The sequence below is a fragment of the Amia ocellicauda genome, chromosome 22 (assembly GCF_036373705.1).
Source record: "Amia ocellicauda isolate fAmiCal2 chromosome 22, fAmiCal2.hap1, whole genome shotgun sequence".
NCBI lineage: Eukaryota > Metazoa > Chordata > Actinopteri > Amiiformes > Amiidae > Amia > Amia ocellicauda.
In genome coordinates, this window is record NC_089871.1 from 3,185,870 (window position 1) to 3,246,817 (window position 60,948).

The following is a 60,948-nucleotide window of genomic DNA, read 5'->3' on the forward strand; positions in this document are numbered from 1 at the left end:
TTATTATCGACTTATTCCAGAGAGACTGGCCATTGGGATTTGCTGCTCCTAATGTTATAAATGTAAAGCACTGCATACAAATCAATTAGAAGAGCACTCAATTTAAAGAGCCTATTAAGTTATTAATTCATAAAAATAAACATTTGCCTGCTTCCCAGAAATAAAATGATAAATTACAATTATTTCAACAAAAAACAACAATAAATATGTTTATTACAGAATTTAAATAGATTGGTCAGTGAATTAGTAAGTACTGATTAAACAGTATGAATATTAAAAACAAATGCATTCTTTATAACAATAGCAGCTGTAATAAAAATATTTGCATAAGCAGAAATGCTGTAAACATAGATGAAGGATATGCTAAAACAATGTTGACCATCATTATAAAACTGCCTCTTTCAGCACCACTGTTGTACTCCGCTGTCATTTGACTGACTGTAGCCCGTCTGTTACTCCGCACAATTCATGTCAGACTCCGTTGGCCTCTTTCATGAAAGAGCTGTTTGCAACCACAGAACTGCATTTGGCTGGATGTTTCTTGGGTGGTGGACCAATGTAGATACACCCTGAGAAACCGTAACAGGGTTGTTGTTTCTGACACACTTATACCAGCATGTCTGGCGCCAACTACCATGCCCCACTCAAAGTCGGTTAAATCTTTAGTCTTGGTCATTCTCCCTATCACACACCTATCTGTTTTACATAGCATAGTCTACCCTTTTTTTGCATTGAAAGGGTAGTTGTACTTAATAAAGTGGATACTCAGTATATGTGTGTTCATTTATTACTATTACAGTGCTAATTATAAACAGTTGTGTTCCTCAGGGACACAAAACAACATAGTATATTGCTTTCATGAACGTTCTTCAGCATAAAAAAGCATAAGAGATATGTTGTTCACTCAGTTGTAAACGTAAACAGCAAGCAAGTTAAAATAGTGCAATCACAACCTCCGCCACCTACACACGAATGCCTGCACCGATAAAATTAACTCAGTTTCTTTCCTAACCCTGGTATTAAAGCATTTAAGCACCTGGAATTGTTGTGCGGCCAGACAAGCAGACCAACCGGGCGACACTAATACTTACAGATGTTTGGGGACTTGGAATGAGCTGCATTTCTATGCAATTAAACAGAGAACGCTACACAACAGATAACTGTCTGTCTTTGTGTCTTTGTGTCTTTGTGTGTGTGTGTGTGTGTGTGTGTGTGTGTGCGCGCATACTCAGTGTAATATTTAGCCTCCAACACCTGCAGCTCCAGAACTCCTAGGAATAATTAAACTGCAATTAAAACCCTAAGACCCTAATGCCAGAGCGCACACACACAAACAACAGATCCCTCCACTGGGGTTCCCTTACAGCGCACTACCTGCTTTTGCACAGTCCTTGAGTGTCAACTCCATTCCACACAGCAGATGCAAACTGTTTTATTTTTGTTTTTTGCTTCATTTGCTATTCTCTTTGTGTTCACTCCCTAGAAAAAGTTTGCTTGCGTTTAATGTACACCTGTTGTGGTGTATGTTTTGTTTGGTTTCTTAACTCAGAATGGATAACTCTTTTCCCCTTGGTAACCCAGTTTGGAAACACTTTATAATAAGGTTATATCTGTTAATATACTATCTATAACATATTAATAGATTAGGAACAGCAGAATCCCCTCCAGGAAAGCAAAAGTGAGATCACTCTGTAAAACTGTTAAACATACTCAATCCATTACGATCAGAAACAAGATATTATTGTCATAGGACAACAAAGCTGAGGTTTTCATGATTAATAATTTCCCTAAGAGCACATAAATTGCATTTACATGTTACTAAAGTCATATTATTGTAAGATTACATGACCAGTGATTAATAACTATATTAATAATGTTCTTATCTGTTGTTGTATCATATATTACTATTGTAGTTTTTTAGGCTTTTTGCTTCTGGATTAAACACTTAAAAAATAAGATAATAACATAGGTGAGTCGGGGGCAATGTAAGAGGTTTTATTCTCAGAATAGCTTAAAAGGAGCAACACTATTCTCGTTCTTGCTCTAAACTATATCTTCCTGGCAGGAACCAGAATACCTCTATATATCTCACGCAGGGTTAACCTTCAGCCCCGGAAGCTAGAACAATTCCCCTAAACCAATCAGATCCCTGAACGATCTGCCCCACCTCCAACACAATGAACCCACACACACACACTTCAGTCCACTCTACACAACAGCCAGAGTGCTACAAAATGATATTGATTTCTTATTAACTCCTATAGGTGCAACTTTATTTTAAAGTTTTATCCTTGCCAGGTCAGTGTTGTTTGATCAGAGCTGTGTGGCTTACAAATTGAACAGAGGATTCCCTTTGATTATGTCAATTGACAGCGTCCCCCCCTGTACAGTAGTCCAAGTCGAGTACAAGCCCACTTGTTTAGTGTTATTTGTTTCTCAGTTCAGCAAACAGCCTTGATGGGGAAATTGAAAGCTGTTGAGAGTGTAAAGTCTCACACTGCCATCTGACGCTAGACTATTCCCAATGTGATTAATTAAGAACTTCTCAAAGCGCAAGAGCTGGCAATAAATGTGACAATTCCTAAACACAATCACACCCTACTGGAATTATAAAGCCAGCTACTATAAATCCCCCTCTCCCAACCCCCCCAGGTTTGGAAGCGAGTGTCTTGTGCTGAACATCTCACATCTCAAAGTCTGCTGTCAATGTAGCATAGGAAGATGAAGTCAATTAACCATATGTATATTGTAGCGTGCCAGAGGGTAGTGTAGGGATCTTGAGCCTCCCTATGGGGCCTGGGCCTTTTAGTGATCTGGCACTGCAGTGCGGACGAACGGGGTTCGAGTCATCGTTGTGTCCACTGCCCCCGAAATACTACAATATAATCTGTGAGATGCAAGATTTTCCAGATGTTTCCAGATGTTTTCCGTACTAGGGGGTACCAAAAAAAACAACAGTTTAATTAAAAATGTCATCCAATTGAGCCATTTCAGATTTTGAATTGCAGAAAAGGTTTACCTTGTTTTTATGTGGCAGTTTTCTTCAAATCTGGTCATCCAGGGACACAATCCAGCAGGTTTATTCAATTTTTAGCTGTATTACAAGCTTGGAAAGTGGTTAAATGTTACTGTGTGGCAAGAGGCCAGAAGAGAAGGCAGAAGAGACCTATTTTGGATGGCAGAGCCCCCCAGCCAGGGTTAATGATGAGCAACAGACCATTACAATTCTCTTCCCTCTCACCTTATGCTAATCAATAAAGCAGCTTGGGGTACTATCCTCTTTTTTCATGACAAAAATCTATTCTTTTTCAAGGCTCTGGACGTCAGAATGCTTTTTCATAAAAGAATGTGATCAGAAATAATTATCACTGTGAGCCATACTTTTTTCTTTTTTTCCCAATTTTTTGGCCAATAGCTAGAAAAGCTCAGTGACTGTTAATGCAGTATAGGCATCACTTGGGCATATACATTGGCGATCACCATGCTGAGCGGAGGCAGGAAGATGAAGCTGACTGTGGGTCAAAATAATGAGCAGCTTCCAGAAAAGCGCCTTTGCATCTTGAAAGGTCACGTAGGGATAAGATCAGCAAAGTTAATCATCGTCCTATCTTTTTTTTTTCCTTCTTAATCAAATGTTCTGTTGCCTTCCTTGTTTGCAGGAGGCTGAATCAGAGGTTTTAGTTGACAATAAAAGGAAGCAAAAGGAAAAGGAGGTGAATGAACCACGATGCAATTAAATACGTAAACAGCTCGGCGGATGAAACGCACGGCACGGGTCACAAACTTCTCGGCGAGGAGGATGAGGCTGTCTCCTAGCCTAGATTGAACCACTCCATCTTTAAATTGCACCGTAATGAATGGTTTGATTGCTTTTCCTAATGAGAAACAAGGCAAAGGGAAATGCATTCTTCTGCGGTGCGGTGTGGTATGGTACAGCGGCTCAAGTGGAAAAAGCAATAAGGAAAAATAAGGGAAAAAAACACACAACAAAACACATACTCTATATTTAGGTTGCTGTCGGAAAATGCCTTCTATACTTTCCCCTGCTCATTTAAATTGAAATAACAGCATAATTCAATTTTAAAGTTCACAAACTTATAGTATGTAAAAAATTAAATAAAAAAATGCCCTTATATGTTAGTAAGGAACAAAGGAACGCTAGAGAAACAAATTTCCCCGAGTGTTTCGCTGTGTGTCTGGGATTGTAAAACTGAAGGGCCTGAGCAAAATTGATGAATTAGCCTCATAAAATGGGTAATTGAGGATCCAAGTTAATATCAGATTCGGGTCTTTATGTTCCACTGTGGGCAAACGTTTGGGCTGACTGCCCACGCTGTAGCGAATGAATGAGACGGGCAGTTGGCCCACAGTGGTGAAACCAGGGTCTTCAGTGTCAAATAAAAAAGTACGAATTAATCAGAAACTTGTGTGCTGAGATGTAGGCTTTTGAGTGTGTTGCGTGCATAAAAAGAAGCTAAAAATGAACTAGTTGGCATATCTAGTTTTGATAGCTGTCTTCTGCATGAAGAAGCTGAAATATTTATTACCAACTCTTTCTCTTTGATGATTTGGAGAGAAGGATCAGGGGCACATAACCCAGTTCCTGTTCACCACTCTGAGTTTGATGCCTCTTTAATTATTTCATGTATATATTTATTTGAAACATCTACCAAGGGAAATTCAATCACAGATCTCAGAGCAGGACAGTAAAGAAGTGGGGTGGGGTACAAGGCAGTGCCGTTCCAAGCGTTATTCAATGTTTGCAATGATTGCAGATTCCCTGTGATGTCTCAGGTAAAATATCTCATAGTGTGGAGGTGGTGAGTTGACTAGCTGGCAATTCACAATTGGTTTAAAAAGAGGGAACAGACTTAAATATTACAAATAAAGATGTAAATAAAAGTTTCTGCATGGGAGAAGGGCGGCAGAAGAAAACAGCCATGCTTCTTTGAGAACAGAACAAGAACAGACAATGAATCAGGAAGGGAACGACTTGAACGGGGGTGAAACTCAAACTCAAACTCCCCTTTTCCAGATGTGTGCTTTCTTGGTTGGGTTGAGAAAGCAGACTAATAATTGGATATCATGAAAGATCCACTTTGGTAAATCTGTTGCATGGGGTTTAGAAACTCTTTCCATCTACAGTGTGGCCCCTAACCTGCTTTCTTCCAAGTGGTCACCTTGTTTTGTTGATTTTTCACTCTCCTTTCCTCCGAGCCCCTCTTACCATCAAGCCTGTCAGCTCTCCTCGGTCCTCTGCCAGGAGGAGACCTGATAAGCTGAGGTTCTGTAATGAAAGTCATATCAATTCTGAGGAATTCAGATCCTGGCAGTTTGTATGTGAGACATCCTGATCATTGCCTTATAGTAACAGTGTAACCCCATATCTGTCGTGTCTTTCTACAGCAACCAGTTCCTCACCACACTGTGCATTGTTTGTGTTTTTAATCAACCATAGATTTCCACCCATTGCCTATTATAGCACTGTTTTAAAATAGGATTCCCAAGTGTCTCAAAGAGTACAATTTGTAGTGCGGAAATCTCTGGTTGAAATGTACTTCTGCCATGTTTTGCATTGTGTACTTGCAGTGTGAAAAAAAAGTAGATATGTAGTGCATGTTTCATAGACCATTTGTATGTTCTCTTCATGTCTCCCATGCACGCAAAAGGATGGCCAATCAGCACATAACGATCATTTTGACTAATTATGCCAATGACGAGTACTCAAGAGATGGGGTGGAATGACGACCAGCTGACCCTATTGTTCTTGAGGAGCAGGGACTGGAATACCTGTGAAGTCCAGAGCTCAAATGTCTGTCCCTTCTTCCACTTTTGTTAACGTAAGCATTGGTGTGGGGTCTTTTGTCGTGCATCGTCACACAAAAATCAACCCTTCAGATGTACGCTTTACCTTAAAACGACTACTTAGCCTTTGAACGAAACCCTGCCACATAACTCAGTAGCCGTCAAAACAAAAGCAATATAATCTGTCTTCCATCTCTGCAAATGTTTAGTTGAAGGGGCCTGGTGCGCTCAATCATCTGGCAAAGTTTACCGACAATATCAAATCATTAATAATGGAGAAAAGAAAACAGAAAGGTAGGCTTTAACTAGGTGTTCCAACCAGCCATGCTCCTTTAAATGACAAATCCCGGAAAGCATGACCATAAAAAAAAGCACTCCAGACCCTAATTACTTAGCAGTCAGGCATTTTTCATTAATTCCTCATAATGCAGCTCTTCCCTAGTCAGGATGAGTGATTTGCCTGTTCGTGCGCCACACTGTTTATCCCAAGGAGGGCTGACACTGACTGGCTGGATCTTCAGCCCTTGATTGACTGAGAGAGGCAGTCTGCAGCGCTCTACCCCCCCTCATCACTCCCCATGCTGCGAGACTCATCATGTAGGGCTCGATGCTACTGCTTTCCTCCTTGAGCTTCTCTGTAATTACTAGAACGACTCAGGCGTCTCGTGAGAACATAGCAAGGTGAGGGCCCTTTTGTTTTCATGGCTTATACTGTATCTTCTTTGTACTGTAATAGCTGTCATCACCCCATCTGTGTTAATGCTGGTGGTCTATTTTAATAGCTGAAGACAACTGTGGACACGGAAAAAAGTGTGTAGCATGATAAATCTATGGTTACCCCATATGGAATAGTTTTATTATGGTAGATGATATATGGTCCATATAAATTAGCTCCTTATTGTATACTTAAAAGATACAGGATATATAGACACATTTTAGTCATCCATTCATTTTTGTTATGTTGAAAATATACGGTATAAATTAACCATAAATTATTATTATTAGAAATACTAATTTATTCCACATGGGGTGCCGTAGAGCAATCCCCAATTCTCCAGTGGTAAACTGTATTAAATAAGAACATAAGAAAGTTTACAATCGAGAGGAAGCCATTCACCCCATCGTGCTCGTTTGGTGTCCATTAATAACTAAGTGATCCAAAGATCCTATTTTTAAATGTTCCCAGATTTAACCACATCGCTGGGTAGTTTGTTCCAGATTGTGACAAATGCCTTAATTACTGAATAATATAAAGTATTAAACACAACAGCTTTTCCCTTAACTAGCGTATTGACGACAATGTATCGAGGTACTTTGTTCAACGATCCTAAGGGACACTTAAGGGGAACGCCTCACTTGTAGCTGGCCACATAAAGACCATTGTAAACTGGAAATGCTTCATTACCTCAAGACAACATTACAGTGCAGATATCTCTTATGAGATCAAACAGAAATGCATCCTGCGATAGATTTCACATTTAAAATGGTCTTTTAATTCCATCATTTAATAATAGCTGTATGTCAGAGAGATAACCATTTTTACTTGGACCAAAAAACAAACAAGCGCTGGGATTCAATTTCTGGAGAAACTGCTGATCGATATAAATTCTCCTTTATTTGACTAGGGGAAAGCGTGTGGAAATTAGGGGTGAGATATTATAAAGAAAAGACAAAAAGTCCAAATGCAAATGTATATTTTCGTAATTCAGTTTTAATATCATAAAATATCATTATAGTCTAATGAGGCCTTGAAGTAATTCTCATTAATCTTAGCTTTAATAAAGCAGTAATAAAAAACGAATCTGTGGAGATTCCCCAGTGTTATATTACTAAAAGTATCTGAATAAAAGAACATCAAAAATGTGCTGGTAAAAGTTAAGTCATAGTTCTAGATTTGTTTTTAATATACTATTAACAACTGAATCAGATGTTGTCTGTTGTCTGTGCATCTCTATTACTATAATCTGCAGGGTTTATATTAGCAATTACCACTTGTACCAATTACCAATCTGTACCACTTTTTCTTACATTTTAATTAAGTACATTGCTTGAAACTCCATTAAAAGGTAGGGAGATAAAAAATGGACATTAAAACAACGACTTTATCCTGTATCACACCCACCCCATGACCCTCCCTACTGAATAAACATATATTATATGAATTAATGTACAACACACAAATATGGGACTACATACTTTGCAATACACACACACACAGTTAGAAACCAACACACACACCATCCTCTCTTCGACACACACGCGAGCGGAAAGTGCATTAACATAATAATAAGGCGGACGTCTTTTGTGAAGCTAACCGCTTTTGACTGGGCTTATTTTCTCCACATTCATCATATTCAAAAAGAGTGCTGACAGCATAGGCCTGAAAAAAGCCCCACAACGACAGAAGCAAGACTTTTTCTGGGTGTGATTTTGTGGATCAGGAAATTGTTAATTCTTAACTGTTTGTTAATATAGGGTAGCTATACTGAATCAGTTATGAATTACACTAAAGGATTATGTTAAAATTAAAACGCACCTGCAAGTCCAAATTTAGAAGACTGTGCTTAGTTTTTCCTCAACACATTACACAAATGAGAAAAAGGGAATCTGGGATCGGGCCAGGCCTCAAAAACATACCATACACTGACACATCATAGTCTGTAAAATAGATTAGAAAAGTACTTGACTCCAATATTTCCCTACGGTATTGGCAGTTAATCTACATTCACCGATTCACTGCTCTTAAAACCATGCCTATCTCATCTGCTGGTCTGATTTAAACACAAAAACACATTGCATGCTAAATTTTGCACTCTGAGCCTTATATATTCCAGTAAGTCCTACAGCAAAATTAAATGATCATTAAAAGTCCTTTAATATGCTCTTCAAACTTGACTTCATTGCTCTCTCTCTCCCTCTCTCCCTCTCTCTCTGCCTGTCTCTCGGCGAACGTGCTTGCTAGACCCCAAAGAAGACGCTGATTGAGACATTCATCAGCGAGTTGTTTGTAATATCATAGCTAATCTGCTCTTAATGGGATTTCCGTTTTTTGATGCATGCTAATTACTCAGCCTAGTCCCTTCGTATATGTAAATGAATGTACTATGCGTGTTAACAACTCGTCTATTCTGAGCTGCCTGCTTCCTCAACCCCCTTCGGATGTACCCCGATCACAGGTTCTTTCTCTGAGTTGGATCTGCTGTTATTTTTCTTCTTTCGTATTTTTTTAACTATATATATATATATATATATATTTTTATTTCATTCATTCTGGTCTTAGCTGCATGAGCCAGAAATTTTGATTATTATTATTATTACTACTAGCGTCCATGCACCAGAGATATTCATATATGTATGCCATTTCGAACAGCCTTTATAGGGGACAAACAAGCTATACAGTCTAGTTCAGTGCTTGATATCTGATATAGAGAAAATGACCTGTTTGCCCACTGTCTATGACAATAATAATGGGCCCTGATTTAGGCTATTGAACTGCAAATGAAGTCAATTTTCTTCCCTTTGTGTGTGTGTGTGTGTGTGTGTGTGTGTGTGGAGGGCACACATTTGCAGAGGCCACAGAAAGTGTTGGTAAAGGAAATATAAAAACACATCTTATTATTCATGCCGCTGTTTTCCATAACGTGGAAATGGAACTCATTTTGTCTTTGAATGTAAAAACCAGCTGTAACTGGAAATACTTTGACGAGAAAACAAATCATGCTCGGGCCAAGATCTGTTCAAGATCAGGCGAGGCAGCGATTCAGGAAGATGATGATGGTTATTGCACTGTCTATAGGTTCTTCTTAAATACTGTATATAGGATTCTATGCTATAGCAAATAATAGTAAAACAGCCAACAGGACATGTAGTAATGCAGTAAAAGCATATTAGAGAAGACTTTGATGTTAGTAAAACATTCCAGAATGCATCAGAACTACATCAAACACATCATCTAAATAAACCATTTCTTTGCAGTTCTTAAACATTTTATAGATGAGCTCCTCATTTGGAAATGTTATTTCTGCAATTGATCTATAATGCTTTGATGCACTATACATCATTTATTAAACACCTCTTAAATGTTGATCAAAGGCTGGTAAATGAAGGCAAGAACTGTAAAGTGTTACCAGTGCTACCGTCTCCGATACATCATAGCCCTTTAAACAACCAGTGTGAACTTAGATACACGACGAAACTGTTCTCTGTGACAAATGGCACTTTATTGTTGATCTGCATTATTTATGCAGGTGGGTATTAAAGATCCATGTTTTTTAATCTGCTCACTTGGGCCCGGCCATTAGTATGTGTAGCATGCAATTATTGATTTGTGTTAGCAGATGAAATAGTGTAATGAATCAGCTCTTGTCATATCCATCTCGATCTCCATAGCCAAGATGATGAACATGTCAATCAAGTCACTCTAGTTTTGCGAAGTCATTTTTTTCTTTCCCTGTCTCTCATACTGCACTATTTCCTGTTAATCAAGCAGTGCATGTACTGTAGGGCAGGATCCATACTTAATTTCCTCTCAGAATGTGAATGAATCATTAATAACAGTATTAATAAAACAGCATATCTATGTATTTCTATATATGCATGTGTGTGTGAGAGAGAGAGTGAAGATATATGAAAGTATTCCCCCCCTTCATTTAAAAACAATGTTATTCAGTGATCCATTTCATTGAAATGTAAATTGAACCCATTGTACCAGCCTCTACTCAGTCTTTTCTATCTCACAGGCCAGGTTGTTGCCGATTAAGCAGAGTAGGTAAGCAGGCCAGACACACATCACCTAGCCCTCATATTTCATTCTAACCTATTTCTAAGCTTGTCCACCGTCTCCCGAAGCCAAGTGCCAGCTCTGTCAGCTGCAGTAGGAGCACTGGCAGACGCGCTGAAGCACTGCAAGTCGAAAACTGAGAGACAGCATGTCTGGGGGCTTAAATAAGTTCACCAATTCAAAGCGCTGACAGCTGACAGTTTGGGGAAAGACAGATCTCTGGCTATGCAGCCTCATCAGGAGGAGAACGGGGAGTTCTCAGCATGTGGAGCAGGGGGTGATGGGATTGCAGAAGCCCGAGTTTATTTCGTTCCCTGTCACTGAGGTGCCTGCCCTGCCTGTAAACACTTTCCACATCACATCTTCTGTGCTGCGTTGTGAACTTGTGAACAGATTGCTAGTTTTCTTGTGGGCTCCTGCTCGTAGGTATTCTTGTCATTTGAAAGCAGCATGCGGAAGCCATTTCCTTTTTACAATGACTGGACCTCGCAAAAAGGACCAAATTAAATTTGCTTACTCTGGATTTGGCGGACATTAGCGTTTGTTTTGCACTGTTATTAGATGTGGTGTCATGGATGTGGTCAGGTCCCACACGTTAGAGACACCAAAAGACAACTGGTCCTCAAACACAGGGAATTTGTACAGTCTGGTGAACCACGGAGAACGAGGAGATCCCTCGAACGGATTTGTATGCAAGGTGCTTTTGTATCAGTCGTATAATCAGCTCACAGAGACATACATTTCAGACGCCATGTATCCAATACACTTGAGATTCACCAGGTACGCAGATGGGATCTTGAGAATGTAAATTGCAACAGGGAAGAAAAACGTTTTGAGAATCTCTGAGCCTTCGTATGTCTGGGATATTGTTTTGGAAGAATGCTACGCTTGGGAGTAGCACTAAAAACTGAGATTAATAACAAGAACAACAACAAAAACAGTTCTCTGCACTAAGCATGGCCTGTGAAAAGGGAATACAATTAAAGCCACACAATACTGAGAACATGCCCAATTTGATTTAGGATTGCTGCCGAGACTAGGAAAATGTCATTGTGTTTCTTTAAGGGACACTTCGTGAAGCTGTATTTACAACCTAGTTGTCTAAGCTGTTGACTTTCCATCCCTAGATCTGATCAAATAAAGACTTAAAATAGAAAATGATCAAAAAAGCAACTAAACAATAGAAAAGCAAATCTTGTGACCATCTGATTGAATAATCCCTTGCCTTCATACCCTTAAAGAGACAGAGATGAAAGCTCCTCCAGGTTAGACCCCTTCCCTTCAAGGTAAGTGAGGCTATTTCATCATCTTCAGAAAGCAGTTCCTGGGAGTCGGGAGCTTTGTTCACGAACAGAGAGAGCTGGGAGCTGAAGCCAGGCTTTAAAATGACCACCCATCTTGAGCTGTCGAGAACCTGGAAGAAGAGCGAAGGATATCCTCCTCTTTCCTTCCCTCTCTATCACTCATGCTTTCCTCTCTCTGAGCGTAGCGTACTCCCTAAGTCATAAATCTTCAGGGTTACTGGGATGAGGGGCAGTTTGGGTGGCTGATCTGGCACAGGAGGTAAATGAGAGGAGTGACTTTGAGTAGCACTGAGAAGGACAGACTCAACATTACGGTGCTGCTTCCAGTAAGAATCAGCCCCCCCACCCGCACGTCCTGCATTAAAAATCCCATGAATACCAGTAGTGATTCGGGAGATGAGGTGTGACAAGCCCTGAATCTCCCTGTGATCGTCTCCAGTCTCCCAGTCAAAACCATTGCAAAGCTGAGACTGATTCCCACTCATAGAACATCTGTTGCAGTGCCTTCTGGGAAATATACTGTACCTCAGCTCGGTTTACTGTGCCGTACAGATGCACACGACAATCTGCGCACACTACGTTTATACTCTGCTGGCTTGTCTCAAGGTGCTTTAGTCCACCTGGTTGTGGTTTCATGTATAAATGGCTTTTCTTTACATTTTCTGTAGGAATACTTTTACTGGATTCCTCTAAAGATCAACACTGCCCTCTGGTGTTTGTTTAGAGAGAAGTATTGAGTGTGGTGCACTTTTTTTACCTTAAAAGCTGGCACTTCTGAGTCCCGTACACTAAGGGCAGGATTGTGAAATAGTTATAGGTTTCTTTAAATCAGGGGTCATCCAAAAATGTGAGAATCTTAACTAGGCTTGAAGATTGTTCCCTGTACTGAGTAAGTATTTAGCTGCAACTAAACCAACCCTGTAGTTCTATGTGGACTTTGCCTGAAAGTAATACATGTTTTTGGACACTAGGAACCCCCCATTCCACCCTGAAACAAAATGTGAAATCATAACTACTTTTTCATGCCAGCTTTGTCTGTATCACTGTACAGTTTCGCCCACGACAACATAAAAAGGATTCGAAACAAGATCTTGCTTGTTTGGTTGCTAGACGTTTAATTGGTGTCAGAATCTCTTTCAGGTGCGAATCGGCCTCTACAGCTTGGCCGGGCAGTTTTACAGACACCCGTTCACTTTGCGTAAAAAAGTGCCTCATATTTCCCCCTCTTAATTTGCACTCCATCTTAACTTGCACTCGTCTCCTCTTATATCCTATCTTTCCCTTGTTGTTAATCAAGAATTAGGTTGCTTGGTTTGTCCATCCCTATCATGGATACTTTCAGTTCGTTCAACCTTTCTGCTAAGCACATTGCTTTTTCTGCACAATACACAATTTCCTAAATGAGGTCTTTCCAATGAATGGCATACCAATTCCCACACTACTTTCTTTGCTTTCAATTCTACCCTTCTGCTCCACTTCAGCAGAGTTTAAATGAGCTGTGGTAGACATTTCCATTTAGTTTTCCGGTCCAGAATTAAAACCGTGTTCATTCACGTGGTAATGTCTTGAACATCCTTAGTTGATTCATTTACATGTATCCATTCATTCATTTTTAATGGTGCAGTGGAGAGAAGAGGTTTAAGACTGTCCTCAGGTTATTGGCACCAGCCTTTTAATAAAACAATGCACCGGTTGTTAACCTGTGCTTTGTCATCTGTCTGCTATGGCTTACTATGCTTTCACAGGGTTTACTACTGTAGACCGCAGTGAACTTCTATACGTACCTGTCATGCATTTATTCCGTCAGCAAGTAATGTGCAAGTGACTCACCAGTGTCTGTGACCTTGTCTGCTGCAGGTTATTTGGCATTGCTGTTTTCGTTTCAGACATTTATTCTGCGTTATTGTTTGTTTCTCTCAGGAGCAAAGAGGCCGCTCAACCGGACTGTTTTTACATCACTACTGCTGACAAGTTCTGGCAGTGACAAGAGAAACAAATATGACCAGGGGATGACTAATGAAAGAAGCATGGATGTGTGAGGAGTCAAGTGTTCGTTGGCTTCTGCCTGTTGAGGTTTAAGACAAACAAATAAGAACCATGTTTTCCTAATTTCTCATGTCTTGTGGTCGTGTTGGTCTGAGGGAACGAAGGCAAATCAGTTCAGACCTCCGATGCCTCTGTGGTATCCAGCGTCGAGTGGATGCCCTCTTGCGGTGCAGTTGGGTAACTACAGCAGAAAGCGTGGAAAGCGCAGAGAGGCCATATAACCTACATCGGTGGGGCCCAAACACGGTCCTGGAGAGCCCCAATCCAGTCACCCTAAATGTCTAATAAATAAGTGAACGTTATTGATCGATTAAGCAATTAACTTGTTAAATTAAGGGAATTCTGTTCACTGAGGGCTGAAAATGGTTGTTCATTCTCTTTTTACCAAATCTCTACATCATTTCACAAATCACCTGCTTAATTGATCACATTGAAATGGTTCCAGGTGTTACGAAATTGATAATTAAAGCTTACCTATAAAATCTGTGAGATAGAGGCCCTCGAGGATTGGGTTTGGGCAGCACTGACCTACTTAGTCTCTGCTAATGATGTTTGGACATTTTTCGTTTTTTTGCTATGTTAGTTTTGTATGGTTCTGTACTGGTATTTCTGCTTACGTTTGTATAACGTAAATTAGCCAGTTCAGCAGAAACTTGAATAACTCTCCCTCTTACAGGGGTGGCTGTCTTTACAGTTATGCTATGGCAGTGCTTCTCAACCCTGGTCCTGGAGGTTTTTGGTCCAACTGAACTCTATTACTTAATTGAACCCTTAACTGAACTAATAATTTGCTTACATTTGACTTCTTAAATTGTGTTACTGATAAAAAGTTGGTTCCTTATACAATGTATACATTACTTAAAACCCCTACTTTTTAAAATAATGAAAAGTCTCTGATTTAGGAAAATGTTAGTTAAATTAAGGGTTCAATTAAGTAATTGAGAGCTTGATTGGAACAAAAACCAGCAGTTGTGAGGGTTGAGGACCACGGTACTGTAGTTTACATATAAACACTTCATGGTAAACGATCAGTTTAATTGTCTGTCATTTGTACTTGTTTGTTTGGTAAAACATGAGAACCCCAAGCATGCAGTATGTTCTGAAGTGGAGCCAAATGCATTGCCGGGACTCAATAAGTATGGCACATGAGATGTAGGGTTACAGCACACACACAACCTGGAGTAACAAGCATGCAGAGCTGAGAAGGAAACAAAAAGTGCTTCTGATCTGACCTCCTGTAGTGAGTAAAGTAAGGCAGAGCTGGTGAAGAGCTGAGAGGGTTTAAAGTAAAGAGGTGCAGTCTGAATTGGAGAGTTTTCCACTTTCAATTTGTTATTTATGTATGTATGTATGTATTTATTACTTAGTAAATGCACTAACGATGGTCACAACAAATACTTTTCACAAAACATTACATACTAAGTGCCATTAAGTACAATACACAGTAGAAGTCCTACTTGAAGTACAATTAATACAGTGCAAAACACAGTGCCGTAGTTACAAACAATATTGTGTACAGTGGGGGCAGAGCAGGCAACATCGCAGATAGCAGAGCAGCAGTCACAGGAGAAAATAACTTCAAAATAATGGGGAGAATATTAAAAACAATTCAAAGGTGTGCGTTATCTGGTGGAGGGGTATTAGAAATAGTCAAACAGCTCTGTCAACGCACCTGCTTGGGTGTGACTCACAAAGCACAGGCCTGGTTACACATGGGGACGGACAGACGTTTGCATCAACACAGACAGACAGAGAGGAAGACATCTCGTCATGCGTTCTCTCTCCCTCTCTCTCTCTCTCTCTAGATATACACCTATATCCAGGTCATTAAAACTATGTGGCTTGGCAGGCTCCGTTTCCGTCAGTCAATCTGTCAGGGCTGCGATGTGGAGAGTGAGTCAGGGAGTTGACGAATGAATCACCCCTCTGAAGGAAGGGGAGAGAGGTGGGGGGGAGTAGGGATCCGGATGCTTCCCCTACCCCCCCCATGCACACACCTCTCATTTACGGGAAAAAAGAGTCGCCCTGCCGTTCCTGACATCGCATCCCTCTCGGGGTTCGAATTCGCCAGTCCTCTCGCCAACAGCCCCCCGAGCCAGCAGCTTTCAACACCGGACCTGTTCAAACGCACTGTCTCGCCGCCTGGATCCTCACTCACAACTTCAAACACCCTCCCCAAATCGTAAAATAAGTCTGTGGAATAGGACGGAAAACCAAGGGGAATTCTAACGCAATCCCTTCTCTGTGGATCTGTCTTTATCTCTGTCTATTTTTTATGTAATCTTTCTCCCTCTCTCTCTTTTTTTATTGGTAATATCAGTATTCTTTATTGATATGATTTTCAAGGAAGGGTCTTAATACTGAAATATGAAAATTGCAAATGTATTCCTTTGTGGAGAAAGATAAATAATCTCAGGAACGTGCAGAGGTCAAAAGGTTATGTAATTTCTCTCCCTGTGTGTTCTAGTGGTAGCTTTTTCTAATGTATATTTTAGACTTGGTTTGACGTTTTGTTGATGGTTTGGGTCAGAGTTTGGTTTGGTATTTGGTCTTAAATTGAACCGCTTGAGGCCCACACTACAGCTGATGTAATACACTGTGGTGGAGTCTCTCCTTTCTATCACAATTCACCATACAGATTATTCAGGTATCTAGGCTAATAAATGGCTAAAAGTCTGTGGAATGAAGATTTATTAAGTGAAAATCTGAAATTAGAAAATGTTATGAAGCTCAGTTTTAATTAGGGATACAAGCGAATGTAGAAAAAGTCTTACTGTTACATTTAGGTTGTTTAGAGAGCTTTATTTAAAGTAATGTAACTAAATCTAGATTTTAAATTAATTTAAGTGTTAAAATTAGGGTTCCAGACTAGGGTTAGAGTTAGAGTCAACTTTGGCTTTCATTAAGGTTAGGGATGGTTTTCTACTGGCTGGACAGAATTGGGTGCAGTTTTGTTTGAGCCTCGCTTACATTGTTTGTGTTGGTTAGGGTTGGAGTTCAGGCTGTTTTCGGGCCTTAAACTGGGGTAAGTAATCTTCTGATATAATACAATTGGTTAGAGTGAAAAGCCTCTCCTTTCCTCACTGCAATACAGTAAGACTTCTCAAAACCTCGTCCTCTTCAGCTCCAAGCCAGCAGAGTGTGAATCCAACATCACCTGCCTGTATCTGTCGTCTTCCTCTGAATTGTTCTCTCCTGAGCACTTGGTTTAAGTGTGTGTGTGCGTGTGTGTGTGCGTATGTGTGTGTGTGTGTGTGTGCGTGTGTGTGTGTGTGTGCGTGTGTGTGTGTGTGTGTGTGTGTGCGTGTGTGTGCGTATGTGTGTGTGTGTGTGTGTGTGTGTGTGTGTGTGTGCGTGTGTGTGCGTATGTGTGAGAGAGTGAGTACTGGGGGTGGGGTGGACGTGTCCGCCAAAGCTGAGCAGGATGCAGACCCTCAAGCCAAATGGTTAAAGGTAAGATCATTTCCCTCTCATTGACTCTTGTTCTGCGTCCCCCACCTACATAGGATTGTCCCACAATATTGTGCCCAAGATTACTATCTCTCCTGAGCAAAGCGGAAGCATCACATTTCACAGCATTTAGGCAGTAGAGAAACCAGTATGTAATCTCTATGTGTCTGCATGTGCTATACAACAAGCAAAGCTGTTGATACAGTGTAACGCAGAACTAAGTAGCATAATGTCAAAGGTATTATTATTATTATTATTATTATTATTATTATTATTATTATTATTGTATCAAATCAGACTTGACTTAACTATAAAAACTGTGTACAACTAGACTAACTATCCACACAAGGTGAAATACTTGCTGCTTCTCTCTACTGTATTCTACAATCAAAGGAAGAGTTTGAATCCCACTTTATCTGTGGCAGTCTAGCTAGCCTGCTCTGTATATTGTTTTGACTGTTTGTTTGTTTTATTTCATTCTAGTTCAGGCAGGCCAAGAATATCACATTTGATTCTCCATACAGTCTGTGCAATACTGTGTCGGCTTTATTCATGTCTGCGCACTGCCAGGCTTTTTTTGCGAGCTGGAGCGGTGGGGAGAAATACACAGAGAATGAAACTTCTTTTGCATTAAGACCTGCAGAGCTTTCTCAGGGTATCTGCGAATGTGCTTCATCCTGCACCCTCCCTGTCATTTGTCATCTGTGTGACAAGAAAAAGCACCGATTTCTCAACAACACTACGGAGCGCTTTCAAGACAAGACACTGTATAGTTCCTGCATTCCTCCGTCCCACTCCCTGCAACTCTGCTGTAAAATAGTTGAAGCTTGGTGCGGCTCTGCTCAACCATAAATACACCTGAAACTCCCGCTGACAGCTTTTTCCTGCCTGCCTGAGAGAGGGTCAAAGGTCAAGTTAAGAAAGTACAGTGCATGCCCTGTCAGCTAATCTGCTGTAAAACACTTGGGTTGTGAATGTTCCCGCGGCAGTTTTGGATGTAACTGCTAAATGTTTGGCGTGAGCGCAGGGCAGAAAAACCTGTCCTTCTGTAGCACGTGGGAGACAAAACAAGAAGAAAATCATGTCCACGGTACTGGGCAGGAACATCCTGAAATATTTGGCTGTTGGAAAACTAAAGTCTTATCAGTACTCTAATACTGCCGGAAGTTTGCTCAATACCGAGGTCCATGCAGAAAACTCACACTGATGCTTTTGATCAGATTGTAGGACATCTGATAAATTTGATAAATGTTTGCCTTTGCTGTATATCAGTATTAATCAGAATTTTCCAGTACTCTGCTAAATGCACTGTTAGGTTTTATATATAGACCCACACTGTGACACATGCCAACACTCACTTCAATAGTTAGGTTAGATAACATCATTTTGAACACATTTTTATATATTGTAAAGTATGAATATATATACCAATTATAATATGTACGCATTACACTGCTGCACTGTGTGGAATTAACTCCTGATATAGATATTCTAGCAAAGAATAAAAGGAAAACCATTTGTTGTTTTTAACCAGATTTATTTCATTATAATATGAGGAAACAGTTGTACAACAAATATAACAATCACATTTCAAAAAAATACTGTAACACTGACAAGCTGGTTGGGTTTAAGATCTTGCATACCAGGTTCAAGGGTTTTTGCACAGGAAAATACATGATCTCAGACTTGAGTTATTGTTGCGGTACATTTTTCATTACTGTTGCATTTGTTGCAGCCTCTCAGCGGGCTGTCGTGGGCAACACACTTACTTTTTCTGAAAGGCACGAGGACAACATTGGTCTCTGCGAGTCTCCCAACTGTCCCGTTGAGGTCCTGGAGGTTTGGGGTGCCTGCGTCTGTGTCAGTGCATGGAGAGGGACTGTTGGTAGCCAGTGCCTTGTAAGTAACTGAGCTGCCAGGAAAAGGGCAGAGGGGAGGAGCACTCTGCCAGGTTGTCCATGTGGTTCTGGTGGCATGTGGTCCTCACCCCAAACTGGTAGCCAGCACCTCCACCGTTGCCGTAATAAGGGGGGCTCCTGATCTCCTCTCGGGGGCTGTTGTAGTGTCCGTGGTGGGGGAGGTAGAGCTGGCTCTCGGGGGAGTAGCGGTGGTAATGGGGAGAAGGGGAACAGGAGGGGACCAGGTGTCCGGGGGGGTCTGCGTAGAGCTGTTCCGAGGGGTGTGTGTGGGGAAGAGCATGTTGGTGGTGGGCAGGTGGCTGGGGATGCAGGTGGGTCTCTGGGGGCATCTGGTAGCCCTCCTCCTTGCCCATCTCCATTCGGGACTCCTCCAGGGGTCCGTGGCACTCGGGGTGTGCGCAGGGGTGCCGGGGGGCGGCGGCGGCGGCGGGGGCTGTGGGGTTGGAGCGCAGGAAGACAGAGAGCGAGGAGATGCGGTTGATGGCCCTCCGCAGCGTGGCGATCTTGGACAGCCGCTTGCCGTTGAGGTCGTGTTTCAGGGCCATGCGCAGGGCGTTGAAAGCCTGGTTGTAGTCCAAGATGCGTTTCCTCTCGCGCACGTTGGCCGCCACCCTCCGGGCCTTGGAGCGCACCGGGCGGCTCCTCTTCTTCAACTTGGCCTCCTCCGGCTCGCTGGTGCAACTGGCTGAGCTGTCGCTGCTCGGGGAGGTCTTGCCCAGCTCCCCCACTCCTGAGGTATAATCGTCGTTGCCCAAGAGACTCCCCTCCAGCTCGTCCTCGGAGAACTCGGACTCGGTCAGACTGGCCCTGCTGTTCATGGTGCTGTTCGGGTCTACGCTTGGGAATCGGGTTCTGATAGCTTTCAGTTCAGGAGCTGTCAGGACTCATCTACTCCCAGGCAGCACAAGAAGTGAAAGAAGTCTCCTCCTCTTGTGACTGTAACTCTGAGCGATTCGTCTTCTGCTTCCTTTTTAAGATCCAAGCAGGTTTTTAAGGCTGTCCTTTATTGTACCACATGGTACGATTGCCTGTAAAGAAAGGTGTTCTCTATGTTTATTGGTGCCCTCTAGGCAAACATAGGTTAACATCAGTTAACTCTGCTGACACACCCCAACCTTTTTTTCTGTTTTTTTTTTCTTTCTTGCAACAGGCAAATATACAGTTTGTCCAACTTGGTTGCAGATGAGGAGAGAATGTATGGAATGACTTTAACTGCTTGTTCACAGATATCCAGTTCTTTGGCATTTCCTGCAAGTGAAAGTAAATTCAGCAGGTCCTTCGCAGTGAGTGGCAATGGGTTTCCTTGTTGTGTGCTTTCATGGCATTAAAATATCGTAATCAACAAGCCTCCATAAGCTTACTAGCACAAATAGTTTCAGAGCATAGCTCACTATGAATGCACACCTCTTGAAGAGCATGTATTGCTATTAATTACTATATCAGATTTAAAGGTTTTGAAACATCTCTGCATTGTGGAGATTTCAATAGAGAAAGAAGTGGTGCATGTTTAGTTTTAGTTATTCTGGTTTTACAATTAGAAGATGATGATGAGTTTACAAGAATAATTGTTCCTTAAGTTTTCAAGAGAGCATAAAAAATACCCAGTTCTAAATCTCACTGTTCTAGATTGTCGCATTTCCAGTGTTCAGTAGCTCTGCATTCTGGGTAGTTTTGTTACACATCCATCTGATTACACTTTGTTCCATCAAATAATGTCCCAAGTTCTCTTATTTTAATATTATTTACAGCAAACAAGAATTAAAGGAGATGGAATACAATTTTGCAACTGTTATCATGTAAAAATTATTTCACTTCAGTCAAAACTGGGAATTGAATGCAGGCTTTTTTTTAAGGTTTTTTTTTGTTTGTTTGTTTTGTTTTTTCTGAAGGATTCAGTTATTCAGATTCGATGTTTTTCATGCATGCAAAATCTTGTGGGCAGGTGTTAGTTTTCACATGCACAAAAATCATTTAGTGTCCTGAAACAATAGTCTCATTTTGGGTGTGGGAGAAGTTTTCTATTTTGAAGTGTAGGCACCAGAAATTGCCAAGGAGAGAGATTTTGAAAACAACTTATCAAGTACAAAAAAATATTGTTAAAATTATATATATATATAATAAAAATACAAAACCTTTAACAGCATTCAAATCATTTATGACAGTTGTCCTAGTGCTGTAAGATTCTATGATATAAGCTACTGAAAAATTATATTTATAGTATCCCCTTGCGGATCCAAATACCTTTCTTATTTATCTGCACAATCTCTAGAAAAGGCCCAAATCAAACTGCACAAATGATTCCTGTCCTTATCGCAGCTCCAATTTGTATATTGTAGTAGAAGAGGTGCACAAGTACTAATCTTGCTTGAGTGAAAAATTGGTCCAGGTGACTGATGACAAATTGGAGCTTTATCAGATAACCTGAGTTTTATTAATGTGCTTATGCACCTTATACACGAGAGAGACGGAAAGAGAGAGAGGGAAGGGGGAGAAGGGAGGCTGGGGGGATACTATTATCTTGTATGATCTAAACCATAGATTTCCCTGCAGCTGCAATTATCAGTGTCCTATTTGCAGATATGTTCTCTCCTGTATGGTTTCTGAAGGACAGGGTAATTTGGGTGTCTGCATTGCAAGAGTGCCGTAAATCAGCCTCAGATCTCCCCTTGGGACAAGATCAGACAAGGGGGCAAGACTTCAAAGGTGAGGGGAAAAAAAAAAAAAGGAAAAAAAATACTACAATTATCACCTGCAAGAGTTGGTTTGGCTGAAGCGATCGCCCTCCCCTGCGTGTTGCATTTTTCTGTGAACATGATACCGGTTTGAAGTCAGTGGAACCGTTTGTCCAAATTAATAGATTACCACCCTGGCCAAATAAAAGGAAACTCTGGGTATGATTTACTAGGACCACGGATCTTAACTGAAGGGTGCCACTTATCTTTTTAACCTGTCATTTTCTTCTCCTCGGAAATTCTTGTTCAAGTGTCTTTTTTGTTTATTGTGTTGTTTTTCTTTCACTCTTGCATGATTTGTTTCTTCTATCTAACTCTTTACATGCCACTCACATGTGATAGCTTTTATTTTCGCTTTGTGGTGTCTCTGAGTCTATGATAAATGTTGGAGATTCTTTTTTTCCTTTTCTTTAAATAGATAGACAAAGCATTTTGCAGATGGCTGAATGTTTCGCTGTTTTTTACTGCAAGATCGTGCTTGGTTCAAGATACCAAGTCTGAGACGATAACACAAGGACGCCACTTGTGTTCCAGTGGAATGGGGTGTAGTTACTTTTTACAAGAGCACCGAAAAAAAAACTCCTAATGTTTTTTTCTTCTTTTACTTCTAAGGCACTGTCATTATATCAGGGATTACTGCTCTCAGGAACTTTTAAAAGAAAATTTACAGCTTCACTCCAAAGAACATGGCTGCAAGCCATTTGCACAATAACCCACAATCCCAAGGACTGATGTTAAACCATTATCTAGCAATCAGTACTCTAATCATGCCCATTGTTGTGCCATAATGTGAATAGCGGTTGCAGGGGAATCCTATTTGAATGGGCTGCAACAAGGCCGTAGATTCACTGGACACGGCCTCCAAAACGGGGCCTTAGTCTTGATGTTATCAGAAGAAGAAAGAGATTGGTTGTGTTATAACCCCGACCGTGAGAGCAAGGGAGCTGCCATTGAGGGCATTGCTTCCTTCCTGGCTCAATAGGCTGTTGTCAGTTTATTGCACGATGCATAGGTGCAGCTGACCATTAGGGAAATGATAGTGTTTGTTCTGGGTATTCCAATTAAGATAATAATGCTTTAAAAATAATTAAGATTGATGAGATAAATGGATAGTAGAAGATAAAGGGAAAAAAGGAGAAGCTGCATGTGATCTCTCAGAATAAAAGTCGATTTTTCTCCAATGTGCTTAAGAGATGGATAAAAAAGATTAAATACTTGATTTAAACAGACGAAAGGGGAAGCTCCATCAAGTCAAGTCTGTTTCTAAGATGATGAGAATATTGGCAGTGGTAGGAAGGCACTTAACTTAAACAAGCAGCTGAGACACATATTTGAGAGGCAAGGCACCTTTGCAGTTGGAATCAAAGCAAAAGCAGAAAAGACTGGAACAACAAATTACAACCTGAAGGCGTTTTCTTCCTTAATGCACCATGAAAAACATTCCCAGATATCTTCAGTAACAAGCTTATTTTTTATAGTTACTAGTTTTCAGCAGCAGTATTTATTGGACTAATAATTTACCATAATCTTTAATGGACAAGAAACAAATTATTTAACAATAGCATTTGCAGAAACAGTTCACCTCAAATGTTTTGGTACCACAATGCATTGAAGGCAAACCTGTCTGGAATACTGCATTAATATCATCCATTTAAAATTAGGGTGCTTTCCAGGAATGCAGATTAGAAATAAATTAGAAAAAGACTGTTTTAGGATTGTCTATTTATGAATGTAGAAAAAAAAGTGCAACACGTTATTAAAGACAACATTACAACATTTCCCTTCCTTTTTTTGTTCTGCAATTAGAGAGTAATTTGTAGGCTGAGCAAATAACTACTCACTGTATTCCGTCATTGCATTTTCACTCTATAATTTGAAATTAGCTGTAAAAACCATAACCTTTGCTTGCTAATAATAGGTTGCCTTTCTTGGGGGGAGAATGCAAGTTTGGATTTATCCGACCTTTTCGCCAGGGTGAACATGCAATCATATTCCTATCTGACAGATTGTGAGTTGTATTGCACTGCTGCCTTATCCTCTTCCATTAAAACTACTTATCAGAGTTTGTACTTGCATTCATCCAGTAACGTTATGCAGCCTGTTGACAGAGCTGCAGCAGATTCTGTCATATATCTATTGTCCTGTGCCCATTGCTTTGGTTACCAGCCAAGTTGTAGAAACTGTGAACTTTTACAGGTGACTTTCAGGGTTATAATGTAGTTGATTTTATTGAAAGATTGATTGATTTATTTGATTTTCTTAAATTAAACCTTTATCCAAGACACCTTCAATACTGACTAGTGATGCGCCAGATGCACAGTGAGGTAGCAGGCATGTTTACACGGCCATTTCTGATCCGGATCAAGTGCACTGGTACATTGTGATCAGGATCAGTGGTGTTGCGTCTACACTGCCATTTGATCCGGATCTGTACCATCTCCCTGAGAGGTGCATTTGATCCGATCGCCGAGTGTTAACACGGCCATTTCTAAGCAGGATAATTTGATGCTACCAATTTGATCCTGATCAGAAATGGCAGTGTAAACGCGCCTAGTCAGACAGACGCACAGTGAGAATCAGAAGGACTACAAGGACACTGAGGTCATGAGACACTGAGGAGTGGAGTCAAAGCTACAGTGGGACGCTGTGAGACAGTTAGGTAGTGAGACAGGGAGACAGGGAGGCAGTGCTACAGTGTGGACAGGGCCACGGCCTGAGTGAGTGAAGCTGGCCTGAGCTGAGGTCACGCTGCTGGCTGGAATGCCTGTGTACTGTGTAATTGCCTGTGCTGATAAAAAAGGGAGGGTTGTAGAGGAGGGGGAGCTATTATTGTCTCCTGAGCTGTCTGCTGGCTAGATAATTGCAGGCTCTGTAACTGGGGCTACAGGCGTGGGAACTGCAGACACTCTCCACTGTGCGCAGGCTGCACACACACAGCAACAGATTCCACAGCAATCTGCCTGCAGGCCACACAGAGTGTGCTCCCTTTACAGCACAGTGTTGTGTGTCTATATACGTCTATAGAGTGGAAAAACACTCTCATGCTGTACTGGGGATTCGCACTGGGGCCTACTTCTACAGTGTTTGCATCATTTATTCAATTTTCCTGTATTCTGTTTTGGTTGAACAGTTCTATGTCATGTCAAGTGTTACGCTGTGTAACTTTACAGTGTGGCACAGTGCTGGGCAGGGCAGGAAAGTGTCACCCTGATTGGCACTACATCCCCCAGAAGCCTCAGGGAATGACTCACTTAGGGGAAAACACCTGATTGCATTCCTGATTGGAAGAGCAGATTGCCGGCGTCCCTTGTTTGTGGGAGTGGCGGGAAGGAGTGAAGGGAACAAACAAACAAACAAACAAACAGAAAGAAAGAACAAAAACTAGTAATGACCTTTGGCATATGGACCTGACCCTGCTTGTGGATAATGGAATTGGACTGCTGAGTGTGTTTGTGTTTCGTTATTATATTTGTGTCAAGGGACCCGTTTTACACTCCAATCAGCCTCTAGAGGAGCTGGGCTTTTATTAGTTTTTTGTATGTCTTTGTTTTGCTCACCTCCACATTGTACATAGTAAGTCTGCACTTCTTTCACCATATTTCCCTGCTGTGTGTCACTGCTTCCCTAGACCCCACCTAAAGAGCCCCAGACGCCATATCCAACCACCCACAGTGTCACAATAATAATAATTATTGTTATGATTATTATGGCAATAATAATAACAGCAACATATACAGTAGAAAATATAATAAAATCAACTAGTTTGGCATTTATTTATTAAGAGCTCTAAGCCTTGTGCCTAATTGGATTGTTTATTTTTCCATCGTTATAAAGACAATATTTATTTTGTCTGTGAGGATGGTTGTAGTGTAACAGGGTAACATGCAGTTGTGTTACAGCTTTAATTTAATTTAATTTGCATAGGCATCTGTTTCTCCTTCGAGTCCCCAGCCCTTGCTTTGCTCACTCCACTTGATGAGGATTTAATTACAGCTTCCATTAGCCAAGGATACCGTTGTGCAAGTTTACAGCATTATACAATATGGTAAAAGGATCACCTGTCTGCTTCCCCAGGGGGTGTTCGCATGCGTACTAACATGTAAGTACAAACTTAATTAAATTAGTCCTTTAGAACACAGAGCTATATAAAAAAAATAGTTTTATCTCGTTACGAATTACTCTAACAAGTAAAAACAACGCACTTGCATATTTTTTCTCAACCGAAGCATTTTAAATAAAAATATAATGATTCACTTTTTTGCCAGCATAAAATAACAAGCCATTACTGTCAATTGTAACTATTTTAATTATAATAGGGGAAGTGTTCTCTTATCTGCTCCACTGATGCGCAAGGTGTTTGTCTGCCACCTGCCTTTATAACACATGCCACCACAGTGCATGCTGGGACTTGACCTGGTCGAGCGTCTACACTGCCAGGATCAAATGCTACCGATGGATTTGATCTAGGTCAGAAATGGTGTAAATGTGTCTAATGCTTTAGGAAAAGTATTGAGCAGTAAGTAGCCTACTTAGTCTGAGTTGTACTTATTGCAGCTGGATGAGAACTAAATTGTAATAATAATACAATAATGTTATGTTCTCTGTATCAATGCCTATACCTATTTTGTTCACGTGTAAATGCAGTGATCCAGTCTGTGTGCTAATGTGTCAGTTTGTTCTTGTTTTCCACATAAGAAGAAGAAAACAAAGAAGGAATTACTCTGGTGGTGAACACTGGGGGTGAACTATGCTACAGTGGAGCCACTTTAACACACCTCTGTCCTGCAGTGGAGTTCCAGTCTGCCGTACAGTGTGTACTCGTGTTGCTAGCAATCATCTTAAAACATTTCCCTTTGATATCACTATCCACAAATCCTACCCTGCTGTAGAACGGGAGGCAGTTTTCTCTAAGAATCCATCGTAGACCTGAAGAGTCCAGGACCAGCCTTTCTGTATGCAGAAACCTAGCGCCACAAGCGATACCTTGTGAACACCTTCTGTTTAACTCACAGTTGTCCTATGGGAGTGTAGCCCACTGCTATAATACTCTGTAATGTTGCTATAATTGGCACATTAAGACTGTTTCATGAGGCCTTTTGTGTCTGTGTGTGTGTCAGATTGTCCTCCAGGTTTATTCTTTAAATTTCTTCTTCTTCATCATAGTATATTAACCCCTAACCCAATTGCACAAACCTGAGCAACAATCTTGCCTCGTTGCCCACAGCGGAAGTTTATAAATCGGGCTTCTGGGCAGAGTTGAAACTAAGCGCTTATAATTATGGCATTGATGCACCACGGGCTTCCTAGATTAATTCATAATGGAAAGGTTTTGCGAATTGCAAGTCCATACCATGTAGTTGAGTAATGCAGCCCAGTGTGCAAAGAGCCTACTTCAGAGCGCGGTGATTGATGACCTGGCGTTGACAGATTCATGGCTTTGCGTAGAAAGCACGAAGTGTGTAGTTAGGAGCATCCGAGCCCATTCTTTTGACAGATGACAAGACAGTAGTAATTATAAGTCGCCACGAATAAATCACGACCTTTATTGCATACCCGGTGACATCCTTGAAGGAATAACAATTTTTAGCCCAACCTGCCTAACAACCTAGCCTGAGATTTCTGCAAATGCCTTCTCCCCCGAGCCCCAATAATGAGAGGTTGTAAGCTGCTTGTTATTAGAGGTCTGTGCTATATTTTATAGATACATATTTCCACAGGGGTAGTTAGGGTAATAAGTAAGCAAGGAGTCTGAGTGTCCAGTTTTGCTCTCCCCTTTGCCTTTGTCGATGGTATGTTAATAAATGCTTTGGTAGAAAATAAAGAGTTTTTTTTACACCTTGTCTGGAGCAGTAATTTAGGTGCATTTTCTCCTTGTTTAAGTAATCATGTGGAAGATTTATTTAACAAACACATATTTCTCACTGTCTCACTCATTTCCACGATCCCATTTCTGCAGGAATTTGACCATTATCTGATTCAAACAGACATGCATTTGCTTTCTTTTTTGTTTTTTTCCTTCAAACCTTGCAACTTTTTGGTGTTATTTTGCATGCTTTTATCTGTGTGTCAGAAAATGGCTTCTGCATTTTGCTTGGTATTTTACTTGAGGCTTAATGAAAAGTAAACTTTTATCTTAGAATCTGTCCCATCATTTTTTAAGGACACAGAAAAGTATATAGATGGGAATTAAATTTCTAACAAACAAACAATATACAACGATCAGCCATAACATTATGAGCACTGACAGGTGAAGTGAATAACACTGATAATCTCGTTATCATGGCACCTGTCAGTGGGTGGGATATATTAGGCAGCAAGTGAACATTTTGTCCTCAAAGTTGATGTGTTAGAAGCAGGAAAAATGGGCAGCGTAAGGATCTGAGCGACTCTGACAAGCGCCACATTGTGATGGCTAGACGACTGGGTCAGAGCATCTCCAAAACTGCAGCTCTTGTAGGGTGTTCCTGGTCTGCAGGGGTCAGTACCTATCAAAAGTGGTCCAAGGAAGGAAAAGCGGTGAACCGGCGACAGGGTCATCGACGGCGGACCACGGAGCAATGGAAGAAGGAGGCCTGGTCTGATGAATCACAAGTTCAAGGTGTTGACTTGGCCTCCAAATTCCCCAGATCTCAATTCAATCGAGCATCCGTGGGATGTGCTGGACAAACGAGTCCGATCCATGGAGGCCCCACCTCGCAACTTATAGGACTTGGACAGGACAATGTCTTGGTGCCAGATACCACAGCACACCTTCAGAGGTCTAGTGGAGTCCATGCCTCGACGGGTCAGGGCTGTTTTGGCAGTTAAAGGGGGACCTACACAATATTAGGCAGGTGGTCATAATGTTATGGCTGATCAGTGTGTAATCCAATGGTCATGTTCATAACACAAGTGCTGAATTACATAGAATGGAAATATAGCACCTTGTCTCTGGTGTATTGACTCCTATGTGTTAAGGCACCTTCTGTAACATCATTAAACTCAGCTGGAAACTGAAGTTTATTGTTACAGATATGTTTCTATATGTGATGCTAATATGCTAATGCCTTCATAACAGCTCCCTCGGGGTCCCGTTAATAAACCAATAGCGTGAATACATCACAGGAACAGTCCCGCCATAAAAGGAGCATTTGCCAGCATCAAATGTTGCCCTTTTCACTTACAAAGCCAGTGTTTAAGTGGACATCCCTGTGATTCTGTTTTTAAAGCTGCCATGTTGGGAGTATTCTCTGGTGAAATTTAAATGCCTGTAATAAATTCTCAGCAGCACCTTTCAAGGGCCTTTACAAAAGCAGTCCTAAAATTATTTGAAGGAGAAAAAAAAAAATCTGGCATCATTCGTCTGAGCAGTAAATCTTACAAAGTGATTCTGCTGTCGGCTTCTATAGGTTATTTCTACAGTGGATATAGCTGTCTAAGTCAAATCCCCTGCCTTCTTCAGGGAACGCGCTGTTTGGAGATAAATGTTGTAACCTTGAGTCACAGAACTGAGCATGTTCAACACGGAGTATATACATGTTTATGATAAAGCGCCATTTTTCTTCAACTAAAAAGCAATTAAAATTATGAATTTGCCTCTTGAACATTGCAGACAGATAGATCTCAAGTCTTTCATCTTTAGCTTATCAAAACAGTTGATTTTCTTAATAGAGGTGAGCTTGGATAGCTTAGTTTGTGGGAAACCCTTATGTTTTGCAGGCATAAATACAATATATTCACGGATTTCCGTGTCACTTTTCATTCTCTGTATTTTCTTATTTGTCTGTTTTTTCTCTCTGGAACATAGCTTGATGAATGTAATTCTATATAATATTGGTTTACAATGTTTCGTGAACATCCCCTGGAGTTGACACGTGTGCTGACATATAGTTCTGTATTCATTTGATTATAATGTTGCCACAACACTAATTGCTTCGCTGGAAAGTTATCTGTAAAGCAGAAGAAAAAGTCAAGAGATGGAGGGAGAAGGAGCGAGAGAGAGATAGTAAAAGGAGGGCAGGAAATATGGATCTCCGCCATTCTAATAAATCAGTTTGTCAGCCTGGCAGTGTGTTTGTGAAAGCGTGTTTGTCTCTTGTTGTTCTCTGCTGTTCCCAGATTCTGTTGGCACTGGTGGAGTTTTTCTGGCAGCCAATGCCCCAGACTGATGTTGTCATCATTTGGGTAAAAGCCCTGTCCTGTGTGGGGAGGATGCCCTATATAGCACCTTCCTCCCCTCCTGACTCACTGACCCTAGGCTGTCTGCTCTCCACCCCTCACTGACAGAGAGAGCTCCACAGACAGACACAAAGGAAAGAGAGAGTGAGAGAGTGACATAGGGTGACTCACAAGCACAAAAATCCCTCTTTTCTGCATTAACTTAAGCAAACTGTGGTTGTGTTTGACTGAGTATGTTGTTATTATGATAAGTATTATTATACCATAATCATTATTATTATGTTCATATGTTAGTATTTGATTATACTCACAATTAGGCTGAAAGTTGTAATATCTAACCCCTTCCTTTTTGAGAATGCTCTTTTTTCGTTTATAGTGTAATGATTATAATAACTGCAATGGCTGCTTTTTGGACAGCACAATGGGTTAAAAAGTGTTGGTGAAGCTTTTGTAAACGCTACGACGGTTACGAAATATTTTGATGTCTAGCCCTCGGGGTAACACTGTAGCGAATGTGTTCACACCGTGCACGTTATTGTGAGACTAACACAAGGTGATGCAATGGTTTACTCACCACTTTCAATGCATCGTAACAGTCATCGCTACACAAATGTACACCCATGTACACGACAACACCCATGTCAATCATTTATTTATTGGGTGGGGGGGGGCAGGTTCAGATAGCATGGCAATGAAGTCAGCACAATATAAAAACAAAAATAATTTTCAAGTTGGCCTTTTAAAAACTTAATTAACAACACAGGTACAAGACACCCCAGGATTTATGTTGACATGCCCCGCAGTAAATCATTTTTCTGTGGAATTATCTGAGCTTACATGTGTTGTAGGTAAAATGTTCTGGTACCGTGCAGTCAATAAAAAAATTCACCCCAGGGCACAGAGCGATAGTTGGATGCTTTTCGCTTAGAATTTCAATAATCAAAAGTACGTGTCAAAATATAGGTTGTTAATCATCAAGCCGGGATGACAAATACAAACACTGGCTCCATCCTTCATTCAGTTTACAGCTTTGGCAGGAAGGACTGACTTATGGTCTTATTTGTGTCGTGTATCTCCATAGAGACACAGCACTAGGTACAGAGATACACCCTGCCTTTTCTCCCTCACTGAGAAGTCTGGAACAAGATGTATGGCAGGCTTATTATCTCTAAACAAGCTGTAATTTGTGGTGTTTTTAATTGTTAACACCGCTTACAGGAAGTATTCACCTCCATTTCTTCACAGTTTTTCACATTTTGTTGTGTTTAAACCTGAACTCACCATGCTTTTAACTGGGATTTTCCCCTTCGGATCTATACAACCTAAATAAAAACCTGAAAAGTCTTAATTAGATAAGTATTTACCCCCTTTACTATTACACCCCTAACTAAGTTCAGGTGCAACCAATTGAATTCACGCAATTCTGAGGCAAGACTTGATGATTGCTGTCCACCTACGATCCCCATCCAATTTGACAGAGCTTGAACAATTTTGCCAAGAAGAATGGGTGAATATTGCACAATTTCAGATCTGGTAGAGACTTAGACCAGAAGACCATATATGTAATTGTTGCCGAAGGTGGTTTTTTCATTAACTGTTGTTTCACAATAAAAATGATCTTGCCCCTTCAAAGTGTTGAGTAGGTTGTGTAAATCAAAGAGGAAAGAATCCCATAGCAAAGATTCTCAATTGGATTCACGTCTGGGCTTTGACTGGGCCACTATAGGACTTTCACATTTATCCTGTTTAAATGCATCTAAATTTCAGTAGAGAAAGACAGGAAGAGAATGCAGAGACCAGCTTCTCTTGCTGTACTGCAACATGAACTCCACTATTCTTGCAAACATATTATGAAATATATATAAATCTGACTTTTTATATCTTTCAACACCTTTCAAATCCCCAAGGGAAACTCACAACCATGTATCTTCAACGCATGTTGCTACCTCTAGGGAGATGCAAGCAAAACATTCGAAAAGCACATTTAAGTCTAGCCAGGTCAAAGGATCTGAATCACCAGCTGATATCATCTGTTTCCACAGTTTCAACGAGACCAAACTGTTTAAACAAAGCTGGAAATGTGCTTTCGGCCTGTAAAAGGGCAAAAAAAACAATGAATTATCCGCCGAGTCTGGAATGCATCCATCTCTCAGTGCCTTATGCAGTGCTGGACCAGGCATTCCTGACAAATAGGTCACTTTAAAATATATATATATATATATATATATATATATATATATATATATATATATATATATATATATATATATATATATATAGTGCCTATAGAAAGTCTATACCCCCTTTCAAAATTTTCAATTTTTTTTTCTACACATCCTTCCCCACAGCTTCCAAGTGAAAAATATATTCCAGAAATGTGTAGATTCTTTTTAAATAAAAACTTAAACAACTTGCTTGGGTAAGTGTCCCACCCCCTTTGTTATAGCAATCCTAAATAGCTCAGGTGTAACCTGTCCCTAGTGTGAAGCATGGTGGTGGCAGCAGCTAGTTAATGTTATGGGGATGTTTCTCATCAGCAGGGATTGGGGCACTTGTCAGGAAAGGAGGGAAAATGAATGGAGCAAAGTACAGAAAAGTCCTTGAGGAAAACCTGCTGCTCTCTGCAAGAAGGCTGAAACTGGGAACTACCTTTCAGCAGGACAATGACCCAAAGCACACAGCCAAAACTACCTTGGAGTGGATAAGCAACAAAAAGGTAAATGTCTGACCCAATCAGATATCCAACCTAAATCCAATTTTTCCAAATGTGCAGCATGACTTGACGTTTGCTGTCCATCAATGCTCCCCAAGGATCTTGACAGAGCTTGAACAGTTTTGTAAAGAAGAATGGTCAAATATTGCCAAATCTAGGTGAGCAAAGTTGGTAGAGACCGATCCCAACAGCTATAATTGCTGTTAAAGGTGCTTCCACCAAATATTAAATCAGGGGGATAAAGACTTATCCAATTATGATATTTTAGTTTTGTATGTTTAATATATATTTTCAAAATAAATAAAACAGTGTGGAGTATGAGTGGAAAAAGACTTATTTAAATGCATGAAACTCTGAGGCACTGCCACAACAAAACATGAAAGAAGTTCAAGGTGGTTTAGACTTTCTATAGGCACTGTATATATGAAGAAACAGGCCTGAGACAGGTATGAAAACCTCCGTCCTCACTAGCGCCCAGGATGAAATCACAGTTTCCCTGCAGGCTGTTCCTCACTCACAACTAGCCTCCCTTATCTATAGCCCCACATTATCAATACGCAGGCCTAAAATTACCCTGACTCACAGTGTGCAATTAAAACCTGGAGTTTTTTTTCTCCTCTCGCTCAAGGATTGCATTGCCAGACCCCTGATCTGTGATTTATGCCCTCGCTGACACTGTGGCAAATGCCTACATTTATCAGGACAAACTTTTTTTTATTTTCTAGAAAGAGACACTACATGTTCTGGAGACCCTCCCAGTCAGTCCAGGAATGTTACACCCCCCCCCAGTCTTGAAGAATTATAATTGCATTAACCTATACCTATATTGTCAACTTATATCATTTGAAACCTTGTTTTTTTCATGTACAGCTCCCATTTACTTCTGCAGTACTGCTAATCTAAGCTTACCCTGTATCTTTTGTGCTATTGTACCAGTTTATGGCTGTCAATTGGTTTTGCTGCACTGTCAATACATTGATTGTTTGCTACTGTTGTTTCAACAAGGATAAAAGACTAGCATATAATCTGCAGACCATAGCTGCACCAGTCACTCAGTAACCTGCCCCTTGATTTAAAGCATAGACGTCATCTTATGGCATCTATACAACACATGGTATGCACTGAGACTGGGGGCTTCCAGTAAGAGAGAGCAGAGGCACTTTTGTGAGTATTATCTTACATTTGTGTTATAGTACATTTCATGAAATGCACAGTGAATGATTACGCAGCACTGCCCCCGAATGAGCAACGGTATATTTCAGAAATGAATGCTAATATAAAAGCATACAGAACTCACTAGACGTTGGGGTGGATTCTGATAAGAATGCAAGCCCAAGAAACTCTCTTTATTAACGAATGCACATTTATAGCATTTCAAATCAAGATGTATTTATATTATAATGAGTGGTGGTTGAAAAGCCGCAAGACAAAGCATTATAGGAAAGTGTGTTATAGGAGCATTTTATTACCCAGCACAGGACTGTTTCTTGTTTTCCCAGAGCAAGAAGAAAAAAACGCCTGGGAAAGAAGAGCATTCCAGCTTATGGCAGAGACCGTAATCTTCCAAAGCAGTCATTAGCGATCCTGAATTACCTCTTCAGTGGTCAAGGTGAGAGTCTCAGGAGCCAGGAAATTCCTCTTTTAGGTGAAGGTCATCGACTCTCCCTCAGGCTGTTCACAGGGCCTGGACTAGCGCACCACTGAGAGGAAGGGCCATGGACACACCGTGATGTGTTTGATTGTATTTCTCAACACAGACACATTTCACTGGTAAGTCCTGTGAAACTACATCTAGAATGCAACTACAAAAGTAGCATGGGATGTAAAACAAAAACAAAAGACATGGAAATTACCTCAGTTTTACAGAATACAGAAACAGCCATTCCCACCACCAGCATTCAGTGTTCATGCCAAACTAGAAAGAGAGAGTTACACATGCAAGAAAAGCTTATACAGTGTTGCAGAGTAACAGAAAGTCCATCTGCGTTTAGTTACCAAGTTTAATATTGTAGCGAGAGAGAGGTGCTGTGGCTCATGGTGAGATTTTCAAGGTTGTTTTGCCGTTGTGGATTAGAGCGCCCTCAAGTGGACTCGTGTGCTGTCTGCACTTTAGATCAATCCAATTCTGTTTGAGCGTGTGTGAAAGAAAGATTCAATTATTATTGAACTAATGACTTAATTAATTCAAAAGAAGTGGGCTAGACATGCCTACTGACACTGCATCTGGGTCTTCTGTTTAAATATCTGTTAAATAGGCCAAGACCCATTGATTTATTCTATTTAAAAGACAAATTAAGTACTAAACCTTTGATACATTTATATTTTTGAGACTGCATTTTGAAAAATTTATAGTCTTTTATGAAACTTGGAAATTAAAATGCATGTAAAATATGTATGTTTGTTTTTCCATATATTTTTCTAATTTAACATTTTATATTTATCCAGTGCTTATTAAAAGTATATAGTCCTAATCTGTACAGACTTTCCCCATCAAATAAATACTACTGTAAACTTATCCTGTTACCAGTCAGATCACAGAAATATCTGATCAATACTCCTACTGTGATCAGGCAGAAATTATTTTTTTTAAAGCAATAAATGCATACATAAATAAATAAACAATAACCATAATTATAATAAATATTAATTAAAAATATACCAAATTAAAATGCATTTTAGTTTTTTAATTTTATGTTATTTGTATATTGTTATTTTCACAAACGTTAAACATTTTCACACAACTGTTGCTGCATTTTAGGAGCAGCTTTGACTGCCTATCCTGTCTCAAGGTATCCTGCGTTTTTGGAACCAGCAAACCTACACAACTGAGTCTCTCTGTTATGAAGCAGAAACTCATGCTCCATCTTTACCTGGGAGAAAAGGCTCTGAGGAGAACTAGAGGCATATCATTTTAATTGCATACAAAGAGACAAAATGCTCCCTTGTGCTCCTGATTACTGATATATTTTTAGCACTTTGATCATTTTACTGTAACTTCTCCTATGCCTACCCACCCCTTAGCACATACCATGGTTATAACTCTATAACGTTTGCACTTTTTAGCTAATTTGTACTAAGATATATGCTTATTGTATTTTGTACTGATTGGATTTACTGCACTTTGTAGTGTTTTGAAAATGTTTCTTTCTTTGTTCTAGCTGAACTCTCAATAACTTAATTGAACCCTTAATTGAAGTAATAATTTCCTAAAGTGGAGCTTTTTAATTATTTTTAACAGTAGGGATTTAAGTTAAGTATAACATTATATAAGGAAATTATTATCTTATTAAGGAACCAACTTATTATCAGTTACACAATTAAGGAGTCAAATGTAATCAAATTACTTCAATTAAGGGTTAAATTAAGTAATTGAGAGCTCAGCTGGAACAAAAACCAGCAGGGAAGGGGCTCCTCCAGGACCAGGATTGAGAATCACTGCTGTAGAGGAATGCAGTTTAACTCTTGATTTATTTATTTTTGTATCATTCCCACTGAACACACATTTACTATTTGGACCTCCTTTAATATGTTGTCAGCATTCAATCTTTTACAGGTCTTTAGTCAAGACCTGAAGAACTAGTGCTCTGTACAAGTGGAATAGCCTACATTTCTACAAGACCTGCAGTTACATCCTTTGGCCATCAGGAGGACAGACAGACTTCAACTCTACGCCTCTGAAAACACATGACTAGGGATTGTGCAAGTAATAAATCATGAAGTAGTTCCTGTCTGAAGTGATTTTAGCCTTTCGTCTGTATTATTCATAGTGATATTATCATACCTTTACCATACTGTTTTTTGGTGTTTTTCATAATATAAAAAGATGTATGAATATATAAGAATAAACTGAGTGGTAGATGAATGTATTTTCCAGATACATAGCCTTGCCACATCATTAAACTTACTTTTTTCTTTCAGAAAACAGAATATGACATACATTCTAATCTATAGCCTACTGTACACTTTATTATGAAAGAGGTAATAGGGCAAAGCATTGGGGTGAGTATGACAATATAATCCTATAGCTGGGTTGTGCCCATCTTTCTGCTGTTGTTGTTTTTTCAACAGAACTTCTAAATGACTAAATTGAACCAGTTATTCCTTAAATTGGAACCGGTTTACAAGTTGTTCAGATCTACACTTGTTAATCAGCTTCAGCTCTCGAGGATCAGACCTATGAATCTCTGGGTTAGATTTTGCCCCAGGATAGGTAAGTTGTTTATTGTATGTTAGGAGAGTTATAAATAAATTGCCCTTTAATCTCTTTAATCTACCATCTGATACAAACCTGTGAAAAAAATAAAATGTGACCAGTTTAGTAAATATTTTGAATTGGTCTTGAAGACATTGGGCATCACTGGTGTACAGGTTGTTTTTATTGATTGCACATTTTGAAAACGTCACCCTGATTGTGTTACACAATTCAGATATAAGTAAAGATGACAAAACGATGAGAGGACAATTGGCAAAAAATAGTAGATGACAGACAAACTAAAAATATATTTCAGAATTTACGGTTCATTCTTATCGGTGTTGCTAAATAAAAGATGTGCTTGAAAACCTCACCACTGCCATATTGAATATTACAGCCAACCAGATGCGACAGTAGTCTTTCCTGATTGGTTGAGTCGGGCCTTAGGTATTTGAGCACCATGAAGTATTCCAGGACTCAAGACTGGCTTCATCCTAATGTTATGCTGTAATCACATGTCCCTTGCTCGTACATTTTTCCAGTTGATGGAAAATGCAAACTGTAGTTCACAGCAGAGGTTTCATTCAGGGATGCCAAACAGTCTGTTCCTCGAGGGCCACACAACGCTTCTGTAATTGGTTGCACCCTGAATTCTTAATTACTTAATTTAGTTAATTATTGACCTAATAAGTTATGAATTTCATCTTTCTCTAGTTGTTGGCAAATTACGGGTTAAATGAATCCCTAAAACCTGCAGAATCTGACACCCACCACCTGCAAACCTCTGATTTTCCAGACAAAGTATTGATCACTATGAATATATAATGCTTTCTAGTCTGCTGACATCAAGTTATGAGATTTTTAGATGGGATCCACTTATGTCCTATTGTAATATGAGTCTTAAGTAAAGTATCATATGAAATGCTTTAGAAAGTAAAACAAATATATTGAGGTGTTTGTTATTGTTGTTATTGTGTGTTTGTTCTTAATATAACAGAAGACAATGCACTACATTAGCATGCTTATGAAAGAAGTTCTCTTTCCTCTTTAAATTAGTATGGCAAGATGTATAAATGTCAAGGATGCTAATAATGCAGTAATTAAAAACAACAACTACTTTGCATTAATTTGAATGGTGCTTTTTCTCATTCCAGATTTTCCCAAGATGAGGGGGATTTTTAATGACGGTTCAGCAACTGTGCCCGACAAGCATCACATTCCATGTGCTCAACATCCCTTTGCATTATTGAGTTTGACAAGCAGCAGGTGCGAAATTAGATATAATTGGAGTGGGGGGTCTAGGATGCCTCTACAAATAGACATTCCAGTGGACTGGTTCTGTAGCTACTTGTTGTACAGAACTTGTATATGCCAGTATGCTAGTAAGTTTGGCTGCTTATGCTACATTAAACAATACATATAAAATAAAATGCCATTCCATTTAAGCCCTGTTTCAGTGCATGTAACACTTTTATTTTAGAGTGAAACATGGTTTTATATGTCTAACTCCCTAAATACAAAGGACTTGGTCATTTCATTTAGTTTAAACCAATATGACTGATGAAGGTGTCTCCTATATTGAAAACTCATATGTACAATATAAACATGGCTTTCATATTTTTGTAATTATCGGATACAATATGAATATATAAACATACATATGTGAGTTTTATATGAGGGCTAAGAAAAGCATATGTTTAAAACTAGTATTAGTAGTACTAGTAGTATTCCCTCACACATACGATTGGAAAAAGGGTTACGGAGATGAATGTTGTAAATCATTTTACGGCCAATAACCCCTAAAGTCCCCACTTAGGCAGCACTGATGGATAATCAAAATCCCAAGGAGGCACAAGCGTCTGCTTCAATAAGATGTGTGCTAACGTGGGCTGTCCGGCATTCGTCGCTTGATTGAAAAAACGGTGTATTCCAATTGCACTTTTTAAACAGTGCTTTGAACACGTCTGTTAAGAATTTGCAACATTGTTACACACGCATTGTACACTGCAATGATGAGTTAACGACACAACCTCCTCGCTGTATTTTAATTTTAAACGAAAAAAGAAGAGAAGACATGCTTTACATAGCCCAGGTTTGCACACTGGGTGCTTTTGTGTCTGCAGGTTTCCTTTTCACCCAACGGCAGAGCCACACGTGTCCGATGCGCCCCTGTCTGTAAACAGATGACGTCACACTGACTGGAAGGAAACCTTCAGGAACGAGCGCATCCTGAGTCACAGACACATGCGTGACGCTCATGACACACACGGCTACTGTATCACGGGTTAAAGCAACAGCCTGATGGTGACGATAATAATAATAATAATAATACCATGATCATATAGTAAACCGTGCTCAGTCTTTCTTTAGATGATTACTCCCCTGGCCTGACAGGACATCTTCCATTACACTAATACGTGTGAACACTAAAACACAATAATGCAATCTAATCCACATGGGGGTTGCAACTCAACAAAGCTTACACCACAGGATCTAGAAAATGCACTATAGGGGGAACTTTCTGGACTAACAGTGGGGTGGGAGTAAAGCACGCCTGCTCTACTCCTGCTTGTCAAAGTGCTGATTTGGTGTCTAACCTAGAGGGAGCAGCACCTCCATGGGGAGCCGCACTGCCTGCCTGCTGACGTCATCGCTCAGCGCAGCCTTTCGCACAAGACTACTAAGAAGGTAGTAACTTCCCCACGTTGATTGGCCAGCAGACCCGACTCGCTCAGCGCCGATTGGCCAGCAGACCCGACTCGCTCGGCGTCGATTGGCCAGCAGACCCGACTCGTAACCGCGTTGACTGGGCAGCAGACCCGAGTCTCCGGGCGCTGATTGGCCGGCCGACCCGGCTGGCTGGGCGCGGATTGGCCGGCGGCGCGGTGGCCACACTCTCTCGCTCGGTGAGCGCTGGTGCACACGGGAGAGAGCCGGGGATCGTCCCAGTGCTCTTCAATGGAGGCGCGGCCCAGCGTGAGGGCACAGCAGCACCGCTTCCACCATGGAGCCGAGCGCAGCCGGAGCCGCAGCCGGGCCCCCCGAGCGCTGAAGAATGAGCCTCCCCACCGCCACCAGCAGCAGCACCCGGAAACGCAGGCGAAGAAAACAGGTCGGGGGTTTTAAATGCGTGACCGTCGAGCGACATAATAAAGCCGAGCGCCGCTGCGGAGGGGGACCGGAGAGGGGAGTAGACATCCGCGGAGCCGCCTGCGAGGGAGAGCGGCGCGGCTGGAGCGATATGGAGATTGACCTTGTGCGCCGGTTTCACCCGCTTCACACTCCATTCCCAGCCCTTTCCGAGAGGCTTGAGCGCCGGGCGGCCGGGCGCTGGGCCACGCCGGGGTGTTTTGTCGCTGCTGCCGGGGCTGGGGGCGGCGCAGGGGGGAGTTTGAGTTGAGAAAACGGGCGGTTTTGCGCCCTCGCCTCCCGGCAGCAGCAGCGGCAGCAGCCGGCTCCGCTGGAATGTTCCTGCCTGGGTTTCGCTCAGTTGCCATTTCCTGTCCGCCATGTTGGAAAGTCCGAAGCCCGGTGTTTATGCTCTTAAAACGTGTATTATCCGTCGCCGGCGCCCGGGTGGAGGTTGCCAGGCCGATGCCGATGTCTGGTGCGGTGCATCCGTCTGCACTTGCGTGTTTTCCGTGATTTAGATCAGCCGGTGGCTCCGAGGCTGTAGTGGGCCTGTTGCTTTCAACAATGTTCTTGAGGGGAGGGGGGTCATACCAGAGGGCCGGTGATTCAAAATAAAATAAAATAAAATAAAATACACCCATATTCGTATTTTAAAACGGCTAATGTATGCATTTCAGTTCATGGTGACTTGACAAGTTACCCAAAGCCTGCTGGAGTACAAACGTCTACATAGTAGTGCGGTATTGATCGTGCCAGGAGCCCACCCAGAGCGATATCTATCTATTTATTTATTTTACTAATGATTCATTCAAAAAAGTGTATAAATAGGTTTATAGAGAGAGAGAGACTGATATACACGCAAGATCTAAAAATACACAGTATAAAGGACAAAACTGCATTGCTGATGAGTAGGCAAGTGTAGATCTAAACAAAGCAATGTGATTTTTCTTAACTTATGCCACTGACCCACTTAGCTTTTTTGATATCCAAATTTGGCCACCCTTTAGTGATTTGTGTGTTTTACCATCTGTGACAAAAAAAGATCAAGAAGCCAGGCCCCAGTGGACACCGCCACCCCTCTCTGCTTTCCAGGACAGCTTTCTTCAGTGGGTCATGTTCTTACTGCATGTGCGGTTCGCTTCTTCATTTGCTCCAGCTTGGATTATTCATGATGACTCCAATATTGTAGTTGTCTTTCAAAGCTGGGCATTTAACGTGCTATTTGGCCTGGGAGGAAACCTGATTAGCAGTCTTAGATTGAAGGAGTTGGCGATCAGTTCAAAAGAGTAGTATGCTGGACTGAAGAATGTGCTGCTTGTGCAGTTATTGTGTGTTACAGCTAAACCAGGGCCGGTGCAAATCACCCGAGAACCCAGCTGAAGAAATCAAAGGTGGCAACTGGGGAAAAGGGGGGAGAAGCAAACCAGCTGTGGTCTGTAAACTTGCATATTGAAGTCTAATGCACACATCTTCTTAAATCACTTTAAGCCCTTTTCACGTGATATAAGTAAAGTGTTTTAAAAATGAGATTGTGGCACATAAGGGATGGTTGCATTGAAATCAGGTGCCAATGCGACGTGCGTTTCAGAGTGTGTGTGCATGGGTACCAATAATTCTCATCATGACAATTTCTTGTTAAATTATCTACAGCATCACAATGTATTATAATACATTCTCATAGCAAGCACCTAGTTATCAGTGGTTTACTAGAATCTGCTTTGTGCATGTATTAGTTTATATTATTTATTACTCATGGACACACACAGGGCTCCCCTTTTGCACAGGTTGTGTAATCCGTGTGGTGTTTAGGTAGGCTGTTTATCGTAGGGGGTAGCGTTGTGTTCAGGCATGGTGTTTGATTTATTTCATCTGCAGTTTCAAATCTTTCATTTGTGTCTGCAGTGGTGATTTGATCTGTTATACACCACAATCTGATCAGGCAGGCCACAGATTCTGCAAGCAGGCTGAATGTGTCTTTTGGTCTGTTGAGACGGGGTCATGTCTTTTAAGAGCCTAAAGAACTAGAGCAGAACTAGCGACTACAGGTTTTTTTATCCGCGGCAGTCTCCTGAATATGAAAAGTTGTTTTCAGATCGTGCAAACATCAAGAGGAGCAAAATGAACGGTCTCGTGAAGTTTGAAATATAACCACCTATTGATTCAATCCTCAAAGACGAGGGTCGTACACTTTTGTATCAAAACAGATGCAGAAGGTGCCAAGGCCTGTTCTTGATTCCAGCTGAAACGACATTCTGTATTGTCCCAGCTTGATGGAAAAGTTACAAATCAAATAATGGTCACATTACTGAATCAAAGTAAAAAGACTGACATGCACTGATAATTAGCTACATGTATCCTATCTTAAAACAATCATAAAAACCTTGACAGGATAGTGTATATCAGCATGGTTTGCGTTTTCTGTTTCTGCCAAGATAATTTGGTGCGCTAACTTGCAGCATAATTAAAATATATTCTGGCTAGCATCTTGCAGTTTCCTGCCAGGAAGTGTAGCAATCAAATCTGTGGCACAGTCATGCCATGTCTTCTTGCCCATCAGTATAATGTCCTGATGTAAGACCTATTTGCTTTAATATAGATTCAAGAAGTTTGCCACCAAATCTCTGTTTGCCGGATTAGACAGGGTGACCAATAATAGAAGCTGAATCAACAAGAGGGGCAAAACGAACATAAACCCTGTGAGAGGGGCGGTCAAACGCCAGATCGTCCAGTCTGTTCAAGTGGAGATCCATCCATTGGTACAGTCCGTCTCCAGTTAAGCATTCGAATTGACTGTCCATTTATTTTTCATCTGCCAGCAGGTTCCATGCTGGACTACTTAAATAGTAGTTGGGATAATAGACTACTGAATAGTAATACAGATTAAATGTAAATGCTCTTAACATTATGGCAAAACTCTCAAGAGAAGCGTAGACCTTTATTTGCAAAAGTTGTGCAGACTTTTTTGTTGTACTTGTTTTTGAAATTAGTTTAATAAACGAGAGCTACCATATAAGGACAAATGTAGAGAGGGTCATGGGATCTTGGTAACAGCTTTGTACAATTCATTTTTATTAACATCTTTGTGATGTATCAGAACTTCGGTAATATCTGGATACCTACCAGATGAATGATCGGTTACAGTTCTGTTAATATTTGAATATCACATTATTGAAACCATTAATTTGGACAGAGAATGATTCCCTCTGTATGCAGCTGGGCTTTTCCAGTAGTGTTTTTATTAAAAACGTTTAATCTCTAACTTCACATTTACATGCCTAAATTGTACAATAGCACTTCAACATTACCGCATTGTAATAAATCATGTTTAGAATGGGGAAAGAATGCATCTCTATTTTAAAGGCAGATAATTTTTTCCTGGAGAAAACTTCACATTCTAATTGTATCTATTCACAGTCACGCTGATTTCGTCTTTGGTTTTTATGTATTCAGTTTTAGATGCAAGTACACCTCAGTCACTGTCTGGCTGTCTGCCACCTCCCAGTCTCAGTCTAAACACCCATTGCTGTGTTACGTGCTCCGGCAGAAACTTTGCCACGTCTAGTGTGAATGCAGCCCAAGATGAGGCCTGCAGCAGTAGCAAACGGATTCAAAGCCAATTGACTTTCTTTAATGGAGGTGGGGGTAGTAATTAACATGGGGGGAGAGAAAAAAAGATATTGCCTCGATTTGTTGGTTATCAGCCCTTTAATTATTTTCTCTCTTTTGTCCTTTTTCTCAGGCAATGGAAAAATAAACGGTAGCACTACAGAGAAGGAGCAGATTCTTTCTGTGAACGTGTCGATCAACCTGCCTTGTACCCGTGTTGGAAATGGCGGCCGACAACTAGCAGACGCCAACTTCAAACCCAAACCGACAGGAAGGGCGGTTCCCACTCTCCCTAAAGTGGGGAGTAAATCCGGGTCTAATCATAAGAACAGTATGGACAGCAAGAATGACAAACCCTTGGATTTTAAATCTCGGGAGGGCAAATCGATGGATAAGAAGGAGTCTGTGATGATTCTGAACGGAGTCGTGGCACTTAACGCTGGTTACATTACGAACGGTTTCCCAATCAAGCCGGTGCCTGACAACGATGGCAGCGGCTCAGAGAGCGGATACACCACACCCAAGAAGAGGAAAGCCAGGCGCAGCAGCGTCCGCAGCCTGGAGAATGTGACTGTTCTGCCCGAGAAAGCCATGCAGCAGGGAGCACCTGGTCCTAAGCCGGAGTCAGAACTTTTCAACGTGGAACTTGCCGAAAAAGTGGCGAGCATGCGGCTGGATGGACCCAAAGCCGTTGCCAAAGCCGACCCCCTGTCTGGAGCTGCCCGGGCAAAGGCCGTGCCGCTTGTGGCTGCCGGAGGGGCGGGGGCAGTGCCCGTGGGGCTGACGGGCGAGTTGCAGAGGAAAAACTCGGACAGTAAGGCTGCGGGCACGGCTGGTAAAAAATTCGACGAGAGGCCTGGTAAAGCAAAGCTTGCCACGGCCTCCACGAGTTCAAAAGAGGACTCGTGGACTTTATTCAAACCTCCCCCTGTGTTTCCCGTGGACAATAGTAGCGCCAAGATCGTCCCCAAGATAAGTTATGCAAGCAAAGTAAAGGAGAACCTTAACAAAGCAGCCCAGGCCACAGGGGAGCCCCAGTACACCCAGGTGCCTGCAAGACTGTCACAAGTTCCCATGTCTGCTATGAAAACGGTCTCTGGGGCTAGTTTTACCAACGGCCCGGTCTCGGGAGACGCAAGCGCATGCTCCCTGGCCGGGGCCCTCTTCGTCTCTGCTGCTAGTACTGTACCGCCAGGCTCCTCACTCACGGGGGGTGAGAATGTAGCTTCATCTCCTGACAACAGCAGCGGCAACGCCCCTACCCCTTCAGCCGTCACTGGTGAACAGAGGAAATCCAACCTTTTCGTTTACCCTTTGACCCCTTCCAATATGCAACCCGGGCTCCCCAGTGCCCACGCCGTGGCTCTCTCTGCTGTTCAGACACATCAGAAAGCCCTGGGGGAGATCTTCCAGAACCAGTGGGGGCTGTCCTTCATCAACGAGCCCAGCGTGGGGCCCGAGGGGGCACCGGGGCGGTCGGCGGTGGAGGGCAAGATGGCCGAGGTGACGTTCCAGGGGGAGTGTACCGCCGCCTTGACCTCCGAGGCTCTGCTCTTGGGACGGGAGCGGCCGTTGTTCCCCAAGGCCTATGAACTGGACAAACGGACTAGCCCCCAATCTCTTGGCAGTGTTTTAAAAGTGTGCTCCCCTGCAACGTTTGTCAGTGAGGGGGGCACGCCGCTTCAGCCCCACGAACTGGACCTCCAGAAAGGCGAAGCTGGGACCCTAGGTGCAATAGTGTTTGCTTCTTCTAAGGACCTTGGTGCTGAGTCACCGCAGGCCTCCCCAACTAACCCTGTTATGGCCGAGGCCAAAGAGCACGGCCAGCCGAAGGGCTTTGACAGAAGGTGTAGCTTGGGGTCGTTTGATCTTAAAGCTGCTGTTATTTATCACACTAAAGGTAATGTTACTCGGAAAAGATCCTGCATCCACAGTAAATCTTTCTTGTGGTTTCCTATGTAATAAATACTTAAAGGTTTTGAAAGCAGTTCACCCCCCTTCCCCTTCGAAAACAATGCTTGTATTAGAGAATTCGGTTCAAATATTACTGGCTATTTTAAGCTGTTGAACCACAGTGACAATGACTATGAAAGTGCTGGGAAATGTGCACAAGCAGCTGTGAAAATGTAAAATGGTACTGTATGTATCTTTGGGGCCATTCGGGGTAATCCTATTTTTGGGGGAATTTGACCCCATATCAAATTAGAAACTCCAAAATAGATTTAATTGAACGTCCTCCAGAATTGTTTAATACATTATCATTTTAAAATGCTTGTTTTTAGAACGTTATCCCTAGTTTCTTGGAAATTGCTCAGATGTAAGTATATACTTACATTTTAATATTTCCTAACACTTTAATGTTGGAATTTGTGACCATGTAGGAAATGTCTTTTTTTCCAATATATATTTTGGGTTTTGTTCAGGATAAATGTGCAATGTTCTGATTTGTGGCACATCTTGTTTTTCAGAAATGGAATACATTTTGAGTTTGCAAAAACAAGGTAAGTTTATATAACGATGTAGCCTCTCTTTCCTATAGGTGAGTTTATAACGTACACCAGCTCTGTGAATTAGCAGCGTCTGTTAGATTAGACCTCTTAATGTGAGGAAACGAATGTCTTGCTCATGCAGGAGAATAAATAACACTTGGGTTGTGCAGATCTTGTGTAGCCTATAGCCAAGGCAAGGCTTTATTAATTGTGACTGCTAATTTTCTGCTAATGTTATATAGTATATGTGTGAACAGGGTGATTTGCTTACCTTATCGATTCTTGTCCTAGTGTAGTAAAAGGTTAGTTTATCTATAACAATGTTTGTAGCTCTGTATGAAGTAAAAATATGTATATTCAGTCTCAAAGTAAGCTGGTGTCACCAGTTAATCAGAAATGCATTTTATATTGCATCCTCCTAATTAGGGCCCGACAGATATTGGAGCACCAATATTATCGGCCGATAAAATAAATATCTATATTGGCACATATTCCACCGATATATTTTCTCAAACTATTGGCTAAATATTTTTAAAATTACCATAAAGTCCTTCGTCAGTAAATAAATACGTTTACTTGGTTTTACAGTCGTTATTATAATTTACCATTATTTTTTAACATGGTTATGGTGCTTTAGTTTTCTGGTGGAAGTTTCCGACTGCACAGTGATTCTCATACACAACTGAGCACCGTGTGAAACAAACACCGACTGAGAAACACCGGGCTCATAAACCAATAAACACCCAATCTATATCACACCCAAAAAAACCTGTATCGGTCGTGCTGTACTGTTAATATTAATGCAGAACCAGCCTGTGTTAGTATTACAATTGTTAGAGCCCTGTCTCTCTTGCAGTTTCAAAAGCAGTCCTAGGGAGACTGGATAATGTATAGCTGTTTTAGATTATAGTTGGAGAAAAGTATAAATAAGTAAAAATGGCCAATAGGATACGCGGTTATCTTGCATTTAAGGTAAACTGCTGGCTACTAAACTGGAATCTGAACCTGTTTCTCTCTGTCTCTCACAGATCCAAAAAGAGTAGTCCATTACAATAAAACCAAGGATGGACCAGGACAATGAGGTTGCGATTTGAGAACACTAGCCTGCTTTTTACCTGAACGCAGCAGCTACAGCTGCCTGAAGGTTATATCTGCTCCTTTAAAAAAGAAATACATACAATGCGTAAATGAATCTTTCACTTTCATAGTGGAACCAAGAAGGAGTATCCTGCAACAGAGACTACAATGTGGAATAGAAAAAGCGAGGAACTGGAGAGGACGAAAGGGAGAAATGTCAAAATGGAATGGTAAAGGGGATAAAAGGAAGGAGAAAAAGAGGCTTTTCTGAGGAAGTAAAGAAGAGTCTGTGGTTTCACGGAGCTGCCTCAGCAGACCTACAGCCCAGACCTGCGCACATTCAGAGGATAGCCTCGACTTCTGGTACAGACTAGAGTATCCTGGCTGAAAGACTTTGTGGAAACATGCTGTGGGCTCGCTGACCCGCAACAAACAAACAAGCAAACAAAAACACTTGGGCCTAACGTTTCCTGCTGTGACGCAGGCTTGTGGAACCACTGGTGGGGTCACATGGAGGAGGGGGAACGGGGAGGGCGGGGTTCTGCAGGGGGTATGCTTATCTCACTTCATGAGCCTTCTGTGGTGTCCAGAAAAAACAATCTAATTGATAACGGGATGCCTCAATCATTGCTTTTTTCTTTATCAATTTGAACCACACTAATTTGATATATATATATTATATATCACATGAGTTGAGAGCTTGCCTTGAAGTTTCTAAATAGAAAACAAATGATTGACAGGAGGAATCGAGTGTCCTGTCTTGCTGCAATTATAAAAAAAAAAAAAAAACTATCATTATATATATAAAAAATATATATAAAGAGTCAGGCCTTGAGAAGTCTTACATTTGCTTGCAGAGAGGAGATGACTTTGCTGGACATCTTTGGTTGGCAATGCTTTTCTTTTTCTTTTTTCTTAAATGTATTTTTTTATTTAACTCGGAAACCGGAAGGAAAAACCCCAGAAGATGAGAAGAGAGGAGCCAACAACCGGAGCAACATGACATGCAGTTTTAGAGAGATGTTTTGGGATTTTAAACAAAACCAAGAAGCCCTGACTTTGCTTTAGGTGTTACCAGTGTCTTCAGCTTATCTGAATATTTTTCTTTGTCTTTGTTGGTTTATCTGTCTCAAGTAAGCCGTTGCAAACCTCTACCCTGTTTGAAACACAGTATGTATGTAATTAACCCCGGGCAGGAGAGTCCACTTCGAGCTTTGATCCATTGAATCTTTCCATACCATCCGAACGTGGCGCCTCCTGGTTAGCGGGACTTGGTGTGAGTGTGTGTGCGCACGATTGGGGGACAGGGTTTGACTGATTCTTCTTGTATTGTTTTGCGTATTTTTAAACCTTATAAAAGCCACTTTTTATCCACTTTTGAAAAACGCACTAGACTATTTCCAGAAAGATTAATGGACAGTGGGGTTATGACAAGAGTTTAACAGTTGTCGGGTCCATTTTTACAAGGTTTTGAGTTCGGTCTCCATATGCAACTGAGTTTATCCCATGTTCTGCTTTTTCTCACCGTCCGAGCAATGCCTAGTCATACCATTGTCTTTGTGTAGTTATAGTAAGCGGACGCATACCCTTTCTTTTTTTAATCAACATTCTGGTGAAATTGTTGAACGTCGCCTCAGCTGTGGCAGACCTGTGAACAAGCACTAATTAGGGGTGTGTGTGAAGGACCGCTGAACTAGGCCACAGTTTGCTCAAGAATAACGGAAATCAGAAAAGGCTCACTAATTGAGAGCAAATTTAGACCAACATGGAGAGAATGTGGTTCTTAACTCAGACATTGTGTAAAAGCCTTGGGTGAGACTTTCTTCAGGAAAGAACACAGAGAAAAGATTGTAACATCTAGAAAGGGAGTTCTGAAGGAAAACTTCCGCAAGTCTGATCTCCGCAGAGGGGCAATTCCTTCAACTGTGCAGCGGGGTTTTTACCTTCCCGGTTTCCACTTGTCATTTCTCAGATTTTATTGTGCGGTTTGCGAGCAGAGTTTTAGATTTTAGATATTTGTTTTTCAGTTCAATTGAGTTGATTAAACTGATTAGCACTTTATATAAACTAATTGTTTTTTATAAATACATATATCTATTTATGTGTGTGTGTATGTATGTGTATATATATAATATATATATATATATAATACACACACACACACACACACACTTTAAAAAAATAAATAAAATAAAAAAAAATAAAAAACATTACACAAAAAAAAAATAAAAAAAAAAAATCACCCCCTGCTTAGAATCGCTTTGGGCTGTTTTAAAAAATTTAAATAAAAAATCCCCAAAAATCAGTGTCACTCAGGTAGAATTAGGAAAGCCATGATTTGATCAATAGGAAGTTATATTGCCAAAAAATAGACCTACTGATTTGCATTGCGTTTAACTTGGCCTATGAAAGACTGATTCTGATGCACTTTTAATTAACTAAATTGTTGCTGTTGAATAAATGTATCGTTCTTTATTTAACCTGTAGACTTGTGATACATGATACCAAAACACATAGAAAAGAGATCCTGAAGTCAAGATGGTGGCAGTGTTTCCTTCCCATCCCCCTACCCCCCCCCCCCGAGAGCCACAAAGCACCGGTTTGGTATTGTGAGCTCTTTAAGTATTGTTGTCAATGTTATCTTTTCAAATGTCATGGTTTAATATGTCCTCACCAAAATGGAAAGGCTCTCCCATAATCGAGAGGTTTTGCACCAGTTTCCGTTACATTTCCAATGCTTGTAATCCACCCCCTTTCTCTCGGAGGGAGTGCTGAGGTAACCGCTTGGCGCGTTATAGCTGATTGAGTCGGTTTAGACAAAACAACGCTCTCGCGGGTTCGATTGTCTGACATTTAAAGAGATCTAGGATCAGTATGCGCTTTCAAAAGTAATCTCCGTATCGGGCGTTGTGAATCCTCGTGCGTCTTTGGCATTTCAAGTTTCAGCTTGCAGGTGCTTTGTCAGGAAAACCAGCACTGAGACGGTCGTTCTGGTTCAGTCGTGCTGTAGTGCCATCCACTGAACACACAAGCTGCTTAATGAAAGAAATAAAGAAAAAGCATTTCTGTCCCCCTCACCTCCACAGAGCCTGGGAGTGCCTTGGCTCCAAGACAGTGGCTGTTAAAATTGTCAGGAAGGTGTTGAGGGAACTGGTTTTCCCCCAAAATAATTAGGTTTTGGATAGAAAGTGACTGAAGCAAGCTATTAAAGCTAGCTAATCGGTATCCTCAATGCCTCCTGTAAGAAAGTACTTTATTCCTTCTGTTTTAATGCACCTGTGTACACTTACATTACAGTATTTATCAAAATGGTCCCCCTGATGTCCAGAAGAAATAGCATCTTGTGTGAATGCATAATATAGCGTAATTTTATTTGTATTACTCCTTCAAAGTGCCACGGTCTGCCTTTTTTGTTTGTTTTTACTCTGCTCTGGTTTGAAATGGCAACTGTTGAAAGTGAGGAGTTCCTATTCCATAGCTGTGGGGTGGCGTGAGATAGAAGTAGAGAATTGTGTGTGTTAAGCATTCGGTTTACACACAGACAAACAAATGTGTGGTAATAAGCACTGCAATGGTGTAACTAAGAACACGCTGTCTGAGACAGAGACTTAGAGGATCCCGCCTGCTCCCCAGGTGGTCCTGTCTACTGCAACATAGAGACGAGAGTTAGGAATCAAAGTAGATTAGTCTCTTTCAGTGTGAATCCAAACAAGGTCTAATACTGGCGGTTCCAATGTTTCAAGACTAATGGGGAGTGGTTGTGTGTTGGGGAACTTTCTAAACGTATTTATTTTCATTCCCCCAAAATCTAAAAGCACTTATTTGAGTCTAATCTAATTTTGTTAATGTGTACACTTTATCTGCCGTTCATTTGCTGTTGGGCACTGAAGTGGAGCAGAATGCAAAAAGTTGTTTAATCAGAGAGATTATGTTTTTACTTCTATTAATTATCACATTGTAGCCTGAAAACCAAATACAGTTCTGTGCGAGTTTGACACGTCCCCAGATGAATTGGGGATGGGGGCGGGGGGGTTTAGTAAGAACACCTTTTTAAATGACTGAATGGAAGTGAGTGAATGTGTGAAAAGTGACTGGTTATTTAATGGTTGGTCTCTTTTGTAGTTGAGTCCCTTTAACCCATGAGTAAGAAGGGTGCAAGGAGGTGGGATCCTGCTGTCCGTTTACTGGGCTTTGCCTTCTGCCTTCTGCTATGGAGACACTTTGTCTTGCCATGGGAGTCCTATAGAAGCTAATAGTTCCCATCTTATACCGGAGTGTATGTGGCCTGCAGATTGCTATGATTAGTGATACGCAGCTTCCCTGTATGTAACGAAGAACTCTTACAATGTACAATGATCAGGTCGCTTTTGTTTAAAGGCAATAAAAAGTGATCAACTTTATCATCACTAGATATGACTGTTTTTTGTTTTTTTTTTGTACACCTTTTGTGCCATGTTTTGATTTCCACTTTCTGTTGAAAAGTCAGGCTTCAGAGTGGCACTATTAATCAGTAAATTGCCTTTTTTTTTGCATTTATTAGAGACACTAGAAAGCTTTGATAGCTATATATATATATATATATATATATATATATATATATATATATATATATATATATATAAAAACTACAATCAGGGCAAAACATTTAATAAGTTTCAGAGTATTTAAATATTCACTGCTGTTAGCAATGTAGCATAGAGAACTACTTTTAATAATTAGGGGGGGGTCTTAATCATGGCATTTTCCTTTTAAAATGGTTAATTGTTACATTATCGTTGGAAAGGAAATTTTAATCAGTCACTTCAATATTTGAATTAAAGGCTGAATCGTATTCAGTGCAGACTGGTCAGATGCAAACATCTATATTTTAGTTTTTTGGTTTTAAAGTTTTTGTTTTTGCAAATCAGTCCTGGATTTCAGTATGGACAGAATATGTACTTCTAGGGTCTGGCTGCAGTGGTTTGGGATTTTGTGCCCAGTTTCAGGGTTTCACACTGATTTTCCTGCAGTCTCCTCCTTGTTCCCATTTGTATTGTTTTTTAGTTTTCTTTTAATTGTTGGCAATTTCAGAGAGGGGGGGAATGTCATAAAGCTTCAATAACACTTCTTTTGCTGGGGTTCACCAATAGGTGTTTTACCCCCTGTGCAAGCATATTCTCATAGCCTGGTCATTGGTGGTGCTGTGCGCGAGCCCCCCATTAGGTTATGTTAAGCAAGGCACAGTTCCTGATCTGATTTAAATCGGGGTGTGTTTTTGAGGAGAATGCTACCTAAATGGATATTATTAAAGGAATGCTCACCCCCAAACAATCTTCTGCAATGTGAACTGTTTTCTTCTCCCCACCCCCATCCACAGTGAGGGGGGAAAAAAAAAACTTTAGCCATTTTGCATTGTGGGCTGTGCTCTTTCTTTTTTTGTTTTTTGTGGCTTACTGTCAGTGCCTCCTGTGACGGTTATGGGGGTGGGGGTGCGACACATTCTGAGAGGTCAAGATTTCACAGTGTAGTGTTTTATATATATATATATATATATATATATATATATATATATATATATATATATATATATATATATATATAATCAAGATTATATAAGGGGGGGGGAAAAATGTGCATATGAAAACCTAAACTACAAATCTCAATGCACAGCTGCTAAGCAAAGAATCGCCGGTGTAATAAAGAAACGCAAAAAAGTAGGCTGTGGATTTTTTTTGTTTTGGTGCCAAGTACATTTTTCTCTTCACATTCACAATGTCCATATTTTGCCTGTCTTCATTCTTATTGGCTTTGCAGCTCCGTAATGCATCTGATTTTATCATGTTTTTCAACCAAACGCATCTGCAGAATGTCAAGTTTGCACACGTTACTAAAATCGCAGAAGGCAATGGCAGTAAGATTTTCTTTGCTTTTGTAAAATCATTTGAATTTGAAAAGTCTTCAAGAGCAGAAGCATTCAGCTCAGTCTTGTGTTCGTTCTCCACAAATGCAATGGAATATAAATGTATTAGTTTTTCTTTTCTTTATCATTAACATGTCCTGCAAGTTTCAAACCAATGTAACTCGATTCAAATGACCGTCAAATTTTAATCTTTATTTTGATTTTTGTTCTTGTTCTTGTCATTAAAATGCTTAAGAATTATTTTAAAATCACACCAGCTTGCGCTTGTATAGTTTTTTTCTTTTTTAATGGGGGTTTGAGATCCATTTGACGAACATGAAACCTTAGGGGGGGAGGGGGGAAATGCAATATGGAATTGTAGTAATTTGAAGGTGTTGCATATTTATTTTCCTTTCCGTTGGAGTGTTTACGGGGCACAGATTTGTAGGGGATACGGTGTTGTGAAATCTGATTTGTAAACCAAAGCTGCTGCTGCTGCTGCCTGGGGATTGTATATGAGTCGGAGGCCTTTTTCTTCTGCGCTTTGCTTCTACACGTTCTGCTCAGTGTCTAAAAGTTATGAAACATCTGGATTTTGCACCTGCTTCAAAAACAGCCGGACAAAAAGTAACGCTCACTTTGGTAGTGGAGGCAAAATCCTTGTTGAAAAGCCTGCACACCCCCACAGAGATGAGAGCTTTTTTTTTTTTTTTTTTGGTGCGGTACGAAGGTTCAGCTGAAGTTGTAGTAGAAAAAATACAGATTTCCCCGTCTGATCTCTCTTCACATCTGCCCCTCCAGATCTCCAACGTTGTTTTCAGAAAATTGGCAGCAAGTGTTTGATCTGGGGTAAAACTCTTGGCGCATCGAAGCAGTTACTCCCCCAACAGGCTCCAACCATTGTGCATGAAGTTAGTTCAACAAAGCCAACGTGTTTCGAAAACTTTTGTTCGTTTCTCAATGTGGCAGCAATAAGGAAAAGAAACTGAAGGAAAAATCTAAAGCTTAATGACTCGGAACGGTGCATCGTTCTTGGCTCAGACCGCTCTCTTCCTATTGCAGGTTCTGCTCCATTTTGCTTCAAGACCATGAGCTAAACAATGGTGTCCATCTAGCCAAAGCAGAATCGGCTGCGATTCATATTCATGCACCCTAGAAAAAACAATCAAGGTTATTAATTTTCCTCGTATTTTGTCTCGTAAGTGCAAAGATGTCTCTGCGTTGAGCTTGTTGTCTGGAAATTCAGTTACTTAAGTCAAGCCAAGGAAGATGGTTGCCGATTAGATTCGGCAGCCCAGTTTCAAGCATAAATGAGGATTTTTTACGTTATAAGCAGCTAATACATGCTAGTGCTGGACCTCCGCATTTTCGAACCCTTTTGTATGTTAAGTGAACCAAGTGGCTTAAAAGACCTCAAAGGCAATGTGAGCTGACGAAGCTCCCGTGAGTCGGTGTAAGTCCAGTCGCCAAATAGCTGCTTGTGTGAAATCGGCCCATCTTGTGCTGTTTATCGACCTTATTTGCTTTTACATCGGTTCCGAAAAGAATACTAAGCTTGGTAAGAGAAAATTAGGCGTCTCGGGACTGTCACTAACGCTCGTTTTTATTTTGTTTTATTTTTCTTGAACTACAAAGGAAGGTTTGCAACATTTTCAGCAGACGCTTGGCGACTGCCAGGTCGTTTTTGTTTTCTATTATTGTTTGTGTTGGCAGGTGCAAGTTATGTGCACAGAAGATAGCGACTTTTCCTTTGGTTTCGAGATTTTATTTTGTATAGGCCAGTCTTCAATCTTTACTGGCAACAGAGAGATTTAAAAATAAATAAAAAATAAACGCGTAAAACAGAAAATCTAGGTTTTTCAATTCTTTTTTTTAATTTTGTAAAAATAATTTCTAGCACTTTGCTTTTAAAAGAAAAATGGCTTACAATGTCTGCAACCAGTGTCTCGAATAAAATATGAAACTGTGCTGGCTGGCTTGCTTCATTTCTGTTGATGTCCTTTTCTCATCTTTCCCCTAGGAGGTGCAGCTGGGTAAACATACCTTTGTTTTAAATAACTTTTTAACTTGCAAGGTGCTCTGTAGCTTTCACGCTCTTAACGAAGAACTCATGAGGAAAACACAATATATTGGCAAAATTCTGAATTATCCACACTGGATTCAAAAATATCCCTCAAAGTGACTCTGGGTCTTGGAATGGATTGTCCCAACAGTCCGAGGGCTTCGAATGTTTCTCTTCCTGGTAGATTGGGCTTCAAATCACTGATCCAGTAGATTCATTGTATGTTTTTTTGGAACTCTCATTGCTCATCTGAAACAATGTTATGCTGTGCTTCAATTAGTGTAGTAAATAGTTAATTTAGCTCTTCCTCTTCACCAGTTATATTTTCTAGAGTTAGATGAGCATTGATTGTAGTCGGGAGAACACCAACAATTCAAGATAACTGAGTTAAGGGAGGGGGGTGAAAACCTTCGACTGCCATTTAAATTAACAATCAAGTTAAAAGAAATCCGTTCTGCCTCTCAAGGATCTAGCCATAGTCAGGGACAAGTATAGGGACATAAGGAATTTATTTATTTTCTATCCAAAATTCTAAATATAAGTGTATTGATTGAAGACAATTGCAAGTCTGTAGAGAAATATTCAATTCACCCAGTTAATCAGCACATCAGACCAATGAAGTAGCTGGGGATCACAGCGGTCTGCAATTTGAGGCCCCTGCTCTTGGTTCAATGTGAAGGTTGTTCTCCTGGCGGTGGGCGTCTATTCTAGACTTGGGCTGAAAACTCATCCCTTCTCATGGGGTAGCTGTCCTCTGGTCTGGAGGGCCACGAGAACGTTTGGTTTGAATCAGTTCACTAACGGTTTGCCTAATTAATTGTATTTTGCGCAGGTATGAAGCAGTTGCTGATTTAGAGACCAGCTGTATAAATGGGTAATTGCACGTAAAAATAATGTGATGTTTTGAAACAATTGTCGCCCTGGATAAAAAATAATTAATACTGAAAATGTGCTCATTACATTAAATGACAGTATGCTTTCTGCCCATTAGAGGGAGACATCTCACTGGGAATGTGTTGAACAGCGATTCATTGGCGGTGTACACTTGATACTTCTGCCCCTGCCTTGAGAAGTGGGTTAGAATATTTGATAAAATAAGTGTCCACATTACATTTTTATGTAATTTTTTTTTACATTGCTATATTGTAAAGAGACATTTGTTTAGATTTTTCGTATACTTAATGTACGTCTATGTTACTGTGCTCTGAGGGATATAAATAGGGTAATTCTGTTTCTATAAAAATCTGTTTAATGCTGCTGTTGAACTCTTGTACTGCTAATGCGAGCTTGAAGTGAATTAAGTGTAATTAAAGTACACACTGCGTAGATTTCTTTATGGTGCTTCTTCTCAAAGAGGATAAAGAGCTTAAAGTTTTAAGATTAATGTGAGCTACGCCTTTATACTATAGTACCTCCAAGGTTTAATTAGGGATACAGATGATGTTAGGAATGGTTACATTTAGACTGTTTTGAAAGCATTATTTCATTATGTCAAAAATCACTTGGCACTGGGGCTTTCTAATTTACCGCCCACTGCTGGTGAACTCTATATTGACTTGGATGGGGGCAGGGAGGGGGCTTCTCCTACCCGCTGAGTGTCCTGCAGTGACAGACTTCCTCCTTAATCAAATATTTATCCTCTGGCCTTTTCCCCAGCTGCACTCCAACCAGGCGCTCTACCTGCTGACGGAGGCAGGCTGGCTGACACTCACACCGGCACTCAGCTCATCCTGCGCTTAACCCTTTGCTACCACCATGCCTTCTGCACTGCAGTGTGCTGGGGGAGACTTTATAGAGACCCCTGCTTCTCCCATGATCCCTCTCTGCCCTTTGGCACACTTCAGCTGTTCTCAACATCACTGCGATGATTCACGCCCTTCGATAGATCAGGTCACAAACACATATTGTCTTATTTTGCTTTCTATCGCACACTTGCGATTCAGGAGCAGTGCATTGTGACCCTCCACCTCATTTAGCATGGATGTGTTTTACATTTTATTACAAATACATACATGGATCTATTACAGCAAGCCTGGTTCTCGCGAGTCACACTTCGTTCTGATTTTAGCTGCAGCTGAGCTCCAAGTGATTTAAATTAGAACACTTAGGTGCCTAATTAGCACAAGCTGACATCTCTTTCAGAGCTTTTCTTCTCTGGCTATTTTAGGCTCCCTGTAAACCTGCAGGGCTGAGGCTCGCCAGGACCAGCGTAGTAAAACCTTGGTCCAAATCGGGGTTAATCCAAGAGTACATTAGCTGTAGCTGCACTATTGCAGCATAGTTTTTCTTTTCTTTACTGAAAAACTGTGATGTAAACTAGGTGAAAATGCACAAGTTATGACTGTCCATGTATTGTTGTAGTATTTATAGGTTCAGTGCTAAATTATTCACAACAAATTGCACTGAATAACTTGAGCAAATATGGACTGCAGTCCCTTTCTGTTATCCATTTCAGCACACTATTTTGAATATATACATTTGATTCACGTGTATTCGCACCAAAATGCAAATGCAAGATGCACACACATACACACACATGCACAAGGGTTAGGTGGTGCTCTTCTAGGTATTTCTACATCTCTTGGGAACCATTCAGTAGCTTCCTTTGTCCCTCTTTGATAGTTCTTGCAATGTGTTCAGCCCAGGAGGAGGAGGAATGACCCCAAGAACACCATCCCCACCGTCAAACATGGAGGTGGAAACATTATGCTTTGGGGGTGTCTTTCTGCTAAGGGGACAGGACAACTGCACCGCATCAAAGGGACGATGGACGGGGACATGTACCATCAAATCTTGGGTGAGAACCTCCTTCCCTCAGCCAGGGCATTAAAAATGGGTCGTGGATGGGTATTCCAGCATGACAATGACCCAAAACACACAGCCAAGGCAACAAAGGAGTGGCTCAAGAAGAAGCACATTAAGGTCCTGGAGTGGCCTAGCCAGTCTCCAGACCTTAATCCCATAGAAAATCTGTGGAGGGAGCTGAAGGTTCGAGTTGCCAAACGTCAGCCTCGAAACCTTAATGACTTGGAGAGGATCTGCAAAGAGGAGTGGGACAAAATCCCTCCTGAGATGTGTGCAAACCTGGTGGCCAACTACAAGAAACGTCTGACCTCTGTGATTGCCAACAAGGGTTTTGCCACCAAGTACTAAGTCGAAGGGGTCAAATACTTATTTCCCTCATTAACATGCAAATCAATGTATAACTTTTTTGAAATGCATTTTTCTGGATTTTGTTGTTGTTATTCTGTCTCTCACTGTTAAAATACACCTACCATTAAAATTATAGACTGATCATTTCTTTGTCAGTGGGCAAACGTACAAAATCAGCAGGGGATCAAATACTTTCTTCCCTCACTGTAGTATACTTGTCTCTCCAGGCAAATGGTTAGATTTTCTTTCAACAGCATGCTTTCAAATGCACTCCATTCCATTGACATATATGGGACACAGTCAGGGGTTTCAGAGGGGTGTCTTGGGAGTGGGTTGCCGTGAATATGGGTGAGTGGACAGGAGCCTGCTTAACGAAATCTAGCCACAGTGTAGGGTACTGACATGGGGAGAAAGTCCCTATCTACCTTAGGGCTACTAAATGGTTTACCCAAGCATGTACACACTACTCTGTGTTAGAATACGAATCACTATCCAAAGCTGCTGTTGTATTTCAGGAGTAGGGATCGTAGCTGTAATTGTGGCAACATCCAGTCCAGTCAAACGCCTGTTTGGATCCTCAAAACAAACAATGGTCATGCTGCTAAACAACGGTCACTGCTGTCCGGTCTCCATTTGCTCAAATAGCTCTCATGGCCCCCTCCTGGTGTTTCCCCTTTGTGGTACTTCACAGAGTTTCCTTTTTATAGGCTCCTATGCTTCATACCCATTTGTCGGCAGGTGCGTTGCACCTGCTGGGTTGACCATCGTCTGTGGAAAGTTACCGATATGTGGCCCGGAGGTCGCAGTCACAGACCACCCCGTACTGCGCTACTCTGTAAAAACCTCGACAAACGGAGGGGGGAGAAAAACACGACCCCCTAGATGATTTGTTAGTCAAATCAGTTTCACTGTCTGATTATGCAAAACTATTCAAGACCATCATCTGCATTTTATATTTCAATCCTTTGAAGTTCAATTTTATGAGGCTTTTCTGCTCCTCCACTCTTCGCAGGTGTCTTATCTCAACAGCTATGAATTCACCCTCACATTTGCATATCCATATAACAACAAAGACCATTTGAATATTTGTACGGTTGCTATTGCTTTTGTTGTTGTTGTTTTTTTATCATTCTTTCAGAATTACAGAATTCTATAAACCGGAGCCACGATTGTTTTGTACCCAGTGTGGATAGATGTACCATATCAAGTCACAGCTTGTCGATGTCTGCTATTTCAGGTTTTTTTAGTGCTCTGGCTTATAGAAGGTCTGATCAGTCTATTTATTAACTTATTTATTACCTAGTAATAATTAGTGGATGCCCTTCAAAGTAAAGCATGACCATTTTATATTAATTTTATTTTCTTTCACCTCTGTTCTGTAAAAATTAAAAAATAGTGCCAGAAGAAAGATGTGGAAGACAATCAGATAACCAGATAATTTCCTTATAATATTGTCACATCTATCAAATTCCCTTTACACGCCAATTGACAGTGATAAAGCACTTTTAGTACCAGCATCACGGCTGAAAATTGGTCTGGGGTTTTTTTGGAGGGGAGGGTGAGCTACAGAATGGTACTTTGCCTAGAGCACTGCAGACGGCAGGGCGCTCTAATTAAAACCTTAGACTTGGATGGCCTTATCTCGTTTATTAATCTTCTTTAACCACTGTGCAGAACGATTGACTGCATTGATTGATTGGCGAGCCCGGGGAGAGCAGTGCCATGCTAAATGGGTAATATTTAGGTCAATCTGACTCTCTTCCCTTCCCCCGTTAAAGTCACCAAATAATTTGAATGTGCGCTCGTTCAGGACCATCTGCTTTCTGCTCCAGTTGCAAACTCGGCCTGGCACAGTCCTAGAGCTGCCATAACTCCTTGTATTCATTGGAAAAAACAAAGCACTGCGGTGTCTCCGTACCAGTAGTGTTCATCTACTTACGTTTCTCTACTGTGTGTTGGGAGGGACCTGTAGCTCCATAGAGAGTGCGTAGATCAAGGCTATGCCAAGGAGTCACTCTCTGTTTGCGAACACAGATAGGGGATGCTGCTTATGCAAGGTGAGCTCATTCCAAGCCATCAATATCAAGAACAAGATTCCTATCATAAGGTGTACTTCGGTGGTCTGCAGCTACTATCAGTGCAAAGTTGAGGTTTCCCTACCTACCACTCTCCCCTCCACTCCCATCCCCTGGGCTCCTCGCAAAAAAAAACTGCCTTGACAATCGCTAAATCAAAGAGGCATATTATACATGCAAAAGGAAAGGCATAAATTATACAAGCAGTGAATCACGCACTGCAACTCAAGGACTTTTAATCTGCTGTGTGTGAGTGTGTGTGTTCCACAAAAAACAACAATAACATAATAAATAAATAAATGGTGTCTGCCATAATCAAATGCCACTGAGCATTTGAGTTTAGCAGCAATGAATTCATGTACTAAGCCATGCACATGA

General features: G+C 40.9%; 2 protein-coding genes across 2 annotated transcripts; one reads left to right on the plus strand and one right to left on the minus strand.

Annotated features, from left to right (window-relative positions):
- Positions 1 to 19,121: 19,121 nt before the first annotated feature.
- LOC136717848 (class A basic helix-loop-helix protein 9) lies at positions 19,122 to 20,260 on the minus strand. The gene has a single exon (XM_066695387.1). It carries the CDS (start codon positions 20,120 to 20,122, stop codon positions 19,247 to 19,249), a length of 876 nt encoding a protein of 291 aa, XP_066551484.1. The 5' UTR covers positions 20,123 to 20,260; the 3' UTR covers positions 19,122 to 19,246.
- A 19,752-nt stretch (positions 20,261 to 40,012) lies between these two features.
- On the plus strand, positions 40,013 to 55,248 carry nufip2 (nuclear FMR1 interacting protein 2). The gene is made up of 4 exons (XM_066696122.1): positions 40,013 to 40,210; positions 43,970 to 45,736; positions 46,305 to 46,337; positions 47,354 to 55,248. Exons 1-4 carry the CDS (start codon positions 40,057 to 40,059, stop codon positions 47,404 to 47,406), a joined length of 2,007 nt encoding a protein of 668 aa, XP_066552219.1. The 5' UTR covers positions 40,013 to 40,056; the 3' UTR covers positions 47,407 to 55,248.
- Positions 55,249 to 60,948: the final 5,700 nt, after the last annotated feature.

Excerpts from the sequence above, each read along its gene's own strand:
- LOC136717848 (XM_066695387.1), bottom strand. The coding sequence starts at position 20,122 with ATGAACAGCAGGGCCAGTCTGACCGAGTCCGAGTTCTCCGAGGACGAG.
- nufip2 (XM_066696122.1), top strand. The coding sequence starts at position 40,057 with ATGGAGGCGCGGCCCAGCGTGAGGGCACAGCAGCACCGCTTCCACCAT. Across the intron at positions 40,211-43,969 it reads AACGCAGGCGAAGAAAACAG|GCAATGGAAAAATAAACGGT; the intron begins GTCGGGGGTTTT and ends CCTTTTTCTCAG. Across the intron at positions 46,338-47,353 it reads TTTGAGTTTGCAAAAACAAG|ATCCAAAAAGAGTAGTCCAT; the intron begins GTAAGTTTATAT and ends TGTCTCTCACAG.